General features: G+C 36.7%; 1 long non-coding RNA gene and 1 pseudogene across 1 annotated transcript; one reads left to right on the forward strand and one right to left on the reverse strand.

The window, feature by feature from the left end:
- Positions 1-6,835: 6,835 nt before the first annotated feature.
- On the reverse strand, positions 6,836-18,513 carry LOC149253233 (uncharacterized). Its single transcript, XR_016266155.1, has 3 exons — positions 18,370-18,513; positions 18,208-18,284; positions 6,836-7,404 (listed from the first exon to the last, which is right to left on the reverse strand). It is a non-coding gene; the product is annotated as an uncharacterized LOC149253233 (long non-coding RNA).
- LOC149253234 (NAC domain-containing protein 68-like) lies at positions 12,935-16,027 on the forward strand (annotated as a pseudogene).
- Positions 18,514-72,089: the final 53,576 nt, after the last annotated feature.

The following is a 72,089-nucleotide window of genomic DNA, read 5'->3' on the forward strand; positions in this document are numbered from 1 at the left end:
AGTAAAACAGTCAAGTTTCTTCTCTATATATGGAAAGTTAAAGGCAATTTTCTTTTGACAATGTCACTCAATCCAAGGGGTGACAAGGGCTAAAGCATTGGGATTAATCTTTCTTTGAGTGCTTGTGTGATTATCATGTCATCACTTTAACAACTTATAAATGAACACATCCACCTAGTTCAGTAAATGAATGGCATTGACCCCCAACTCAACCAACATGTATTCGCATCTCAACCACCCAATTTATATTTCACTGCTCTATACAATCAATGGGAGGAACGAGATCTAACCTTAAAACATGTTTTTTGAGGTCAAAATAGTCTTCCATTGAAATGACAAAAGTCACAGAAGGCTCAACCAAAAAAAGTTTTTGTAAGCGCATAAATGTGAGGGAACAACAGGGAAATCTAGTCAAGTCATCTTAAGAGGGATTGCTCTCCCATGATTGTTGATTGAGTGAGAAATTCCCAATGGAAGGAACATATTTTTTACCTATCCAACTAACCAACTAACCACATTAGTTAAGCTCTATTTGAGAAAAGAGAAAAAATTTAAAATACCCACATAATACCATCCTTGTTTTCTTATTTTATCAATTAAAACAACAATAAGTTGAAGCATTCTCCGATTAGAAACAATTTCAATCAAGATAATAATAAGAACTCAAAATATTTTAATGAAAACAATTCACTAAGTGCTAGGGTTGTAAATGAAAAGAGGAGAATCTCAAATGATGTAGTTGCTCATTTGTGGCTTGTTAGCAACAATAGACCTTTTATTCACACTCAAATGTTAATATTCTTGTGTCATAACTTCTAAACAAATCAATGAAATAGACCACTAAAAATAATCAATTTTAAATAACAAAAGTTTAGAATTAAATAAAAACAACAAACAACCAACAACAACAAAAACGCACATGAAATAAAAATTTGGAGAATAACCCAAAAAAAACATCAAATAGCATTACAATTACATGTTTTATATGGGTTATTCATTCCCTACGCACCCACAAATTCCTATATAGATACTAACCACTAAAAAAACTAACACTACGTTTTTTGCATTACAACATTAAAAAAAATGTAATTTTCAAAAACATAATAAATTTCAGAATTCTCTATTACAACCATAAAACCTATACCCCTATACCCTCGATTTTCTCTTATAGACGAACAAGCAAGGCTTATAATCCTTCTTACAGGACCAACTCATACCAAAGTTACCGAAGGCAAGAGCTAACCAGCCTGCCATAGGGCATTAAATGCCCGTATGGAGGCCGGCGCTACCATGGATGTCGAGGGGGGTCATGGGCGCATCCATCCTCCATGCATCGTTAATCCGGCAGCCAGCTTTCCGTTTCCGGGAACGCGGGACCCACCAGCCTCCAGCGTGCATCGGGACCCATTTTCAAACTTCCGCTCGCGCCAAAAGACCCATTTTCATTTCCGAACATTCGCTCCCGTTCGACATGCTCTGATCTGCCTTTGCAACCCGTCTGGAGGAAACACGGCCTCTGTTTCCTCCAGAGGTAATTTTTGACACCTTCATAAGCAATACACTTCAAAAGGTAGTAGATATGGGTTTGGGAACAAAAACATTTCCCATTTTCATAGGACTTTAGCGAATGCAGCTAGCTACTCATTAGGTTCAAACAGTTATGTTGGTAAAACTCAAATCTCAGAAAAGTGCTTGTGCAACATCTACTAAGTAGCTTCTGTGCAAGAAGTTCTTGTTTCAGGGATTTGGATAAAGAACAATGAGGTGGGGAATCTTTGCAGACGACTTGGAGCCAAGAGATTGAGGGTTCTGTTTTAAATTGAGATACATAGACAGAGGTTTCAGTAATAGGGTTGGGTCTTCAGAATATAAACCCATGTCATGATCCATATTTATCAAGGAGTTGTTGGATTTTCTTTGCAACAGATTTTGCATGTTATTATGTTTCTTTCAGCAATGTATTGATTATACCAAGATGAAGCATTTGAAAGTCTATAATATTGTTTTGTGCATGGGTAGGAAATATTGAAGGGGAGATAGGGAATTATGCTCTAAACGTGTTTATACCTGGTGGGGTCTTGAGTGTAAATTGTACACACTACAAAAAATTGCATTTCAAGTGGTGTTCAATATTTATAGTATGAACTGTTGCTCAAATGTTTAGTCAATATTTGTGTTCCCTCATTTGTATAGGGATTTGAAGAATGAAGAAGTGGGACTTGATCAATGAGTTGGAGGTTGAGGACCCAGAAGGAATGATAGAGTTTTCAGCGGAAGATTTGACATGGACAGAAGTAGCAAGAGACCAAGTCGCGATTATTCCATATTGTCGACTTGAGGATTTTATAAGTGGAGAGCAAATGAGGGAAAGTGCACCTACTCAATTTGTTGCTAAAACTCGACGAATTAAAGATGTGAAGGATATCAAAAGGACAAATTCTTCAACATATCTAGAATATGTTGTGTGAGTCTCTCTCTCTCTCTCTCTCTCTCTCTCTCTCTATATATATATATATATATATAATTTTGATTTTAAGTTCACTATGTCAAACATGCATAAATATTTTATTTAATTTTTGGTTAATTCTTGAGCACAGATATTGGTGTGCCTATGGTCCAAATCATGTACAATCCAACAATGTAGTTGAACCTAGATCCACAATTAAGAAATGTCTTCCACGTCATAGCATCAAAGTTGGTTGTTAGTGTCACTTTATTATGCGACGACTTGCTCTTAGACCAAATGATGTCGTTCTAATATATACATCATGCAGACATATTGATGACAAAAATGTGGTTTGTCATGGAAATGAGGCAAATGACATGCCCAAGAAATTCAATTTTGTGCCACATTTAACAGAGCATATACGAACTATTGTTGAATATTTGGTTCGTGATGGTTTTAATGCTACGATGATCTGGGAAAAATTTATCTTTGATTTAAGGTATGGATATGGTGAGTTGTTCACAGGGGCACCTCGAGATTCTCTCATGACAAGAAAGGATGTGTCAAACATGTACAATACTATCAAGAGGCTAGAGTATGTGAAGCATGAAAGTGATCCAATGAGTGTGGATTGTTGGGTTAGTGAGTTCCCATAGAGCTTTTTCTTCTACCAACAACAAGATGTTGTTAAAAACATCCATTTCATTATAGGCATACAAACTAAGTGGATGCTTTCAATGATGGTGAAATACTCACACAACATGTTATCAATGGACTCCACTTTTAGCACTAAGAAATATGGGGTAAACATATTTACCAAAACTTCATTTTTCCTGTTTTATTTCAATGTCGTCATCTTATATGCTTATAATCTTGTTTTCTTATTGTAATGCAGTATCAACTATACACCATAACGGCTTTTGATGATCATCACAATGGGATTCCAGTGGCATGGGTAATATCATCACGGAATGGTACTCCTGATATTTGTAAATGGATGTCACAATTATTTGCAAATGGGAAAAAGGAAAACCTAGATTGGCATGTCCGAGCTGTCATCACAGATGATGCAGCATCGGAAATCGAAGCATTAAGGTGAACCAGTTTCTTCTTTTTAGAAGAGATAAAAAGCAATAATGTTCAAGGATATTCTCTTATAATGTTATATTATTTCAAGACTTGCACAAACTATACACTATTATTGTGTGTATGGCATGTCCGTAGAGCGTAGTTGAAAAATGTTGGAACCAAAGTCAGGGGAAAGGAAAATAAAGTCTGTATCTTCCGTGCTCTAGGATTAATCATGCATTCGTGTGAAAATGATGCATCTGTGCAACATGAAATTCAAAGTTTCTTTGATGAATTCAAAGAAGAAACTTTGTTTTTGGATTATTTTGCAACCAACTGGTTAAACAACAAAAGATTATGTAAGTTTCTTAAAGTTGCATTTTATCAGTTTATTTTGTAATTGACCATTTTATATTGTTTCTTCGCATATAATATATGTTTTTTTTTCCAGATATGTGGGCAAAAGCATATAGGGACTTCCCACATTCCAACCAAGATACTAATAATCCTTAGTTAGTTATAGTTGTCTTTTGATGTCCATGAAAGTGAATAAAATCAGCCTTTCCAAGTTTGTTTGGAAAGCCATCTCACATATTCTCTGATCAGGGAGTCAGCTGGTTCGTATAGGATGGTGACAAGGTGCAACAGGGGGAAGTCATAACTAATAAAGTCATGTTCACACTAAGAATATATTAGGTTTCTTTTTCAGATGTTTAGTCTAACCTTATATCACTTTCCTGCAGAACGATCTGGTTATTGTTATACCTTTTCGGCTATATTATGTATCAAGAGTTATCTATTCTTCAGAACAGAGCTATAATAGCAGTTTCATGGCTATTTGAGTTGTGAGCCTCCTCCAAGTGAGACACTCATTGCTTTGGAAAGCAAAGTTAGTGATGGAGTTTTTCAAATGTCATTGTAATTTGTAGCATATTTCACTATATTTATACAAAATTGTATTCTTTTAGTATATGGTTGGGAAGATAAGGCCTGTAAAGCACCATGGTTTTTCAACGAGTTTTTTTTTGTAAAGTTTGATCTGTGTAACTAGCCATACGGCTAAGCGGTTATCTTGTCTATGGAGGATATTGGCAGCTTAATGGATCCTTGTTCTTCAATCAGTGAGGAGGAGGAAAGACAGTATTATTGTAAAAGTTGCAATTATTATGGACATTACATAGATAACAACCCATATACCAAAGAGGGTCCTAAAGGCATTACACTAGATTTAAATCTAATGAACAAAAGTTGTAATATCATACTAATCTAGTCTCTGGGTGCACCATAATTTAATTCATTTAGTAAATGAACTTATTTAATTTGTTATGATTGTGAAAATAGGTCCAGAAGGCATTACACTGAAACATTCTGGATTTAAAATCTAATGAATAAAATTTCTAATACCACACTAATCTGGTTTCTGGATGCACCATAATTTAGTTCATTTAGTAAATGAAGTGATATAATCTGTTATGATTGTGAAAACATAGTGATGTCATATGTAAACTAGACTTGGCTCCAAAAAACCATGAGCACAAGCCATCTCTAGGCCATTCACACAACCAATTTTACATCTCTATAAAAGCATAGCTATACAATTATTCATAAGGCTTCAAGATATATGAATTAATCAAGCTGCTCACTGCTAGACTCTAATTAACATATAATATAGAAATAACCTTGACACCTTGATATAAGTGAAAGTGATGCTTGTGATAATAGTACATGGGCTCCATAACATAGTATTCCACCTCTTTATGCATTACACGGGATCTAAAGATGAATTATATGGTACAACGAGTAATCCTCCTTTTAGATATATTATTTGACTTGGTTGGGGAGTTATTAATCCCCGTTTTAGATATATTATTTGACTTGGTCAAATGTAAAGTGATATTCATTTTAAACTTGGAAGTTTTAAGAGAGCTTCGAACTCATTGTAACGTTTCTTTGTAAACGACTCTGCTTTACTTACTAGTTTGGATGTGAAAGATGCATGTACATCAGGGTAACGGAATGCTGTAAAGGTTACCTAAATTGCCATTGAGCAGGTAGTGGTGTACAAGTACTTGAACTCTAAACAGTTTAGGGTTGTTGCTAGTTTTTAGTTGTTACAAGTGGTAACATTGTTTAGTTTTGGCATGCTATTGAAGGGTTCTTGCCATATTGTGTGGATATTGAATGGAGCATTGTTCTAAATGTTTAATAACCTACTCTATTCCATCAGGATTCTTGTTGTTGTTGTGTATATGTTAATAAGCATGGTATTTTGTTACATCTTTCTTCGTTAGACTTGGATGAATATGGATGGTGATGATGTACTTCTCTGTTATGGTTTATGGCATGCTTTTTATGGTCGCACATCACCGTTGATTCTGGTGTAAATTCAATAGCGAGTGTTATTGATTAGATGATGAGCTATGGCCATTAGCTGAGTTAGACCTGTGGTAACGAGATGGCCAATATTATGGGGCATTACGCTTTAAATTTCTAGTTGTTATTGTTACATGGGACACTAGACTCTAGAGCATTTCTTGTGCTTGTAAGAAAGGTGTCCTAGTTGGAAGATTAGTGTGGGTGTGACGACAAGGGACATGTCAAGAAAAACAAATGTCAAGAAAATGGGGGATTAAGCATTTGAAGCAGAATTTATCATTATGATTTTGACAAAGTTTGCGGACTCCATACTTTTAATCTTTTAGGCAATTTTGAAATATGAGCGTTTCTTCACTTGTGTTCTTTATTTATTAACTTTATTTATTAAGATTAGGCATCTTCAAAGGCATCATGGGCATGTAGGGATTCATTGATGCGTACATTGCATCATTCTAGGGCAAACCATGTACCTAAGAAAATTAACTTAATACTGGGTTAGAGTTTGTCATTATTATGCATCAATGTTCCTAGGAGGGCTTCATGGTATGAAATTCTTCATCTCACATTAGATCACACATCAACTATTTTCGACTTGTCATCATATGGATATGGTTATAGCTAGGGTTTGCATCAGAAATGACTTATACTTCTTAAATGTTGTGAAAACCAACAAACCAGATGTAAATAACCTTATTTTGTTACTTTCATTTATTCCCATGGCATCCATCCAGGTGGAAATCAACACTATTAAAGAGGTAGCATCTGAAACTTGAAATTAAAATTAAATTCAAACTGAGATACAATAATATTCGTTGAACCACTAGTAGGTTAAGAATAATTAGTTCACCTCAAATATAATGTACATAATTGGACACATGAATTCGGTTATAACATGATTGGAAATCTAAGGTGAATGATATTACAAAACCAAAAAAAAGCACATTAACGAGTTCTTTACTGAAAGAACCACGGTATGAGAATCCCAAGAAAAATGACAACCATGGTGTATACACATAGTCAAGATCTATACTGATGCTGATCAATGTTTGCCAGTGGAATGAACGATGATCCTAAATCATCTCTGGCACCTGCATCTACACTTGAGATTGCTCCAACCATTAGATCAGTAGAGATTTTATGGATCTCTGCAAGGTTCTTTATCGAAAGAGAATTATATCAAGCACTCCAGATTTTTGTCTCTCTGTAGAGGGGCTTCAAATTGTCTGCGCGAACATTGTAGATGCCTTCCATGTGATTACAGATTAAATTTGAGTTTGTCAGCACTGTTATGTTATTCACCCCATTGTGTTTTGCCTCTTTTAGCCCCGCAACAAGTGTAATGTAGTATGCTTCGTTATTGGTTGTCGTTCCCTGCACTTCCCATATTCTATAAATCACATGATTTTTTGCCCCATTGTGAAGGACAAATTTAAAAATGCTCGACCCAGATTTGGGCGGCATGATACTTCAATGCACAATGTCCACTTTTCCACCATTCCGTGAGCTTAGAAGCACTGCATAGTGACAACAACAAAATAGATTCATGTTAGAATACTTTAATATGACAAAATATCCTGATTGAAATTGATTATTTTTATGCTACCTCAAGTTTGAATGCACATCCTTGAAAAATAACAGAAAATCAAATATCAGTGATAAGACTTTGGGCATAAAGAGTTAATAATGCATGCATGTTCATGAAAATGAAGATGTCGCATGACAAAAAGAAATGAATCATTTAAGACAAACCTTATCATGCTATCAAGGATTATAAGGACTTCAAAATATCATCTTTTAGTAAGATTGACTAAAGAAACCCTAGAAAATGGTTTTTCCTGTTACATTTTCAAAAACATTGCTATATCCATTTTCAAAAATATTGCTATATCTAGCGATTCTAATTGCAGTTCACTGTTAGTGTTTTCCAGAGCTTTTGCTCACATCTTGAAAGAGGGATTGCATTGGGTGGAGGGTTCCAAATAGAGAGAACACTCCTATGCTTATCCGGATCACCATCAACAAGAGGCAATATCCAGGAAGTCAAATCATGTGTGCTAAAAGTTTCCAATCTATGAAGTCAAATCATGTGCTAGCAGAATCTGCAATCCAAATCATAAATTGTTTAGCTTGGTTGCTGTCCATTCTGCTTGCTATCCATTAAATGTGAAATTCTTGTTGTCCACAAACTGAAGATATTCCCTTACTGGGTCATAGCTATAATTTGGCAAAATTAGCAGCAAATATTTCCAGCCCTGCAGAGTGTGCATCTTGTACAATACTTGTAGGTGCTTCTAAATACAAGTTTGTATCAACTGAGCAAATGTAGTCCTTTGGAACCATGATTCCAACAACAAATTTCCTCACAAATGCTAAGCTTTTTACGAGGGAACCATATGTTGCATTTGTTGATGGATCTACATCATATTTGCCAAGAAGCCACAATATTAGCTTTGTCTTTGTTTTTCTAAATTTTTGTACAATGTCTTGTAAAAACCAAATCTCAGTGGAAGAAATGTTGATCAAAGTCAATGATTTAGATACATATATCACAAAAGAGGACATGATTAAGTTCTGGTTTAAAAAAAAAACAACGTACTGATACATATCAAGAAAAATGTAAGTATCCAAGATGATGAAAACAAACAAAACAGAGCATGAGAGAAGTCATTGGAAACAACACCCACAAAGCATATTTCTACTTTCTAGAAAAAATAACTAAAAGTCCAACAATTGTGAAATGAAACAATAGATATTGACATTAGAAATATAAACATGTACATTCAACCAAACTGTAGCTGGTTGATATTGAGTTATGTCATCTGGTTGAAGCAATGGATAGATATTGTCAATGCATAAGAGCGGGACTAAAATGAACGAATTGCTGGAAAAAATGGAAGCATGAGATTCTTGTAGTAATTCAAATTTAGCAAAATCAAGAAATTCCACTTGGAAGAAGGACGAATGTTGGAGCATGAATGGTTTCTATAGTCTACTAGAATGCCAAGTATCTACTCAAGTAAGAGGATGGTTTCTTTTGTGATTTTCGTACCTTGTGTAGGACTGTTGAGCGAGGGTTTTGGAGGTATCCTCTGTCTAGTTTCTGCCCTAGTTTATAGCTTCTTTTATGAAAAAAAATTCACCATAAGTCCGTCGCTATGCGGCCTAGTTTTTTGCATTAATCATGAGGAACGAGACCCTTAACAGGTGACATGCTACTGTGATATGTCTCTGCAATAAGGACACATGACTTAAGGATTTAGCACATGTATTTTAGTGAGGAACAGGGGCCAAGATATTGCTCAAATTGTGGCAGAACAAAGCATGTTGGGACTGTCTATTGGATTGTATTGAAGTGAAGGCTAGTGGGAAGAATCAAGGAGAAAGGAGTGTTGAAGGTTGGTGGGTAAAGGTCTGTTTAATAGGCTGATTGGGTAGCGTGTGAATAAGCCCTAAGTTTCATGCAATTTGGGGAGAAAAATTGCGGATGTTTGGGTTGTTTCTTGATGCCTATGATCATCCTCTTTCGTGATGAAAGGGGTTGTGTTGGCAGAATTGATACAACCCTAAGTATAGTGATAAAGTAGTTGCCTTATCACTGTTGTGTTGGCAGATTTATGTGCCTCTTGGAACAACTAAACAAGCAGTAAATTAGTTGTGAATGCAAAAACCTTGGGACTTGTACCTTGAGAAATTTGATACCTCTCAACATACATATTACAAACATACATGCAAAGTTTGAAGGATCCCCTTTACTTGGGATGTAGAATGTCCTGCTTGGAACAAAATGTTAATCAGTCGCGTGTGCAGTAACCATTGGATTTAGTAACTTGAGAGATTTGATACCTCAACATAAAACAAATATGGGATAAATATCAATCTATGCTATATATATATATATATATATATATGAAATAACACACAAGGAGTTGGCATTGTATTTACTTTTGCCAGGGTTTTTTACTGTTACAGACACGTGCATATACTTACATGAAGAGTTGATGTATCCTTCCTAATTGGGTTGGATAATATTTTTCTCAGCACATTTATTTCGTGATATGTTTGCTTCTAACTGAATTGATGCAAAAACAAGTAAGTTTGCACTCTAATTGAGTTGACAATATTGGTTGACTGGTTTATTTATTTGCCAGGTATTATCCATACCATTATGCTCCTTTTGCCTCTGATCTTATGGGTCTCAGTCAGTTAAAGATTACATTTATTCTTCGGACTCCATTCAAGCCATTCAATCAGTTAATGGGAGTTCTTCCATCTGCAAGGTACTATACTAATATGACTTGTTAATTTGTTGCTATATTACTATTCAACTTTTTTGTGTGTCAAAATGTTGTTGACTAAGACATCGATATGGTTGCAGTGCAAATGCACTTCCTGAGCATCACAGGCCATTAATGACTGAACCAAATTCACCTATCATTGACTTTTATCCCATTCATTTTACTTAGGGAATCCATTCCCCTTCAACGTTCCCAAGCTATAGCAAGTCTAGTATGCAAACTAGCAGAAGCTAACAAAACTGATGATTTTTGGTACTTTGCCCAAGACCATGCTTTGGGACCCATTTTCAAACCTCCCCTCGCGCCAAAAGACCCATTTTCATTTCTGAACATTCGCTCTCGTTCGACATGCTCTGCTCTGCCTCTGCAACCCGTCTGGAGGAAACACGGCCGCTGCTACATCGTCTGTGATGACAGCTCGGACATGTCAATCTAGGTTTTCCTTTTTCCCATTTGCAAATAATTGTGACATCCATTTACAAATATCAGGAGTACCATTCCGTAATGATATTACCCATGCCACTGGAATCCCATTGTGATGATCATCAAAAGCCATTATGGTGTACAGTTAATACTGCATTACAATAAGAAAACAAGATTATAAGCATATAAGATGAGGACATTGAAATAAAACTGGAAAAATGAAGTTTTGGTAAATATGTTTACCCCATATTTCTTAGTGCTAAAAGTGGAGTCCATTGATAACATGTTGTGTGAGTATTTCACCATCATTGAAAACATCCACTTAGTTTGTATGCCTATAATAAAAGCGATGTTTTTAACATCTTGTTGTGGGTAGAAGAAAATGTTCTCTGGGCACTCACTAACCCAACAATCCACACTCATTGGATCACTTTCATGCTTCACATACTCTAGCCTCTTGATATTATTGTACATGTTTGACACATCCTTTCTTGTCATGAAAGAATCTCGAGGTGCCCCTTTGAACAACTCACCAGATCCATACCTTAAATCAAAGATAAATTTTTCCCAGATCATCGTAAGCATTAAAACAATCATGAACCAAATCTTCAACAATAGTTCGTATATGCTCTGTTAAATGTGGCGCAAAATTGAATTTCTTGGGCATGTCATTTACCTCATTTCCATGACAAACAACATTTTTGTCATCAATATGTCTACATGTTGTATATATTAGAACGACATCATTTGGTCTAAGAGCAAGTCGTCGCATAATAAAGTGACACTAACAACCAACTTTGATATTGTGACGTGGAATAAGTTTCTTAGTTGTGGATCTAGGTTCAGCTACATTGTTGGATTGTACATGATTTGGACCATAGGCACACCAATATCTGTGATCAAGAATTAACCAAAAATTAAATAAAATATTTATGCATGTTTGACATAGTGAACTTAAAATCAAAATTAGATATATATATATATATAGATAGATAGATAGATAGATAGAGAGAGAGAGAGAGACTCACACAACATATTCTAGATATGTTGAAGAATTTGTCCTCTTGATATCCTTCACATTTTTAATTCGTCGAGTTTTAGCAACAAATTGAGTAGGTGCACTTTCCCTCATTTGCTCTCCACTTATAAAATCCTCAAGTCGACAATATGGAATAATCGCGACTTGGTCTCCTGCTACTTCTGTCCATGTCAAATCTTCTGCTGAAAACTCTATCATTCCTTCTGGGTCCTCAACCTCCAACTCATTGATCAAGTCCCACTTCTTCATTCTTCAAATCCCTATACAAATGAGGGAACACGAATATTGACTAAACATTTGAGCAACAGTTCATACTATAAATATTGAACACCACTTGAAATGCAATTTTTTGTAGTGTGTACAATTTACAATCAAGACCCCACCAGATATAAACACATTTAGAGCATAATTCCCTGTCTCCCCTTTAATATTTCCTACCCATGCACAAAACAGTATTATAGACTTTCAAATGCTTCATCTTGGTATAATCAATACATTGCTGAAAGAAACATAATAACATGCAAAATCTGTTGCAAAGAAAATCCAACAACTCCTTGATAAATATGGATCATGACATGGGTTTATATTCTGAAGACCCAACCCTATTACTGAAACCTCTGTCTATGTATCTCAATTTAAAATAGAACCCTCAATCTTTTGGCTCCAAGTCGTCTGCAAAGATTCCCCACCTCATTGTTCTTTATCCAAATCCCTGAAACAAGAACTTCTTGCACAGAAGCTACTTAGTAGATGTTGCACAAGCACTTTTCTGAGATTTGAGTTTTACCAACATAACTGTTTGAACCCAATGAGTAGCTCGCTGCATTCGCTAAAGTCCTATGAAAATGGGAAATGTTTTTGTTCCCAAACCCATATCTACTACCTTTTGAAGTGTATTGCTTATGAAGGTGTCAAAATAGCCCTAACTCCACATTATTAGTATGAAAAGTTAGTGTTGCTATAAGATGATGTTATAATGTCTGATTTCACAATGGCTTTGACTGATTGCCATTTATCCCGTAGTTCCTGCAGTTCCATACCAGAGGGAAAAACAATTGGCTCCTGCAACATCTCCAGTTGTGGATATAATGAAAGGTATCCCTACCTTGTGTTCAGAAATTATTGTTCGAAAATGCCATTTTAAAATATTCTTCTAGGCAGACATGACAAGGTTGTCTAGACTGAAATATTATTGTAATGATGCATCATTTATTATATGTTGTGTTAGTAGATATTAGCAGAGCATCTCAGGAGTATTGAGAAGAAAACACTAGGATAAACATAGCCATGGGTATGAGTAGAAGAAATGCAGAGGTTGACTTACAGTTGCCTCCTGGATTTAGATTCTTCCCTACAGATGAAGAGTTGTTTGTGCATTACTTGTGCAAGAAGGCAGCCTCTCAGATGATCCCTGTTCCTATAATAGCAGAAGTGGATCTCTACAAATATGATCCATGGCAACTTCCAGGTATATTTTTCATTTCTCCCCTCTAGTCCTCGTACCCATATTTCTAAACAGATTATAGAAGGTGTGATCAGAGATGGATTTCAGGACTTAACAAAGAGCCTGCTTTTTTCTTTTTTCTGTTTACAGAGAAGGCCCTGTTTGGAGAGAAGGAATGGTATTTTGTCACTCCAAGGATAGGAAGTACCAGAATGGATCAAGGCCCAATAAGGCTGCTGGTTCTAGATACTGGAAAGCTACAGGTGCTGATAAGCCCATTACTGCTAAAGGTGGAAAGAAGCGAGTGGGCATCAAGAAGGCTCTTGTCTTCTATGCTCGGAAAGCACCGAAAGGCACAAAGACAAATTGGATCATGCACGAATACTGTCTTGCTGATGTTAGCAGACCTACAAGGAAGAAAGGAAGCTTAAGAGTAAGTTCTTTTGTCCTCTTTGTAAGGTCTTGAGTCGGTAGTTTTGGAAATACAGTTTACTAGCTCAATTTGGCTTCTAGTTGTTCCATGCTTTCCCCCTTCTGTTTCTTCCCCTGTTTGCTCATATGGGCATTAGCAATAAGGATATTGGTGCTAAATGCTTGATTCGTCAATTATAAATATTGGTTCTGTATTGGATTGGAATAGAAATAAAAGACAGAGGACTTAAATGATTGATTACTCAATTGAAGCTATTGTCAGTGGAATGTTTGGATTTGCATTTTTTATGGGATGAATTATTGTATTTTTTTCTATTAGTTCTCTGAGTCCCAAAGGCTGGGAATTGTTTTTCCTTGTCTTGGATTTGGCCATTTGAAAATAGTTAGAGAATGAAATATAAGTTAGGGACTGGATTCTATATTTTCTTGTCTGCTCTGTCATTTATTTTCTTGTCTTGTCGGTCCCTGGTTAAATATTTTTTTATAAGAGTCTGCCTGTACAGCTTATCCGGCTATACTTATTTTCAAACCATATTATGAATCTCTCGTTTTAGCTTCAAAATCATGTACAGCTTGATTCTTTGGAGACAACCTTTGACATAAAACAAGATTGGATGCCACAGATATTCAGTCTATCTTAGGTCCCATGCTATTTTTAGCAAAAGACCCACCTCTTTTTTAATCAGAAGTTCCACTCTTTCTGTCCGAACTACTTTTTGAATGGTTGTAACAATATAATATTTTTAATGTAACAAGGCTAGAATTGAAGGAAAGGAAAGTTTAAGGACACGAGCTTGCCATGTACTTTAGCATCTTTGTTGAATGAAAGGAAATTCAATCAGTTTGTCCCACTTTGTTATACAACTTTAATCAGTTTGTTCCACTTTGTTATGCTCAGATGAAGTCCAAAACAATTACTAGATTTAGAATTTTTTTTAGAGTATTAAATTTCCTCACTTAAGAAAATATATCTAAAGCATTGTTGGCATATATTTCATTTTAAGGGTTTCATACCCTAATCCATTTATTATCTGGCTTGGTAATGACTTTAAAATTAAGTTATTATTATTATTTATATAAATCTCAGTATAAATCATCTGCTCTGTATGCACACAGATCGAAATCTTTGGTGAATTTTGTAGGGTTTTGTTGCCTGTGCCTTAGCTAGATTCTTGTTTTTGTTCTAGGCTGGAGAAATGTGTAATGCTCTGCATTCTATGTATCCAACCTGGGGCGCAAGAATAAAGATTTTTGGAATTTCTGCGATATGTTGTTTTCTGTTAATGGGACAACAGAGCTCTGCATCTAAGTATAATTTCTGTATTTGAAGGCTTTTACTGAACCTTGCCCGTGGGTTTAAGGTTAAGGGCTCGATTTGTGTTCTCCATGCCTTATTTAAAGGCCTTTACTGGACCTTGCCCAAGGAGTGTAGTTGTTCGTTTGTGCTTTCTTCGTCAAATAAATATAAGTTTTGTAGTTTAAACCTTTTAGTGTACGTTTCACATGGCTTAATTTGTCCTCATTTTGCACTGGAATTTAAATATAAACCCTCTGGTATGAGTTCTCCAGTAATATGTTGAAAACAAATTTGGAATTCAAATCTAAACCCTCTGGTATGAGATCTCCAGTAATATTTTGAAAAATAAGATTGTACCGGGGTTCCGCCTTGCCTATGTCTTGTTCTGTCCCTGTTGTTTGTATCTTAATCTATTAACGTGCCAAATTCCCAGCCGATCGCAGAGGCAAAAGGCAGCTCGATCACTTGTAATCTATGTTGAAGAGGAATCAGTAAATGATCGCCCAGAAGCACTTGCCCTTCCTGCAGCTCTGTTTGTTATTGGGGCAGGAAGGAGGGGAAGGACTGGTCAGGCTCTGTTTTTCACTGCTTACAACTACTTATGACCAAGGTTACTGAAACCAAGACTGTAGGTTCGAAGTTTCACCATAAGCTTAATACATAATACTTATGAACAAACTAACTCTGCCCCTTTCTCTGCAATACTACTAATCAATTCAGCAGTGCCTCCAATATCTCAAATAAGTTCAATATTGTTAAAATGGTAAGGCAGATACAACCATTTATATGCTGAGTCTTATTCTGTGAATGTAGTTTATTCATAATCCATCGACCATCGACCAATGACCTCCAACGTAAAGTGATGTTCAACAGTCATTCTTGCTAACATAGATAATAATCACAGTTATATATGCAACTAAAGGAAAAATATTAACGTGTAAGCGCATCTGATTGTTATTAACAGGTATTTTTAATTTACTAACAGGTATTTTTAATTTACCAGGAGACCGAGATTGCCTGCAAGGGGGAAGCAACTGTGAGCTGTTGCAGAGGCCGTGTTTCGTCCAGACGGGTTGCAGAGGCAGAGCAGGTTCAAACGGGAGTGCGAATAGCGAAAATGGTCTTTTGGCGCAAGGGGAGGTTTGAAAATGGGTCCGATGCACGCTGGAGGCTGGCGGGTCCCGCATTCCCAGAAACGAAAAGCTGACTGTCGAATTAACGATGCATGGAAGATGGATGCGCCCATAACCCCCCTCGACATCCATGGTAGCGCTGGCCTCCATACAGGCATTTAATGCCCTATGATAGGTTGGTTAGCTCTTGCTGTTACCGAACCAATAGGACGCAAACATTACCATCTTTGAAAATAGTTTGACTCGAAACGAAAATCCTTACCAAAATGCTTACCATACTGGTTTGGTCCTTGCCTAGGACCGAACCAATAAGTTAGCTCGGTTTCACGTCAAGATTGAGAAAGAGATCGTCCAGTTTTTCATAATTTTTATCCAAGATTTTTTTTTAAATGCAACTTATTCTGTCAATAAAAGGGATACTTCCTTCGATTGATTCATATGCAATGTGATTCATTAGCTGCAAGGGTTGAATACATTGTGCGAAGGATTGCCTACAAGACTATGGATTGTTGCGTGGTGGATATTGTAAGGTATGGAATAAATCTCACTCTTTATAAACCATTTTTTTTTAGCAGTTTGCCTTCCTAGACAAGGCTGTTGCCTCTAGTTGCTCTAATGGATGGAAGGCTAAAATCAATTCATGGTTCCTGTGCGTGGTAGCCTAGTTCACTAAATGAATTGAAAAATTGAATATGACATTGTTCAATGACATTACATTATGGAAACAATTTACAAATCTCTATCACTCAAATAACAAAATTTCAGCACTTATTTCTACAGATCCAGGAAGCTAGCAATTCTCACATATTTGGAACTCTATTTCAACTGCTTGGACGTTGAAAAGACAAAGTCATCTAATTTAGGTGATCTACTAGTTTACTATTAAAAATAGAAGAGACACTTCAATTAGTGTTTGATATATAACCAACATATATAGTTCACCCTAATTTTTTGGAGTTCCAAGAGACAGTTGCGCTGTTTGTTGTTCAATCAGTTTTCTGGAGATCCACTGCGCCAACTTCCTTAGATTTGGACGATGCTTTCTACTTTGGCGAGTAATTAAACTATATAATCTCCGTAACCATGAATCCTGTGAGCTACGTATAACTAAGAAAGCTTCCGGATCTTGCTAGGTGTTTGACCGCTAACCGCTCACTCACATTTATGCAAATTCTACCTTTCTTTTTATAAAGAACCTTCCACAGAAAGCTATGGGCATAAAATGAGAAACTAACTTGGCCTTTACTTGATCAATCGCTGGAACTCAAACTAGATCTGGACCGGAACTAGAAAGAAATGCGGAAGACACTGAATCTTTCGAACGAATGGTGTGTATGGCTACTGCCTTTACCTATGGCTTTGGTTCGTCGGGGTAACTAAACACAAATGCTTTCGGCTTGTTATGCTCTTGCAAGATATGGTGCCTCCCGATAATTAAACTTGCATTCAAGGTTCCACTGAATCGCGTTTCCTTGTCTGGGCTATTGGTGGGTTTGAGCAGGGTTTGAATGGAATGTACGATGCCGCCAAAGCATGCAAAAGTGCCGCATCTCATGGCATTCATGGAAGAAGATCGAAGGTCGTTGACGAAAAGAGGTGGGGTTGCCAGAAAAGGTTGACAGCGATGATTTGGCCCTTACATAGATACATAGATTGGTCCACCACTACCCATAAGCCGGTCGGCCAGTCGCGGCCTCCTTTTCGTTCCAAGGCAAGGCAACTATCCACACAATGGCTGATTTATATACAATAACTTTACATAGTTCGCAGAAATCATGGTTCTTCATAGGTTTCACATGGGCATGTCGGTTCGACAAAAGGTTCAGTCCACTAAAAATATGACGACCATTCATTGTCTTCCTACAAAATATTCACAAGGCAATTACTCACACAATGGGTGACTTATATACACTAATATTACATAGTTTGCAGAAATAATGGTTATTCATACATGGCTGACTCATACATGGCTGACTTATATACAATAATATTACGTAGTTTGCAGAAATAATGGTTCTCCATAGGTTTCACATAATGGCTGACTTATATACACTAATATTACATAGTTTGCAGAAATAATGGTTCTTCATAGGTTTCACAAGACCATGTTGGTTCTACAAAAGGTTCAATTGACCATTATTTTTCAAACTTCCCAACAGTTAAAATTATGACGACCATTCATTCATTGTCTACTGTCTAAATATCAACCTGAAAACGAAAACGTAAGCACGTGCAGAGCGGTATAGACACATACCGTTGTTTTTCTTTTCAATTCTACCCATTCCATTAGTAGCTCTGTAATACTGTTTCCAATATTTTTGCCTCCACTAACTGTACAGCGATAATAAATATTTATTAGACAAAAGGCCAAGAGAACAACTAATTGTTTAACAAGAAAACACCAGAGGTGTCTTACCTGAATGGCAGAAGTCCCTGGTACAACCCGCCATGGCGCCATGGATTCCAGAAATGGAACGGTGAAGAGTTTTTACTCTCTGAAAAGCTGCAGTGATTCAAATGATAAAACAGGAGTGCAATGAAAAGACAGCGATAAAATAGAGTGAAATGAAAAGGCAGTGTTAGAGATAAAGATATAGAGGGTGGGGTGTCACCAATTTTATCAGTCACACACTGAAAACTCGCAGGCGTGCCTTTCACGCCACTGCCTTGTCGCACAGTCGATGTCCTTCAAACAGGCGACGTCATGGGTATGGCTTCAGCTAGTGACCGCCAACTATTATTCCGCCCCAAAAGATTTTTTATAATATATCAAACAGAATTCCTGATCATGAAGCTTCATTGCTCATCATTACCTAACTTTTTTGTTTAAGATATCATTGCCTGCATATTAATTGAAAATTATTTTAAAAATCTCAAAACCTTAAAAAGTCGATTGCAGTCTTTTCTAAATATTCAAATCTGAAATTTTATGTTCTGACATGCAAATGGTTAGATTTTATGGTCTGACATGAATATTATTGTGAAACTGCAACGGCGTCCTCTAAATTTGAAAAAGTTATTGAATTTCCCAATGATCGTATACAACTTGCTGTGGAATTTTATTGTCAAGGGTAGGTATTATAGATAATTAAAAATATAATTTTTTATAAAATTATATTATAAATAATAAAAATAAAATTTTATTGTAAAGTATATTTTCGAATTAATAAAATAAAAATCAAATAATTTAATTCGGTGGATATATAAATTTTTTATTATCTAGTTAATTGGACTCAATTCTATTGTAAAAAAAAGTGTTGGAAAAGGAGTTGTTTTTAATGCTATTTTTTTAGTTTTTCAAGTGTCAAAATCTGGAAGAAACAATTAAAGTGAAATTTTGATTTATGTTATTTAAATTAGTTTTTTTTTATGATATATATGAATTCAACACCTTGAAAAACATCTAGGGCATTTGGATTGTGGAGGGTTACCCATCAAACTGGTGATTTCAATGAACCCCTGCAGGATTTTAGAGAAATTAGACTGGAAAACCCACAGAAAAGCTTTTGACACTTGGATTGTGGAAGATTACCCATCAAACTGGTGATTTAAATAAACCCATGCAGGATTTTAGAGAAATTAGACTTGGAAAATCCACCAGAAAAACTTTCAAAAAATTGCACTAAAAACAACTCCACTTAAAAATGCTAAAAAAAATGTGAGAAAAAATAATATGCATTTTTTATTTTCTCCCCTCAAAAAGGAAACAAAAAAGCTTGAAATATTTATTGCGAAAAGCATTATCTCATAAATTATTTTTAACCATAGTACAATTTTATTCGAACACAATAATCTCAGAACATTAAATCCCATCAAAATTAAAAACATAGCGAACCCTGAGATCATTTGAGATTGCAATGTAATTAACCACATCTCGCTGTTGAAACGCGAAAAAACAAATATAGACAAACAAGAGGCCATACATGAAGATCAATGACAATTGATTTTGCCGGATATCGGAAATCTCCACTGGTGGAAACCTGACAATCGACTGTGTGAAAATCTGCCTTGCTTGTCTTTATGCGTCATTGCAGTAGGTCTTTGCAGATTATAAGTATTTGTTGCGCAGACAATTATTTTAGACTGCAGTTCTGGAGAAAATCAATCCATCGTTCATTTGATTTGTAGGTAGGATTTTATATTTGTGGTCAAACTCAGCGCTTGTGAACCCAACAAAAAGTGAGAGAACACAGATGAGAGGCCATACACGAAGGCAACCAATATAATAGATTATTTAATATGCAGTACTTGTCACAGTACACTACATCCAAAAGGTATGACTTTTAATGCAGATATTGGACAGTCCCATCCACATCACACAACCGTGGATTAGACATTCACTTAACGTATTCCATGACTCTAGTTTTGGCAAATTCCACTCTTCAATGTAATTAATGCATATATTGGACAGTCCTATCCACATCACACAACTGTGGAATAGACATTCACTTAATGCATTCAATGTCCCATCGATCTCTGAAAATTCCTGCTCTAAATTTAAATTAGAGATTTAGCGAATCTTTTCGGCTGCTTTGGCATTTAATTGGAAGCAGGGGTTTTGACTGTTTCCCTCCCAGGGAAGAATTTTTTTTTAAGACGATTTTACTTTTAAATTACGTATTACATGACTTTTAAAATGTCTGAACAAGTTTTATTTAATTTTGGCAAATTGTATTCATAATTGTTGTAAAATTTTCATTTTAAGTTATAAGAGTCCACTTAATTCTTATTGCTAATTTTTTTTAAATGTGTTTATGAATAATTTTATTATTATTATTATTATTTTATTTTTTTAGAGTTTGTTTATAAATAATTTTATTATTATTATTATTATTTTATTTTTTCAAAGTGTTGAAACGTTCAACTTTTTTAAGATAAAAAATAATGAGAAGATAGATGGAAAATATGTATTTAAAGGTTTGTAATTTTTTTATTTCTAAAAAAATTACAAAAAATAATTATGTTATTAAATGAAAACTTATATATATTCATAATTACTTGTATATATAATGAATATATTTGAACCTCCTAAAATAATGAATATATAATCAAATTAAGAAATTGTTTACATGAATTATATATTAAATATATTTGAACCTCCTAAGATAATGAATATATAATCAAATTAAGAAATTGTTTACATGAATTAAATAATGAGGGGAGGTTAATCTCTAGGAAGAAGCTTTATATTAACCTTTATATTAACCAAGAGTCCATATTTACAACATGAGTATTTACAATAGTTGCGTCTATAGATGACAACGCATCATGTAGGGCGTGGGTCGAACCCGGGTGGGGAAGCTAATAACTTGCCGTCCCAACCACCCGGGATATCGCCCAGGTATTTTATATTAAATATATTTGAACCTCTTAAAATAATGAATATATAATCAAATTAAGAAATTGTTTACATGAATTATACAGTATTTATAAACCTAAAAAAGAAAAATACAAAAATAAAATCCAAAACAAGGTAAACTCTCAAAAAACAAATTATCTACATTAAAACTGAACAAAGCTAAACTTAAAATTTAAGGAAAATAAAACACACATTGGAAAAACTCATAATGATAGCCAAAAAAATGGTTATAATGTTTCTTGTTGTAAACTTTGACAAGGGGTATTGAAGCCTATGATGCTTGCTTCCAAAGTATGAGATGACTAGCGTGACAAGAGATATCGTAACGTGTGACGCTTGCACTCGAAATATGAGATGATTAGCTTAAAGCTTCCAATGCGGTATGATTTGAAGGTAAAATATGAGATGATTAGTTTAAAGCTTCCAATGTGGTATGATTTGAAGCTCAAGTTTTCTGTGAATAATCAAACATTCAGGCATAGAAAAGTCTGACATTTCTAGTCTCTTACTATACGAAGTCTTCTCTATAATTAGAAAATCATGCTTTCTACAAATTTATTGTAAAAAGTGAAATGCTCTTCAAACTCAACCTCACGAACTCAAACATTCATGGATAAAAAAGGCTCACATTTCTAGTTCTCTTACTATATGAAGTCTTCTCTATAATTAGAAAATCATGTTTTCTACAAATTCATTGTAAAAAATGAAATGTTCTTCAAACTCAACCTTAGGAAGAAGTCTGAAGTGCTTGATTAAAGAAAATAAAGAAAGACAAGGTATGAAGTGCTTCATTAAAGTAAGTAAAGATTAGCCTAAAACTTTCAATGCCGTATGATTTGAACGTCAAGTTTTCTGTGGATAGTCAAACATTTCAGAGAGAAAAAAGCCTAACATTTATAGTCCTCTTGTGATCGGGCCTCGGCCATGCCAACCCTTAACATGATTGGATCTTTGCCCATGAAGTTTCAAACGTGTGACCTTCACATGATAGAGTGCCTTAACAATATACCCCATCATCATCTATTCTATGCCCTATGGGCTATAAAACTTAAATTTTAAAAAAAATCTCAATTTCAATTACTATCAAAACACTATATCCACCCTAACATATTCAAAACACAACTTATTATAGTATATTAATAGACACATTTATCACTTATTATAGTATATTAATAGACACATTTACCATGAAATTTATAAAAGTAATTTTATTTTTTCAATTAAATTGAATTTAAGTTAAAATTAATTTCCATATTAATTAAAAATAAAATTAATTCTAATATTGTTTGACAATAAAGTTAGTCTCAATATTATGCAATACTAAATCAACCTTAAAACACTCAATAAAATAATTTTTAAACAAATAAATCATAAAAATATGCCATACCCACTCACAAAAATAAACTATAAATGACAATAAATATAAGCTTCAAAATTACATTTAAATAATTAAATGCTTTTTAGACGGTAATAAATATACATATCAAAATTACATTTAAATAATTAAAATGCTTTTTAGATGGTAATAAATATACATATCAAAATTACATTTAAATAATTAAACTACCTTCTTGATGGACATTAGTGAAATTCCAACCCTAAATTACAATAAATGGAAAAAAGCGACCTTTCCACCCAGTCATGAAACACTAACCCAACGGGCTATCAAGAAAAAGCAAGAACGGCAATAAGAATGGGGATAAAGGCAATGCAGTTTGGTGATCCCTAATTGTCACGCCCCTACACTGGCGGTACTCTTCCAACCGCACTATAGCGAGGTGCGGCACTACCAACCGTTTTCTTTTCACCAATACTTACGATTGTAGACTACACCTAACATTCATACTTAGTTTATTTTTCGTTACCAAGTATTATATTTTTCCTTTATACAGTGAAAGCCCATAACATTCACACAAACAACATTATACAATAGAAATGCACAACAGTATAAAGGGAGAGGCAACTCCCTGCAATATGAGTCTACCCGAATCAATATATATATAATTTTCTTTTATAATAACAATTTAAATCTTGGGAAACCCCAAATTTACACTTAGCCAAATTTCCAACTTCGGCAAACTCGGTTGCCCAGCTCGTCGGCACCTCCGCACAGTCGCCGCACGACTCACCAACCCTTCGTTCACCTCGTCGCACGATCATGTTGTTTTCCCAACTTGGGCGCGCCTTGTCGTAACCAAGTCACCACACACGGGCGCCTCCGCACGAGTCACACCTTCGTTCACAACCTCAACACTTCACCGTTTCCACCGTTTTGTCGTGCACAACGCGCCTTACCCAAGTCGCCCGTCCGCACGATTCTTCATTTTGGCGTGCACGACGCGCCCTCGCCCGTCCGCACGTCCACCCATTCACCCAAACTCGTTCACTCGAACAACTTCACCCGAGTCGCCACACGACTTCACCCAGGTCGCCACACGACTTCACCCGGTTCGCCCGAACGACCTCACCCGGGTCGCCACACGACTTCACCCGGTTTGCCCGAACGACTTCACCCGGTTCACCCGAACAACTTCACCCGACTCGCCCGATGACTTCACCCGACTCGCCCGATGACTTCACCCGACTCGCCCGAACGACCTCACCTGGTTCGCCTGAATGACCTCACCCGAGTTTCCTGCCCGATGACCTCGCCCGATTTTTGCCTGAACGACCTCGCCCGAGTCCTGCCTAAACGACCTCGCCCGAGTTCTACCTCACCCAAGTTTTCTGCACGAGTTTCCTACACGAGTTTTTCGCCCAAGTTTTCTGCACGAGTTTCCTACACGAGTTTTTCGCCCAAGTTTTCTGCACGAGTTTTTCACCCGAGTTTCTCACCCGAGTTTTTCACCCGACTTTTCTGCACGAGTTTTTCACCCGAGTTCCGCCCGTCATGCGGGCTCATCCATGCACTGCAGAACTCCTTTGATCGAACTCGTGTTGATCGAATGATGGTCGTTTGCCTCCAAACGCCCTCCAATATATACGGGCGAGTGGCGGGTTATGTCACCCGGCCGACCCACGCCCAACGCCCAAGACGACTCGTTTACAATGTGTTGTCTCGCCCGGGACAAGGGTCAGCCCGCCCAACTCATGGGACTGCCCCCTCAACTCGCCAAACACCTTATAAACTCGTCCAAGATTCATTTCATTTCACATTTCGTACGAGCTCCTCGCACGCACTTCGCACGGTGGAGTCGCCCGGACCGTAGGTCCACACATCCTCCCCCACTTGAAGTCATTGTCATCCTCAACAATATCTCATCCTGGCAACCATCTGTCACCAAGATCACCATACCAAGGCATACACCCCATCGGTATGTCATATATCAGAAATCATCTCAATCCATGACCATCAACCACCCTGTCACAATCTCCACATGCTGCTCCCCATCGTGGAAGGCTGGCCCCTCCATCTCAAGCTACATGCTTCCTGCAACATCTCGTGTCGACCTCATCATGTATCGTCCTCGTGTGAACTGCTAGCATGATACTCCAACATAATGCTAACACATCTCTGCACACTGCTAGCCCTCATGTTTGAACTAGTTGGGTAGCTAATCCAACTGTCACGCCCAAACCATGAGAATGTACATCCTCGTGCCATCATCAGTCGTTTCTCTGAAAATCCTGTCACATCCTTAACTCGATCAAGAATCCATCTCCATACAAGTATCAGCCATGCTCAGGTCCATGAAGTAGTATCCATCTCATCTGCAACATGCTGTCCATGATGTTTTCTATCCAACAACATCATCCATCTGCAAAACATCCATCTCCTCAAAGTGAAGAGATCTCCTCATCAAACTCTGACTCTCGATGTGCCACATCCAGGTCCATGAAACAACCTCCATCATATCTGTAATGTGCCATCCCTCAAGTCTGCCATAGAAACAAGTATACACCTGTCTCATCTATCCATGTGCTGCCCATGATCATAGATCAATCAGCTCCCATGTGTCAAAAGTGGTTAAGTCTCGGCTCAACCCATGCCCAAGTGTTGCCACCAAGGCATCATCATCGTTGTAACTCCAAAAGTCACAACAATCTCATGTCATCATGAGCTCCATGTGTCATCTCCAACCAACATCTCAGCAAGCATACAAGTCTCGGCCCAAAGATCTCTGCAAGATGCCTCAGCTCTCCATGTAGTAGGAATGCTCCATAGTTTGCTCACAACTCCATCCAAGTCCATGGCCTTGTTGTACAAGAGTGCACAACCTCTCCATCAGCTCATAAGTAAAACATCTCCATGTCACATCAGCATCTGCACAACATCTCTGCCTTAGCATTCCCATAGAATGTCCATGAGTGACACTTCTATCCATGCTCCCGCATCATGTCCCTGCATACTCATTCTCCATGTCTCCAACCTGATGTCCATGACTCTAGTTGTCCATGATGCCCAACCAAGTGGCCTCATCCCAACATCTGATCATCCGCATCCAAGTCTGCAATCTTCGGTCTAGTGAACTCGGTCAGCCAACCATATCATCATCATCACGAGTCCCTTCCATCATAGCTCCCCCACTAAAGGTTTCACCAAGACTATCTCTTGTTCTCGGCCATGAGAATTCCACTCAAGCAACTCAAGTGTGTGCCCTTCTCCAATATGTCCATGAGTCATGCCGGGCACTTAACCAATTCTCCATATGGCTAAAGCATGACCCATTATTCCGCAATGATCATCATGTTCCTCCCTTGTCACGGGCCTTTGTACCTTCCACCATAAGGTCACAAACAACCCCAACAAGTCCTGCAACAGTCAACAATCCTTGCTTCTCCATAGAAGTTCTCATTGTAGACATCCATGGTAAGATGCTCCCTAGCATCGACAAATTGGCTTTGCCCTTCCCTGCATACGGTCCATCTACCAAATGCTCGAATGAAACACAAGTATCAATAGTACTTACATCATTATCATGAGGTTCCTCCATGTGAGTATCCTCATCCATCCATGTCTGCAAACTGCACGATCCTGGTCCAACTTGATCAATCTCAAGTTCATCCTCCATCGTTGTCACATCTGCAACATCCTCAATCATCAAGGCTTCCTCTTCCTTGTTAGCACAATCTACAACTTCATCCTGCTCCATTGTCCAACCAAGTTGAAGAAGTTCGTCTTCAACATTCTTTTCCAAGACTTCAAGTTCCTTTCGAATCCGGAGGTTCTCTTCTTTCATCCGCTTCAACCTATATAAGGTAAGCAAGAGCTTCCCTTCGCATTCTTCCAAACCTGCCATGCCTTGTCGTTCAGCTTGGCCCAAGCACAAAGCTTCACCTCTGCTAAACCTGTTTCACCGTTCACCTGAATCACCCTAATATTCCACCCGTCACCTGCAAAACTTGAGCTCTCTGCCAAGTCCTCGGTCTTCGTAGAATTAGCTCCTTGACTCAGTTCACCATGTTTCCTGCAAAACTTGGACCAGCTCTGATACCACCTGTCACGAAGTGCAGGTGTGTATCAACTTCAACACTTCAGCACCAGCACCAGCTCCCCGGCACTAGCTCTTCGTCAGAAACCGGCTTCACTCACTGTGAACCTGCTCTGATCCCACCTGTCATGCCCCTACACTGGCGGTACTCTTCCAACCGCACTATAGCGAGGTGCAGCACTACCAACTGTTTTCTTTTCACCAATACTTACGATTGTAGACTACGCCTAACATTCATACTTAGTTTATTTTTCGGTATCAAGTCTTATATTTGTCCTTTATACAGTGAAAGCCCATAACATTCACACAAACAACATTATACAATAGAAATGCACAACAGTATAAAGGGAGGGGCAACTCCCTGCAATATGTGTCTGCCCGAATCAATATATATAATCTTCTTTTATAAGTACAAGTTAAATCTTGGGAAACCCCAAATTTACACAGCCAAATTTCCAACTTCGGCAAACTCGGTTGCCTAGCTTGTCGGTACCTCTGCACGGTCGCCACACGACTCACCAACCCTTCGTTCACCTCGTCGCATGATTGTGTTGTTTGCCCAACTTGGGCGCGCCTCGTCGTAACCAAGTCTCCACACACGGGCGCCTCTGCACGAGTCACACATTCGTTCACAACCTCAACACTTCACTGTTTCCATCATTTCATCATGCACGGCGCGCCCTACCCAAGTCGCTCGTCCGCACGATTCTTCGTTTCGACGTGCACGACACGCCCTCACCCGGCCGCCCGTCCACCCGTTCACCCAAACTCGTTCACCTGAACAACTTCACCCGAGTCGCCACACGACTTCACCCGGGTCGCCACACGACTTCACCCAGTTCGCCCAAACGACCTCACCCAGGTCGCCACACGACTTCACCCGGTTCGCCCGAACGACTTCACCCGGGTCGCCCGATGACTTCACCCGGGTCGCCCGAACGACCTCGCCCGAGTTTCCTGCCCGACGACTTCGCCCGAGTTTTGCGTGAACGACCTCGCCCGAGTCTTGCCTGAACGACATCGCCCGAGTTCTGCCTCGCTCGCGTTTTTTGCACGAGTTTCCTGCACAAGTTTTTCGCCCGAGTTTTTTGCACGAGTTTTTCGCCCAAGTTTTTCACCCGACTTTTCTGCATGAGTTTTTCACCTGTGTTTCGCCCGTCGTGCGCGCTCATCCATGCACTGCAAAACTCTTTTGATTGAACTCGTGTTGATCAAATGATGGTCTTTTGCCTCCAAACGCCCTCCAATATATACGGGCGGGTGGCGAGTTATGTCACCCGGCCGACCCACGCCTAACACCCAAGCCAACTCGTTTACAATGTGTTGTCTCGCCCAGGAGGAGGGTTGGCCCACCCAACTCATGGGACCTCCCCCTCAACTCGCCCAACACCTTATAAACTCATCCAAGATTCATTTCGTTTCACATTTCGCATGCACTTCGCACGGTGGAGTCACCCAGACCGTAGGTCCATACACTAATGGTCATAGAGGCGCTGATGTGGCCAGGTAGGGGCTGAGACCTATCCTAATTCTTTGTAAATGCCACCGTGGTTTTGATGTATGTTATTCTTTCCCCCAAACAGGATGTCAGTTGGTTTTGATAATATTGTTTAACAAACACAGGCTGACATGGCTATGATGCCCATTGCCGACAATTAACAAAAACAAACTTTGATCACAATTATGACTTAGTTACTATTTAAAACTAAATTAAAATAATTTAATCACTGTATAATTTAAACTAAATTTAATGCAACTAATCTATAAATTTGAATTAAATTTAATGCAAATAATCTATAAATTTGAATTTGTATGATTTTTTTAACAAATATATTCTATAAACATTTTTACATAAAACGCTTCATAATCATAATTGCGCACAAGCGAATATCTGGAAAAATTCAAAATAAGCACAAAGGTGACTATTTAAAATGCAATTCAACACCAAACATCCTCTAAGTTTCTTTTCTTTTCTTTCTGCACTTGCTCAGCATAAAATATAACTTGGTGATTGCATTATGCATACCTTGGAAAATCATTGTAGGTACCTCCCTTCTAGTTTGTGATGTTGCGCCCAAACTTTGACTTCCAAGTTCCAACTCACAATGTTTTTCCATGTAAGGCTGAAAGTAAACAGAAGTAGCGAGGTGGCGAGGGAAAGAGACGTTATGAAGCATGTGAAGTAAGTAACAGTGGAATTGAAACCCTTACAAATTAGAGGAGTGGGCGACTAGTAAGGGATGGAAAAAAAATTATAACATAATGCATGTTAGAAAGGTGTGAAGAAAGGGGTCAGAGATATGTGTGCAGAGTGAGGCATTTATGAGTGCGAGTGGTCTACTCGGTTCGAGGTTCTGTAGCCTTCCAACTTTCCAAGTTCTAGGTTCTGTAGCATGTTGTTTATGCAAATTTTCTCGTGCTCCCCATGAGAATTCACATCAAATCTAATAACTTGTTGTTTCAGCCAGCGAGAGGAGAACATAATTGCAATTGGCAACTTGGTAGCTCGTAGGTCACCAACCCAATTAATTAATAATGCATGGAAAATTGTGAGGACATTTACAACTTAAGTTGAGATTCATTGCTTCATATGGTAATTTTTTCCTGAGATTTATTAGGAACTCTACTATTCTCCCAAGCCGTATATATATATATATACGGCTTGGGAGAATAGTATATATATATATATCTACTATTCTCCCAAGCCGTATATATATATATATATATATATATATATATAAACTTGTCGTTTTTTAATATTCCCGTAAATAAGTTAGGGATGACCTATAGAAATAAATATTATTTTAAGTGTAAAAAAAAGCTAGAAACTTGTATACGGGCATCAAATTTAACCCCTGATGGGAACATACCTGAGCGAAGAGCTCGACGGTTGGCTTTAGCAATCTGATAGAATCTCGAGACAAGAGCCAAATTTTACGAGTCGCCTTTTCCAATTTACACGTTAATAAAAAAAATGGAATTTTAGAGGACAAAGGAATCTCTTCCGATCTGCTCCAGATTGTATGGTGGTTTAGCTTTTACACAAATATTTGAATCAAGATCTTTAATTTGGGGAGAAATGAAATCCAATTTTCGAGACTTTATCTTCACTATTGTCCTAGGAGGATCTCAGGTTGGGTAGTAGCACACATTCATATCTGCTAGGCGGGTTTCGGTGCAGATTGTGAGCCTTCGAGAAAATGCTAGATTGGGAGGTTCCTTCGCATGACGTTTTCTTTCTGTTAGTTGTGTCTTGAGTGGAAAGCGTTCGGAATGAAAGAGGTTTAGTTGCTTGTAGTAAGAAAGTGGTTTCGTATTAGTAATCGTCAATGGCAGACACATGATCATTTATGTATTGCTATAGGCGAAATATGTTGGTTTTGACTCCATTAATGATTTGTCGAAGATTGGTAAAAATTAGTCAAGTTGCGTCACATTTGACATTTTAATTAGCCTTTTTTTTGGCCCACGAATATTTTAAGGAAGAAAATGTCGTATTTATAAAAGGAGAGGCACTTTATAGAAACAAAAAACATTGAAGTTATAGAAACGAATAGAAATAATTGGAAATTGATAAAGTTATTTTCCTTTTTTAATTTGCTCATATAATCCTTTTAAGAGTGCCCCTTTTTACCCCAAATAAATATTTTAAAAAGGATAAAGCCTAATTACAATGGCCGAAAGCCATATTATAAATAAAAATAAATAAATAAATAAAAAAATAGTGCCTTAAAAAATAAGGTAGAAATAATTCCGGTCCTTAGAGTTTTAGGGTTCAAATCTCTCAAGGTGTCACCCATACGCCCATAGTGTAGAAGGATACAAGCAATATGAAAGTAAGTTTCATCATTAACTCCAGTCTCTAGAGTTTTGGTGTTTGGAAATGATTTACAAGTAGTCCCACCTGTGCTTTGAGTTAAAAGGAAAGGGAAATTGGCAATGTTTTTCCTTTTTTTTTTCCCTCAGTTAAATTTTTGGAAAGTAATTATTATTTTGGGCAAAAGTTTTGAAATTTCTTGAGATAAAAAAGAGAAGAATTTTTGAAATTTCTTTTCTGGGTTAAAAGGAGAATTGGGTGAAATTTATCGATTGGGTAAAACAAAGGCTCTAGTCAAATATCAATGTCATTTTTCTAAGAATTTATAAGCTAGATAGTACATATTTCTTTTTTGCTTTCATCATTTTATTTAATTGCTTTGTAAAAATTTCTTAGCCATGCTCTTAAAATTGAATATAATTAAATTAGTTTAACAAAATAAAAAATTACATAACTTAAAAGAAATAAAATGCATTTAAAATATGGTTATTAAATTATAATTGATTATTAATGAATTGAATCCATTTTTTATCTATCTGTTTTACTAAAAAATTGGTATGAGTTATTGGCTTCGAAAATTTGAGATTGCATAGAGGTAAGGCAACATTCATAATATTTCACCTTTGCAATGTGAATCCTCAACTCAACTTATTTGTTAATGAAGCCTTGTAGCTTACTTTTCTTTTGTAATTAAGCATTTAGAGAGTTCATAAATGTTGTTGTTTGCCATAAAGACATTGCAATGATGCAAAAGAAATTATAATTAGAAACGAGGTTTCCCAATTCTACATACAAATAGGAGGATGCATGAGTATACTTGGCTTCCTAATCTATAGGCACTAGATCACAATCTTAAGATAATAACAATAACCTAACACAGAAATACTTGACTTTATATTCTTCTGATGTCATTTTATTGAAATTTATGCACAACTATCATAGTGTTTCTCTTTGGTTGTATTCTTTTTGTGTAATAGGTTATAAAAAACAAACGAAAAACAATGAAATGTCGAAGCAGTGAAGATGGTTTTATACCTTTACTCTACAATGAATTATTATAAGAACCAACTTAGATCCATCTAATGATGGATCTATCACACATCAAGAGGGATCAAATCCCTCGAGGTGCATACCTTCTTTTTAGAGTGTATAATTTGAGGAAAGGTTTGCACTTCAAGGGATTTGATCCCTCTCGGTGCATGATAAATCGAGTGTTAGATGGATCTAACCAAGTTTAATTGATACACAACCATAATAGTCTATTACACTTGACTATGGAAAAGAGACTGAATATAAAGCATGCAAATATAGTCTAACTTTCAAGAACTATTTAATCACCTAAAAAGCCAGAAAATAAATATATTTAAAAAAATGTGAATATATTTGGAGTGTAGAATTTGAGTAAAAGTTTGCACATCGAGGGATTTGATCTCTCTCGGCGCATTTAGATGGATCTAAGTTGGTTCTGGTTGAGGGAAACAATGTCACATTTATAGATTATCATTATTATGTATATGTTTGAGATTAACTTCAAATTTCACATTATGTTTTCTTTGCTTGGCATGACCATATCATTCTCTTCTTTAATTTAGTCCGTGTTGCTTGCCTTGAATGGTTTTTACATATTTGTTTGGATGCTTTGAGTGGTTTGTGTGTTTATGTGTTTGGATTTGGATGATAATGTTTTTTAATGTTACAATTGTTATGTTATATTTTTATATGTGTATGTAATTGTCTATTAGTAATTAGTTGGTGATGAATAAGGGAGACAATATTGGCAATAGTTTGCAAGAGGATTGATACTGCACATCTATTTCATTTAATTTTAGGTAGCAAAACTTCTCACAACTAATTAATTCTCGATAGTGTCCCTCGAGGTATTACTAAATATATCTTGAAGAGTAGCTTTAATAATTTATTGCATCAATATTACTCTTGAAATAAATTTTTTCTTTGCTAACGTTTGTAATAATTTATTTCCTTCAATACTATTTTGATGATTTTTTATCTATAGTCTATTCAACAAAATCAAGAAATAATGTTCTTTGTATTTTAGTTTTTTAATGAGTTGCTAGAATTATAAAATATTTACATTATTTGTTTCTCCAAGCAATTATCACATCTCCTTCAAGGATATTTTGATTTGTTTTTAATGTTTATAAATATATCTTTTCCTCTTATAAATATTATGAATACATTATTATATGCAATTATCTATTAGTAATTTTGAATATATGTAATTGTCTATTAGTAATTAGTTGGTGATGTAGAAGGGAGACGATCTTATCAAGGATTAATTTTCACTTTGCAAGAGGATTGATTTTGCACATCTATTTCATTTTAATAATAGGTATTACAACTTTTGACAACTAATTAATTCTTAATAGTGTCCTTTTTGGTATTACCATATATATTGAAAATATTTTTTCTTAATAATCTACAATGTCAAGATTAACAACATCTAATGCATCTAATGAAAACAATCAAATAAGATTATAAAACAACATCTACATTGAAATCAATGCATCTAATGCAAGCAGCTAAATGAGATTAGAAATCAACATCTACACTAAAATCAGTGCATCCAGTGAAAGCAATCAAATAGGATTAGAGATCAAAATCTATGAAATAAGTGCATCTAGTGCAAGCAATAAAAAATGATTATAAATCAACATCTACACTGAAATCAATGCATCTAGAGCAAGTAATCAAATAGGATTAGAAATCAACATCTACACTGAAATAAATGCATCTAGTGCAAGATGATATGTATATATAATTTTTTGGCGAATCTCTCACCAGGCATGGCGAATATTTTACTCAATTATAAAATCTTGTGTTTATTGAATACACAAATGAAATCATTGCATTTATTTAAAATATCTTTTGAAATCAAAATTACCGAAATTACATATCGATAACCTAGTGGGTGTAGGATAAAATTCACCCGTGCCATTCATAGAAAGCATGAGAGAAAACCTAATATTATATATAAAACCAAGAAAAATTCAAATTCATCACTTCTAGGGACCTCGTAACCAGCTTGCCAATACACAAGTATGTTCCTGTTTGCAATTATAAAAATTACCCAAATTACAATATGTTTACTCCAACATATGTTGGAAAGTTATAGAAGGATGACTAGTGCAATCAATCCATTCCTTTTAGCCCTGGATTTGTTTAAGTTTAAAACAAAAGTATACAAATATACTTGTCCAATGTCTATGCTTTAACCATTCACCTTAAGATGTTTTTACAATATAATTTTCTAAGTCTATTTAATATCTTCATTATCATAAAAACCAACTTATATCCATCTTAACTCCACATCTACCACTCTTAGGGGGATGAAATCTATTTATCCCTCTGAGCACTTGGTAGACCCAGAATTAAGATGGATCTAAGATGATAGAATTTCCCCTTTAAATAGTCTATGCTCACATGAAAACCATGGTATTACCATGGGTTATCATAAACCTGGAGCTTAAAAATTACTATTAGTAATTTATAAAAATTAATAAAATTAATAGTTGATTTTTATTTTAACCAAGCTAAAATGTTTAACATACATTAAATTACAACATCCATTTTCATTCTTGATCGGATCAAATATTTTTCACTCTATGCTAGTTTGCATATCACGATATTTGATACCTCTCGGGGTTAGTAGATCCAGAGTAAAAATGGATCTATGCGAGTCTAATTCCCCCATTTAAATAGGCTACATTCCAGGTGAATACCATGGGTCAATACCATGTGCCATTTTATTTTCATTAATACTAATATTAGGGTTAATAATGTTTTTTTGCATGGTATTAATAACAATCTAGTCCATGGTATTTGTCCCATAGGTTTCACCTAAATATAACGCATTTTTTGAGTGTTCTTAAATATAAGGTGACTTATGGAGTAAATATAAAAAAATGTTTTATTTGTTTACCATACCTCTCGTTTATTTATATTTTTATTAATTTACCATACCTCTTTTACAAATATGGTATTTGGCCCATAGGATTCACTTAAATAAAACCTCTTTCTTGAGCCTTCATAAATAGAACGAGGGTTATGGACTAAATATAAAAAGAGGTTTTATTTATTTACCATGTGTCTACTTTATTTATATTTTTATTTATTTACCATACCTTTTGAGTAAGTATAAAAAGATGTTTTTATTTATTTACCATACCTCCACTTTACTTATATTTTTATTTGTTTACACCCTTGCATGTATATAAGGTGACTTATGGAGTAAATATAAAAAATGTTTTATTTATTTACCATACCTCTCATTTATTTATATTTTTATTAATTTACCATACCTCTTTTATAAATATGGTATTTGGGCCTTTGGCCCATAGGATTCACTTAAATAAAACCTATTCTTGAAAATGGGCGAATGGATTCACTTAAATAAAACCTATTCTTGAAAATGGGCGAATGGAAGGTTGTAACTCCTAATTTCAAGGGCTAAATTTACCTTTTTTACCCTCTCCCTTAAAATAAGGTGGGCTATTTGAGGTGATTTGTAAAAATGTACTATGATACAAAATATTCGCCCACTAAAAATTTAAAACCCCTTAATTTCGCCAAAGGGCGAACATTCGCCCCTAAAATTTTCTATGATATCTATATATTCCTTCATCTCTCCTTATTTGTCTCTTTATCTCACCCCCCCAAACATACAGACCTTCTCTCTCCATATATATATATATATATATATATATATATATCCCTCTCTACCTCTCTCCCTCTCTCTATCTCTCTCTTCTTCCCTCTCTTCACTTCCCATCTATATCTCTATCTTCCTCTGCCTCTCCTTCGTCTCTCTATATTACCCCCAAAGCATACACACTCTTTCTCCATATCTATCTATATCTCCCTCCCTATTACTCTCCCTCTCCCTTCCTCCGCACCCCCCTCCTTATATTTCTCTTCCCTACTACTCTCCTCTCTCCCTCTCTCTCTTCGCCTGATCACTCTCTCTCTCTCTCTCTCTCCACTTTTCTCTCTTTATGTCTTTCTTCTTACCTGCCTGTCTCTCCCCCTCAGACTCCCTCTCTCTCCATCCCTCTCTTCGCCTGTCATGCTCTCTCTCTCTTTCTTCCTCTCTATCCCTTTCTCATCCACCTCACTCTACCCCCCCCTCTCTCTCTTCACCCTCCAACTTTGCCACTGTCTCCCTCCATCTATCCTCTCTCCACCCTTCCTTCCATATCTCCTTATTTGTCTCTCTATATCACCCCAAAACATACACACTCGCTCTATATCTCTCCCTTGTCACTCCCTCTCTCTCTCCCCACTTTACTCTCTCTCTATGTCTTTCTTCTTCACTCCCTCTCTCCCCCTCCAACTCCATCTCTCTATCCCTCCCTCTCTCGTCCTCTCTCTGGTCCTTCCCCTCTCTCCCTCTCTCGCCCCTCATCTCTCTCTCTCTCTCTCTCTCTCTCTCTCTGCCCTTTAACCTTGTCATTATCTCTCTCACCCCCCTCTCTCCCTCTCTATATGCCCTCCAACCTTGTCACTATCTCTCTCCTCTCCATCTTTGTATATCCCCCTCTCTCTCTCACCCTTCAATCCCTCTCTCACTCGTCTCTTTCTCTCTCTCTCTCTTCATTCCTCCTCTTCCCTCTCTTTCATTGTATCTCATCCTCTCCCTTATCACTCCCCCTATCTCTCCACCTCTATCACTCTATGTCTTTGTTCTTCCCTCCATATATATCTACAATTAATATATATTATAATATAACAAATTTAATATTATATTAAGTTTAATATTGCATTAATCCAAAGTTTTTAAATTTAATATTAATATTATAATATCAATATTAAATTTATTTATGCTTTTTACATGGCTTGGTAACAAAATTTATAATAAAACTACATCAAATTAATATTTTCAAATAGTAACTTTGATGTGGAAATATTTATGTCTTTAAAGATTTTAATATATCCTTAGGATATGGCTTTTCCTTTTAAAAAATCATTTTACAAATGTTTAGTTAAAAGAAATATTAAAAGATTTTGGAGCAAGATTTTCCATTCTTTGTGTTGCATTAACCTTTTTCCTTTGATTTAATAAATGACATTGGCTTTAGTAAAAAGTAAAAATGTTTAAAATTTTATTTAATTTGGAATTTTAATGTGGCAAAAACAATTGTTAAAGGTAAATTTATGATCCATTCAAATTTAAATTCAGGTATATGATAAAGAATTTATTAAAAGAATGAGATAATTTACTATCCATTCAAATACATAGTTATATTTTAATAACCAATCTTTGTCCATTAATAAGATTAAAAAGTTATATATAATTTAAGATTGGCCCACATTAGCGAAAAATATTTTTATTTTTTATTTTTTGAGGACATGAAATACTTACACATCGGGGTCATACTGGGCTGTAGAATGTGCCTCTCGGCCCAATTAAGAATTAAAGAAGATCATTGAAAAATAAAAGCTTGACATTGTCCCACAAATGTTGTTAAGGATCTTCATCTATTTATTCAATCAAAACTAGGAGAACAATAAGGAAATAAGGCTATTAAGGGAGGTCCATATTTTTAGAAAATTATGGTTTTAGATTCTTCCTCTGCAACAAATTGTTACAAGATTTAAGAACAAAAAATGCTCATTAGAAAGGAATATATTTTTCATTGTTGGACAAGTGTTGTTAGGCATTTTGATATCTATCTCTATCAAAATTGACAAAGGAATGTCAAAATCAAGGACATTAAACTAGGGCTATCATTTTAGAAATTTTTAATAGAGGAACATGAAGACATTGAAGCATATAACATGTGAATAAACTAAATGTAGCAAGATAGATTTAGAGTGAACAATAATGAATGGGAAATATGTTATTCAAACTCCTTACATATAAGTTAAACTAACTATTTTTAGTTATTTTCTTAATTTATTTATTTTTTTGGGCGGTGGGGGGTGTTGATGGTGTTGGATCCACCAACATTCAGGGATCACCCCTGTATGAAGTAACAACTAGACCTCACACCGTTTGGTGTGGGAGTTCCATTCGTTATGATGGCTCGGTTGCCATTATCTTAAGGATTTGCCTCAACTCTTGCTTGTCAACACAAAAGAGTGGTCTGCTTTGTTTTCAAGAAGTGAAGTTCGCGTGCCTGGTGAGTGTAAGTGTTACTTGTGTCAATGGTTCTTTCACTGTAGAGGGAGAGAGGGTGAGTGTGAGCTCCAAGTTGGTTGGGAGAAGTCCCAACTCTATTAGGAACACACAACACAACTTGACATGCATAGCTTCTGGCGGAACAGTCCACACGGATGCGATAGTCACAACACACAAGAAAATATAACATGTATAACACTCAGCGAATTAGTCCGCACGAGTGCAACGGTTGTTATAGAAAGTTTTACATGAAAGGTCTGTCTGATGTCCGAGAGAGTAGTCTACATGTGCGAGACAATGTTAACAACATATACAACACATTTCTGTTAACATATGTGTATTACAACAAGTGAATTAGTTCAAATGTAGAGCACAGGTTAAAGCAACATGCATCACAAGTGTTAAAGATTAGTCTTACAACAATTACAATACATGTGTGTAAACATGCTAGCCTATTAGTAGGCTTCTGAATTAAGCGAAAGTTCCAAGACACATTGTTACACCATACATCACTAACCTTGTGTGAGGGGCGTTGGAGCCACTACTTACTCCTCAAAGGAAATATTACAGACTCTCTTGGATATGTGGGAGGAGCTGAGGTGAAAAATTCCTTTGCATGTACAAATGAGGGGGTATTTATAGCCAAGGTTAAAACTGACCCTTATGGCTGTTGGGTGTGGAGCTTGATTATCTTCTTTATTTAGAGGTATTGCTACATTGGACCCCAGTTCTTAATGTGGTGGCAACGCCGCCCGTAAAATATACGTTGTAGGGTGGGCCTAGGGGGCAGCGCCCCTGAAGCTAAAAATAGATGTAAAATTGCCTTGTAAAATGTTGTAAATTCATAGTCAATCTGAGTCGTTCATTAGGCAGATATCTGACGGTAGAAGTTATGTTTAATTTAGGGTTTTCTACCCTAGAAGGCAACCCCTCACTACATATGAGGGAATTGTACTGCGTCTATGTAGACCGTATTCTGAGTGAGAAAAAGAGAAGAAATTGTGTGAGAGCAAAGAGGGAATTACAACGGATCTACTGTAGGTTGTATCTCCTCAGTTTGCTGGATAATATAAAAGGAAGGACTGGTTGTTTCTCTGTGGACGTAGCCTAAATTGGGTGAACCACGTATATATGTGTCTCTCTTGTTTTATGTGTTTTCTATGTTTATATTTCTGCAATATTTTATGTGTTCCATTGCTCTGTAATATATAATTTTCTAACAACTGGTATCAGAGCCAAAGGTCTATTTGGCTGATAAACTCGCAGGAGAGAAGGGTTCCTGGTTCGAGTGGGGGAAATGACAGAAGATGGTATGTTTAGGGTCAAAAAATTTAACGACCAAAACTACCAGCTATGGAAGATGTAGATGGAAGATTATCTGTATCAAAGACATGTACCAACCATTGAGCAAAAAGGCAAAGAAGCCGACGAGTACGACAGACACAGAATGGGATATTCTCGACAGAAAGGCACTTGGAACAATACGTTTGTGCCTAGCGGCATCGGTAGCATTTAATATTTCAAAGGAAACGACAACAGAGGGTTTAATGTCGACATTGGCCAAAATATATGAAAAGCCCTCGGCCTAAAATAAGGTATTTCTTATGAAGCATTTATTTAATATGAAAATGTCAGAAGGTGGATCTGTTGCTGATCATTTAAATGAATTTAATACAGTTACCAGTTAGTTAAGTTCTGTAGGGGTAACTTTTGATGATGAAGTTAGGGCTCTGTTATTTCTGTGCTCATTGCGAGAAAGTTGGAATGGTTTAGTTATGGCCATTAGTAACTCTGTGTCTAGATCTAGTACTTTTAACTTTAATGATGTTGTCGGTGCAATCCTTAGCGAGGAAATGCGATGGAAAAGCTCTGGTGAGACATTAGGTAATGCTTTAACTATAGAGACTAGGGGAAGAAAAATGGAAAGAGAAAAGAGCCGAGGATATCGCAGTAAGTCAAGGAAAGGCAGATCCAAGTCTAGATCGGGGATAGTGTGCTGGAAATGCGGGAAGAAAGGACACCTGAAGAAAGACTACAAGTCTCATAAGGGAAAAGAAGGAGACGCGCAACAAGAAAACAGATGATGTATTGCAAGATGCTTTGATTCTTTATTTAGAAAATATTATTGATGCCTGGGTGGTAGATTCAAGGGCCTCATTCCATACCACACCTCATAGGAAACATTTTCATGATTATGTTCAAGGAGATTTTGGACAGATTCGATTGAGTGATGATAAACCTTGTAAAATCATTGGAATGGGTACAATTTTGATAAAACAACAGAATGGAAATCAATGGCTATTGAAGGACGTAAGGCATGTTTCAGATCTTAAGAAAAATCTTATTTCAACAGCGCAGTTGGGAGGTGAAGGTTGTATGACTACTTTTACGGATAAAACCTGGAAGGTCACTAAAGGATCCCTGGTAATAGAAAAAGGAGAAAAGGTTGGTACATTGTATTTATGCAATGGTATTTCTAATTCCGTTAACGATTTAACCTCTACAGGAGAAGATACGACATTGTGGCATCATAGGCTCGGGCACATGAGTGAGAAGGGGATGTGGATTCTTCAATCAAGAAATTTGTTGCCAGGTTTGGAGCATGTTGATTTAAAATTATGTGAGAATTGTGTTTATGGAAAATAGAAGAGACTCATATTCCTCAGAGTTGGGAAAGAAAATAAGAGCGAAAAATTAGAGCTTGTGCATACAAATGTATGGGGACCTGCTCAGGTATCATCTCTTGGTGGCTCTCGTTATTATGTTATTTTTATTGATGATGCAACCAGAAAAACCTGGATTTATTGTATTCAAAATAAATCTGATGTATTTGATACTTTCAAGAAATGGAAAGATTTGGTTGAAAATGAGACAGGAAAAAGGTTGAAGTGTCTCAAATCAGAAAATGGAGGTGAATATCGCAGCAAAGAGTTTGATAGGTACTGTTTAGAGAATGTAATTTGCATAGAAAAGTAAGTTCCAGGAGCACCACGAGAAAATGGTGTGTCAGAAAGGATGAACAGGACAATCATGGAGCGTGCAAGGTGCATGAGATTGCATGCAGGATTGCCTTTACAATTTTGGGAAAATGTTGTAGATACTGTTGTTTATCTAATAAACATAGGGCCTTCAAGTTCCTTGGATGGTGGTATTACAAAGGAGACATGGACAAGTAAAAAGGTAAACTACTCATTTTTAAAAACTTTTGGTTGTGAAGCCTTTGTCCACATTAATAAAGAAAATAGAACAAAGCTTGAGGCAAAATCAAAGAAATGTACTTTTATTGGATATGGTGTTTGTAGTGACCAACCTAGGGTGCTAGATTAGGCTAAATTTATTATCAACCAGGGTAAGTAAACTTCGAGGCATGCATCTAAAATCTATAGACATAAAGGATTCCTAACTAAGTGTTCATTGTGGTAGGTTACAATACTTCTTTACGGAAGGTTAAGATATGTTCCCTATCACCTTGACACTCAGTTCACTCAACTCATCTAACTGTCCTAAAGACACTGTGTATTGTTAGACCGAGATTTTAATCCCCTTACAAGGATGCTATGTACAAAAGCTCTGTCTAGTTAACACTCAGCATTCATGAAAGATCAAAGGCATACTACAAATTTAAATACATGTAAACAGATTTTATGAGGATGCTTTAAAAATTATAACGATGGATCAGATCTCTTACAAGATTTGGTTCAATGATCTTAACTATAAATCCTTTAAGATATCACCATAAACATCATTCGTAAACATTGCTAATTAAATCAACAAAATTATAAGCATAAATCTAATCACTATGCATGCTATTCAATATTCAAAAGCTGCTAATGAAATGAAAATGATAGTATACCCGTCCACGCAAGGCCCGTCCGCGTTTCAATGGTATACTGGAATACGCTCAAGCAACTAAGGTATTAACGCATGAACAATGTTATAATGAAACCGTGACTGTAATCGAGTTCTGGTATTAAGTTCTGAAGATCATACAAAAGCTCTGTTTTCAAAACGATATACAGAGATCAACAACCATGTAACTGTAACTATATCCATGTTTTAAAAATAACTAATACACGACTTTGATTTGGATTGAATGTACATTCACTATGCAGCTATTTCCGCTTTTACTATAGAATGATTTTTGGGTCATTTCCATTCTAAACCGATTTCCAAAAAGAAACAAAACGAAACCAGTTTGGGAAACCTATGGCTATTGTTGCCTTTGTCACCAAAAGGCTGGGGCTTTGACCAACGTTGACCGCATAACCAGGAGTGTTTGATTTGCTGTAGGATCGATGTTTCTCCATGCTTGTACATTCTAGTTTCCGTTCCTATCCCTTGCTTTAGCTTACCTGTCATGCCACTTGTTAGATGCTGAACCATTTACAGGATGTTGTGACTTCCTGTAACCTTCTTATTAAAAATTCCTAATTTCTAACATAAAAACTCATAAATTAACTTTAATGCAAACTAACAACTATAATACTGTTAATTAATCAATTTCAAGGAATATAAGGGATCTATGGAGGAAAAAGGTAGACAAATGATGTGTTTCAAGAAGAAAAAGATGGTCATGGAATGGTACCAACATCTCCCCCAAGCTTAATGAATTAGCATGCCCTCATGCTAATCTTGATGTGCTGCCTCTAAACTCTGTCCTTGCCTGCACCTCTGTTGCTTTCAACAATGCATCCATGTTCTTCTTAGCTTGGGCATCTTTCTGAATGTGGAGCTCATGCTTTAAACTCTTGTATTTCTCCTTGAGGGATTTCTTTTGGTTATACCATTTGGTTGCCCACTTTCAAATGTCAGTTTGTTCAGCCTCGAGTTCCTTGATTTGCTCCCTCAACTTCTCATTTTTCTGTTGAGTCTCTTTACTCTGTGCTCTTAGCATTTCATTCTCTTTCTTGATGACTTTTTCCAGCATGTTGGCCTCCATCAGTTCTTCTTTTAACTTTTCAATTTGCTTTTCCAGCCTCCTTTGTTTCTTAATGGTGGGTGGTGACTCTTTTTCTTGTCTATTGTTGCTCTCAACCTCCATCTAAGCTTCTGGTCCAGGTTGTGAGTGAGTACTACTCTCAATGTCCATCGGTGCAGGTGCATTTGATTCTGGTTGGTCTTCTTGTAGCTGGGTCTTTTGTGCTCTCCTGGATCTTCTTGTATAGGTAGTAAAATTTTTATCTTGCTCTACTTTCTGGGCATCCTCTTTTCTCATTTTCGTCATCCTCACACTACTAATGGGTGGAGGTACATTCCTTGATTTGTGCACAGGAATCTCTTCATCAATGTCATGCATAAATCCTGAGTGCTCTTGCTGTTCTTGCTCATCCTCTTCATCTTTGATTTGGTTGGCAGCCAAGAATTCCTTCCACGTTCTTCCCCTTCTCTGTAATTCACACTCAATAAGAATTTTAATTAGCCCGAAAGGATATAAGCTCTTCTCCTCATTACCTTTTTGCTTTTGGATGGTTTTCGACATTTTGGTTAAGCTCTGCAAGAGGAAATATGGTAAGCTAATAGTGCACTGCCCTTTCAAATGTAACAGTAGTTTGATGTGGTATAAATAAACGATGTTGTAGCGGCCCTCACAAGTAACAAATTTTTGGATGACATACACCATTTCGTCTCATGGATGCATCAGCCAGCTCCTAGGGACACCTTTCTTCTAGTTAACGGATGAAACCCTTGATCTGGACATGAATTGGGTCCATGATTTTTCTTTGAATTGTTTTGTCTTGAAGTATTTCTCCCCTTTTGGGCTGATCCCTAAGGATTGTGCTATGGTGTCTTCTGAGACCCTGAATGAAAAATTACCTATCAAGGCTTTCTCCCCATTGAATGTAAAGGCAAATTGTTTAGTGACTTCCTCATTGCTTCCATTAAACTTCTCCAAGAAGGGTAGCCATTGTTTTTCTTTTAGAATTGCAATGTAGTCATCGTGGTACTGAGAACTGTCAAATGTGCTTAGCTCTACCCTATTAGTCATTTTGACAAAGAAATTTTTCTCTAACCCTCTTCGTTTATGCTTACGAATTCAACAAAGGTATTTTGGCTTGTTACCTTTATCTTTTGCTCCACACTGCTAACCTGGTGGTGCCCTCTGTTCTTCGAAACTAACTCCTTCAGTGACTTAAGCGATGCCCAGATGACTGTCTTGTAATTATGGTGAAGGTCAAAACTTGTAAACCCAAATGACTATGTTTTCCTTTCGTAGCAATTGCTACTCTCAGTATTTGTTGTTGAAATCACAGAAGTCGAATTGCTAATATAGAACAACTGAGAATGAAATGATTTTTTTTTAATAACCGACCTGACTCAATTCATAGCATATTCATATTTTATGTCAGAGGAGTAGCTGTACTGGGTCGTATGAATACCATCATGAGAGCGCTGGAGGCATGTATGGAGTACTGGAGTATGATATCAAATAGTTGTTTGCATCATTCGACTTCATCGGGTGGTTATGTTATAATTTGGCCGATTCAAACATAATGAACAAAGCCGTTTAACATTTGGCTTTCAAACAGTTCACCACATGTCCTTCGTTCGTTGGTACCTGGCCGAATAGGGAGATGTTGGACCGACAGTAGGGTTTGATTGGCCGATAAAGAGTTAACAACAAAGGCTGGAAGGGTGATATAAGAGGGGATTGAGAAATCGTATGGAGAGTATGGGGATATTAAAAAAATCGTATAAATATGGGATAGGCTAGAGTGTTGGGAGATGATAGGGATTAAGAATATGATAAGGGGCGATAGGTATGTAGGTGTTTTTTGGAATTGATCGTAGCAGTCATAGTCATCACATTTAACATTAAAAATAATCTAAGAATTTAAATGTTAAAAATAAAGAATACATTACACTTTTATTGGTTGATCAAGTGTTGAATTGGCATGCTAGGTAGGACTAGTCTTTCTTGACTAATCTTTGCTGTTCATGACAGGTCCCTCTGAGATGAATTTGAATGCAACAGGTCCCTCTGAGATCTGGAAAATGTTTATGCAGCTTCTTTGAAATTTGGAAAAGAATTATATGTGTGCAGGTTCCTTGATCTTTGGTGTTTGATGAAGCCTCAGTGACAAGCAACCTTTGAATATCTGTTGAAACTTTGTTGAAGCTTTGTTGAAGTAACTTGAGATAACAGTCTCTTAACAGGTCCCTTTTATGTATGTTGAACAAGTCCCACTACTGTTGGTGCTGGTAACATGGTCTTCTGAATAGAATAGGTCCCACTGCATAGTATTTTTAAACAGGTTCCTCTGATTAGAAAAAAGACAAAAACAACTTCTTTATTGAAATCTGGAGTGCTGAAACAAACTCTCTGGAAATTTACAGTGAGGAGATGAGATAAGAAATCTTTGAGAATTTACAATGAGGAGATGAGATAAGAAAACAAAATGCTGATGCTTCTCCCCCACTAAAGCGTTGACTTGTCCTCAAGTCATTATTCAAGTGATGAATCAAACAGGAAACAAAAAGAAAAGGAATTCTTACCAGCCAACGAATTGGTTTTCAAGTAAGAATTTTGGGTTAGAGTGTGCCAGAGTCTCGTTTTCACATCTAACCCATTTTTATTATTTTTATTTTTATTTTATTTTATTTTTATTTATTTTATTTTTTTAATTTCTTTTGAATTTCTAAATTGAAATGAAATGAACTAAGGCAGAGATACTACAGCTGAAGGCTGCAGTATCTCAACCTCTCTCTGTTGAGATACAGTTTGAAGAAAATTTTGCTTGGTGATGGGCTTATTGTAAAGTTTCAAGAGATGACCATTGACAGTAAAGGAGTGGCCTTCTCCATCAATAGTAATGAGCTTGACTGCTCCATTGTCATGAACTTGAATGATTTCGTATGGGCCCATCCAATGTGTGGTAAACTTGGCTTTATGATCTCTGAATTTAGAATCAAAGAGTAAAGCCCAGTCTCCTTCCTTGAACTGCTTCTTCTTGATATGTGCATCATGCCACTGCTTCCTTTGTTTTTGCATGAGGATTGTTGTTTCCTCTGCTTGCTGCCTCATTTCATCCAGCTAGTTCAACTGCTGAATTCTTTCTTGTTGTGCTTCATTCAGATCAATTCCCAAATCTGCAGCCATCTTAAAAGTATGTATTTGAAACTCAATAGGAAGCATTACCTCTTTGCCATACACCAACTGATATGGTGTAAATCTTGTAGTATTCTTCCACGTGATTCTATAAGCCCAGAGTGCATCTTTGAGCTTCTCTTCCGAATTCTTTCTGTTCATTGCCACAGTTTTAGTGATAATTCCTTCCAGAGTTTTATTTGTGGATTCCACCTGGCCATTGTCCTGTGGATGGTAAGGTGTACTTCTTCTGTGCTTGATTTGATATTTTTCTGTGATGTCCTTAACTAACTTTGAAGTAAACTGAGTACCTTGATCAGTCACTATCTCCCTTCGTACTCCATACCTTACAAAAATCTCTTCAAAAAGGAAATTTACCACTGTTTGTTCAGTTGCTCGAACTAGTGCTTTTGCTTCAACCCATTTTGTTACGTAATCAGTACATACTAAGATGTACTTCTTACCATTGGAGGTTGGATTAATGGGTCCTATGAAATCTAGAGCCCATTTTTCAAATGGCTCTAGGTGCACTTGGGGCTAAAGTGGCATGTCATATGTCGCTGTTGGCCTACCCATTCTTTGGCAGCTATCACAACTCTTCACGTACTTTTTGGAATCCTTAAAAATAGAGTGCCAGTAGTATCCAAGACTAAGAATCTTGAATGTTGTTCGCTTAGCTGCAGAATTCCCACCACACGGTTCATCATGGCAAGATTTTAAAATATCAATTATCTCATCATTTCTTACACATCGTCTAATAATCATATCATAACCAGTGTAAAATAAATCGCCACTAATCCATGAGTATCGAGCACTTTGTTTGACTAGCCTCTTCTTTTCCTTTGGAGTAAAGTATGGAGGTGTTCTTCCTATAGACAAATAATTGGCCAAGTTAGCATACCAAGGATTCACTATTGAAATTGCAAATAGATTTTCATATGGAAAAGAATCTTCAACCGGAACAACCTCACCTTGATTTTGCAGTCTAGAAAGAAAATCTACCACCTGATTCTCCTTACCTGGTCTATCTAACACTGTGATGTTAAATTTCTGTAACAATAATAACCATCTGGTAACTTTGCCACTAGTTACTGGTTTATTCATTAAATTCCTAATGGCAGAATGGTTAGTATGTAAAAAAACTTCATAACCAGTTATATAATGTCAGAATTTATTCACAGCATATATGATGGCAAGCATTTCTTTTTCTGTGACTGTGTAGTTTAATTCTGCAGGTGTTAGATTTTTGCTAATGAAATAGATGGCATAATGACAAGACTCCTCTTTCTGGCCTAATGAGGCACCTACTGCAGTATCAGATGCATCTGTAAAGATGTGAAATGGTAGGTTCCAGTTAGGTCCTTTTAGGACTGGTGTGGTTGACAACTTCTTCTTGAGTGTTTCAAATGCTTGCTGGCAATTCTCATTCCAGTTGAAAAGTACATCTTTGGCTAGAAGCTTGAACAAAGGTGAAGCTATTTTACTAAAATGTTCAATAAACCTTCTGTAATAGCTTGCATACCCAAGGAAACTTCTTACCTCTTTTTGAGTTTTCGGAATTGGCAAATTGACAATGATCTGGATTTTTGTTGGATCAACTTTAATGCCTTGAAAAGAAATATAGTGGCCTAATACTATCCCCTCATTTAACATCATAAAACACTTTTCATTGCTCAGGGACAGATTAGCTTCAATACATCTCTTCAAAACTTTTTCAAGGTTTTCTAATGCATGCTCAAATGAATCGCCATACACTGAAAAATCATCCATGTAAACTTCAACACAATCATGAACTAAATCAGCAAAAATAGCTAATACAGCTCTCTGAAATGTAGCTGGAGCATTGCAAAGTCCAAATGGCAAAACATTATAAGCATAAGTGCCCCAGGGACAAGTAAAATTGGTTTTGTCCTGGTCCTCTAAGGCTATCCTCATCTGGTTGTAGCCACTGAAACCATCAAGAAAAGAGAATGATGATTTCCCAGCTAATGTGTCTAGCACTTGGTCAATAAATGGTAGTGGGAAATAATCTTTGAGCATTGCTTTGTTCAATTGTCTGTAATCGACACAAATCTGCCACTTACCATTTTTCTTGGGCACTACTACCAATGGGGATACCCACTGACTGTCAGAGATAGGATAGATAAAATTAACTTTCAACAGTTTTTGTAATTCCTCTCTAACAATATCCTGGAGCATGGGGTTCATTCGTCTCTGCGGTTGCCTCACTGGTTTGATAGTACTATCGGTATAAATATGGTGAGTGCATGTTTCAGGGTGAATCCCGTGCATATCAGTGTAGTCCCAAGCAAATGCTTTCTGGTATTTTCTCAATAATTGAATCAATTTCTCTTGCTGAGATGAGTCTAGGTGAGTGCCAATATTCAGAGTTTTTCCTGGACTAATCTCTATGGTCTTACTCTGTGTGTTTGTGATGGATTGAATGGGAAAAATATTGTGGAATGTTGTTTGCAAAGATTGAATGGTGCATGTTTCCTGAAAATTTTGGGCTAAAAGTTCATCTGCAGCATGATATTGATCATTTCTCAAATTTTCGGAAATATCAGGTTGAGAAAGGAACAATTCTACCAAATCATCATTATTATGTTCTTGAAAATCATAGATTTGGTTGATGCTAAAAACAGATTGTACTTCTTCTTTGTCATTGTATTTATCATCAAGCCATAAATTGTGTGCTACTGCTGGTGATTGTGCTGATGGATAAAGAGTGAGTTGTTTTCTTTCAGTTCCTCGTGAAATGATCATATTACCCGATCGACATCCTATGAATGCATCAACAGTTGCTAACCATGGTCTACCAAGGATGATAGGGTGCCCTCCTAAATTGGATTTGGGTTGAAGAACTAAAAAGTCCACTGGATACTCCCAAGAGTCCAGCGAAACAATTATGTCCTCCAAAATCCCTTCAGGAATCACTTTAGACCTATCAGCGAGTTCTAAAACAATTGTTGTGTGCTGCAAATTTGTGAGCTGGAGTGTTTTCATGGTTTCAAGAGTCATGACATTTATTGCGGCCCCAAGATCTATTAAAGTGTTTGGAATATGTATGTTGTTAATGATTGTAGTGACCCTGGGAATACCAGGATCAACATACTTTTCCATTGAGATGGTGTTTGTCATAAGGCCAGCTAAATGTCCAATAACATGAATGGTTTGTGGATCAACCCTTTTCCTAGTAGGCTTCTTAAGGCACAGTTCTTTGATTGCTTTAGTATATATGGGAATGTCTTTTATGGCTTGTAGTAGTGGAATTTTTATATAGACATTCTTGAGCTCGTCTAAAACATCAAACTGTGGTATAGACATTGGAAGTTTTGTTTGTACCAATCAGTCTGGAAAAGGTGGTGGATGCAATGGTTGCATTTGTTTATTTTTGGTGTCATCGTTTTGTTTTCTTTGATTTGAAGTTTCATTTTCATTTTCTTCGTTTTCTTCTTGTTTATCAGCTGTTGGAGATTCTTTGTGGAGTACCTTACCAGACCTCAAATTGATATTTTGCAAGGGTAATGTGGGATATGAGGTTCCCTCATCTACATTGTAGGCTGGTCTCTCTGCTCTGTTATTTGGATTTGGTATAGGTTGAGCAGGGATTTGAGTAGGTCTGGGAGGTTGTGAGTTAGATGGGAGTTGTAGTTGTGGTGGATTTATTGGTGGAGGAGCAGGCAATGCTTGCTGAGTGGTTTGAGGTTGGTCTAGCTTGCCTAGACAAATGAAGACATGGGTTTTTTTCCATAATAGAATGAATTATATAACCCAGAAATCGTTTGCTTAAATTCCTAACGGTCTAAGAGGAAATTGTGGTTCTTCGGGACCCTATTTTGGTAACTGCATGAAGAAAAAACGGTTTTTACAATTAATATGCAGAGGAATTCAAAGTTACATAAAAGCCCGATTTTTCATTGATTCTAGAGGATTTTGTAGTTTTTAAGGATATTGAAAAAAAAATCCATTTTAGTGTTAATTTATTTTTAGAAATTTTCTATATCAGTTTTTAATTAATTTCTTTATTTAAAAAAAAAATTGATTTTTTTTTTTTTTTTTTTTTTTATTAATTTTTTTTTTTGAATTTCATTCTTTTGTTTTTTTATTTAAAAAAAATAATTTTTTTTTCACAAAATTCATGCAGGTTTGAAAATAAAAATATGGAACACTTGGAAAATTTTGAGGATCGATTTATCAAACATTTGGAGGATTCTATAAATGATGATTATCTTGTTTCAATAGCTTCAAGTTGGCATAATGTATTTCTGTTGAAAGCTTTTATATCACATACTAATATGCAGACCACAACAGATCTTTCTAATGCCAATCTTTTTGCCTAGTATATTTCATCTGACCCAAACAGAGAGTATTACTTTTCATGGTTATTTTAAGAATGGATTGATTTTAATATCATGATTAAGTCAATTTCAACACTTTGATTGTCCTTAATATGTTTTATTTGGTATGAAATTTTTGCGTAAGAATCATGAAGGAAATGGCCATTTCTTCTTGAACACACTTATGTTTTCTTTCTGCCAAGTTTTTTTACAGGTTACAGGATAATCAAGTGATCATAAGGAGATTAGATTGTGACGACAATTGGTCTTCCAAAGACTACAATTCATGAAAACTTCTAAAGACAAATCCAATTCTACAACCACTACCTTGCACCTCCCTTTTTGAAGCAGATTTTGTATTCCACCAATTGTAAATCCATAAATCATGACATTTCCATATCCATTTTTCATAGCAAGAGTTCATCTTCATACACCATGCATTTCCTTACATCCATTTTTGGACGCTTGAAGGAGCTAATTCTTCACTGCACATATCATGACATTTTCCACTACACAACGATCCTTTTGCGTCATGATTACTTCCTTTTGAATAAAACTCATTCCCTTTCCATGATTACATTGCCTTGTTTTCCTCGCAATGAGTTCTTTCCATTTATAGTCCTACCAAATCTTTTTGTGCAAACTCGCGTTGACTGATGTGGGATTCCTTAAGGCCCACCTTTCAACAAGTCTTGCCCCATCGACATCAGCACCTTATCAGGGAAATAGACTAGAGTTCCTTTTGAGTACCTAAAGGCTTGCATGCCTTAATGGAAAGTTCTCTCGCTGACGATCATGTGAATACATCAATGTCCCTTGATCTTCAGATCTTGCAAGTGGCTCGACCTCAACACATCCATTCGCACTTCGCAAGATGTACTCGGGTACCTTGGCACTCATTAACATCAATGGTGAGTTGCCTCGCATTGGTTAACGGCATACATCAATGGCCAGTAATCCAATGATTTCTATTCATGCTCGACATCGACACATTTTTTCGCATGATTAGAATTGTACTAAGAAGTTTAGTAGCGGGTGAAGACTATACACTTTTTCACAACTCCCTCAGCAGTTACAGCAGCATTCATTCTGATCTATGAGAGTACCACAGTTTCACTTTCAGTGTTTCTCTTTTCCATGATTCAGCATCAGCAGTTCAGATTCCTTCATCTCCCAGGATCTAGTTACAACAACATCAGTCACATTTTCCTGATCCAGCAGCAGCAGCAACTACATTCCTATTGCATAGTTCATCATTCTTGTATAAGTAGAGGTATGTTGTTTTCAAATCTTTAATCATGCAATTCCTTATATGCTAACTTGAATATTTTGGAAAATTCCCTCACCATGCTACATTTCCTTTCATGAGCCATGTCAAGTTGCATGAGGACATGCAACCAATTCAGTTGAGGGGGGGAAGAACTATATTCACTTCCATGATTCCATTTCTTCACCACACTACATATTCACTTCCATGATTCCATTTCTTCACCACTATCACTCCATTTTTTTTCTCATTTACCATTCACCAACATTTATTTTCCAATGATACTTTGTTGCACTTTGCTTCATACGTAATATTGGCATGCTTCATTAATATTACAAAAGGGCTTTCTTATGCACATTGATAGCTTATGATTTCCAGTGAGTGTTTATTATTGAAGAAAAGAGAATAAAAAACGAAATGAATGTTGTTAACACAAGAACCAACATTCTTTGTATTCATGGTTGTCACACAAGAACCAACCATAAGAAAATGTAAGTTGTTACTCATGTCTTTCGTATCTCCTGGAAACATTCATTATTAAAAGACATCATCATGTAAAGCCAAAGTTCAAGATTCCAAATGTTCTTAAAGAGACCCATGCATGGTTGCATGAGGACATGCAACAAGTTCAGTTGGGGAGGATGTTGGGACTCAGAAATGTCATATTTTCATCCACCTTTTTCTTCACTATTCCTTACATTTCATCATCCCATTAACCTTTTATCATATCATTTTCATACATATATTTGGGTTTCACCTTCTTATTTTCCATTTTATTCATTTTTGTATTACAAGTGAATTTATGATTAAATATTAGAAAATATACATATTTTTATATATATCTCAAGAATATGTGAGTTTTGTGATGTGTAGGAAATATGTGAAGAATTAATATCTCCTCCACCATATTAAGGAGATAATTATGCAAGCCAATTCCTAAGGAGAAAATCATGGAGGATTTGGTTGGCATATCTTATCCAATTCCTAAGGAGAAGATCATGGAGGATTTGGTTGGCATATCTTATCCTATTCCTAAGGAGCAAATCATGGAGGATTTGGTTGGCATATCTTATCCTATTCATAAGGAGAAAATCATGGAGGATTTGGTTGGCATATCTTATCCAATTCCTAAGGAGAAGATCATGGAGGATTTGGTTGGCATATCTTATCCAAGATATGTGAGAGATTTATTGAGAGATTTGTGGGATCATATTTTGTAACAATGGGACAGTAGTGAAAAATGCTTGAGAGATTTGTGGGATCATATTTTGTAATAATGGGAAAGTAGATTAGTGGATGATCATTATGAGTTTGTTACTCATCCCATTGTATAAATAGGAGTACAATCTCCTCCATTTGTAATCTAGAAGTTTTTGTAATCTTATTGGTTTGTAATGGAGATTTTGAAATAAAGGATCATACTTCAATTTTGCTTCTACATCCGAGTCTCCATTGAAGTGGTGTGCTTGTGGAGTTATGGAGGGCCCCCATGGTCTCACTTGCATGCTTATTTGTTTATAATTTATTTTATGTTTTTGTTTGATTTCAGCTTTCAAGTTTTGTTAAATGTTCTAATATTGGAAGAATCTTATTTGAAGGTGTTCTTGTAAGAGAACCGTAAGATCTCATACAATTATTAGATCTAGGTTTATTTCATTTCAGCGTTTAATTTCTTATTAGATGTTCTAATGTTGGAAGAGATCTTGTAGAATATGTTCTTGTAAGAGAATCATAGATCTCAAACAATTGTTAGATCTAAGTTTGATTAGTTATTGAAAGAGATCTTAATGAAGATGTTCTTGTAAGGGGACTTTAAGATCTTGGACAAATTAGGAATCTTTCTAGATCTATATATTTTAGATAAGTACTTCTAAGTTTACCTTCCCGGGTTGACATTAAATTAAACTCTAATTTGCATTTGCATTTTAGACCCCTTACAAGAACATATTCATTAAGATCTCTTTGAATAACTAATCAAACTTAGATCTAACAATTGTTTGAGATCTATGATTCTCTACAAGAACATATTCTACAAGATCTCTTCCAACATTAGAACATCTAATAAGAAATTAAAAGCTGAAATGAAATAAACCTAGATCTAATAATTGTATGAGATCTTACGGTTCTCTTACAAGAACACCTTCAAATAAGACTCTTCCAATATTAGAACATTTAACAAAACTTGAAAGCTAAAATCAAACAAAAACATAAAATAAATTATAAACAAATAAGCATGCAAGTGAGGCCATGGGGGCCCTCCATAACTCCACCAGCACACCACTTCAATGGAGACTCAAATGTAGAAGCAAAATTGAAGTATGATCCTTTATTTCAAAATATTCATTACAAACCAACTCTAAGATTACAACTCTAAGCTTCTAAGATTACATACTCCAAAATTCTAAGATTACAAAAACTTCCAGATTACAAATGGAGGAGATTGTACTCCTATTTATACAATGGGATGAGTGACAAACTCATAATTATCATCCACTAATCTACTTTTCCATTATTACAAAATATGATCCCACAAATCTCTCAAGCATTTTTAACTACTTTCCCATTATTACAAAATATGATCCCTCTGAATCCTCCATAAATCTCTCACATATCTTGGATAAGATATGCCAACCAAATCCTCCATGATCTTCTTCTTAGGAATTGGATAAGATATGCCAACCAAATCCTCCATGATTTTCTCCTTAGGAATTGGATAAGATATGCCAGCCAGATCCTCCATGATTTTCTCCTTGGGAATAGGATAAGATATGCCAACCAAATCCTCCATGATTTTCTCCTTGGGAATAGGATAAGATATGCCAACCAAATCCTCCATGATTTTCTCCTTAGGAATAGGATAAGATATGCCAACCAAATTCTCCATGATTTTCTCCTTAGGAATTGGCTTTCATAATTATCTCCTTAATATGGTGGAGGAGATATTAATTCTTCACATATTTCCTACACATCACAAAACTCACATATTCTTGAGATATATATAAAAATATGTATATTTTCTAATATTGAATCATAAATTAACTTGTAATACAAAAATGAATAAAATGGAAAATAAGAAGGTGAAACCCAAATGTATTTATGAAAATGATATGATAAAAGGTTAATGGGATGATGAAATGTAAGGAATAGTGAAGAAAAAGGTGGATGAAAATATGACATTTTTGAGTCCCAACATCCTCCCCAACTGAACTTGTTGCATGTCCTCATGCAACCATGCATGGGTCTCTTTAAGAACATTTGGCATCTTGAACAACTTTGGCTTTACATGATGATGTCTTTAATAATGAATGTTTCCAGGATATGTGAAAGACATGAGTAACAACTTACATTTTCTTATGGTTGGTTCTTGTGTGACAACCATGAATACAAAGAATGTTGGTTCTTGTGTTAATAACATTCATTTCGTTTTCTGTTCTCTTTTCTTCAATAATAATGTAAACACTCACTGGAAATCATAAGCTATCAATGTGCATAATTAAGCCCTTTTGTAATACTAATGAAGCATGCAAATATTATGTATGAAGCAAAGTGCAACAAAGTATCATTGGAAAATAAATGTTGGTGAATGGTAAATGGGAAAAAATGGAGTGATAGTGGTGAAGAAATGGAATCATGGAAGTGAATATAGTTCTCCCCCCTCAACTGAATTGGTTGCATGTCCTCATGCAACTTGACATGGCTCATGAAAGGAAATGTAGCATGGTGAGGGAATTTTCCAAAATATTCAAGTTAGCATATAAGGACATGCATGATTGAAGATTAGAAAACAACATACCTCTACTTACCCAAGAATGATGAACTATGCAATAGGAATGTAGCTGCTGCTGCTGCTGGATCAGAAAAATGTGAGTGATGTTGTTATAGCTGGATTCTGGGAGATGAAGGAATCTGAACTGCTGATACTGAATCATGGAAAAGATAAATGCTAAAAGTGGAACTATGGTACTCTCATAGATCAGAATTCATGCTGCTGTAACTGCTGAGGGAGTCGTGAAAAAGTGTATAGTCTTCACCCGCTACAAACCCGATGGTACAATTCTAAACATGCGGATGAATGTGTCGATGTCGAGCATGAATAGAAATCATTGGATTACCGGCCATTGATGTATGCCGTTAAGCAATGCGAGCCAACTCACCATTGATGTCTGTGGTCTAAAATGCGGATGCAAATTAGAGTTTAATTTAATGTCAACCCGGGAAGGTAAACTTAGAAGTGCTTATCTAAAATATATAGATCTAGAAAGATTCCTAATAACTAATCAAGCCTAGATCTAACAATTGTTTGAGATCTATGATTCTCTTACAAGAATACTTTCTACAAGATCTCTTCCAACATTAAACATCTAATAAGAAATCAAAAGCTGAAATGAAATAAACCCAAATCTAATAATTGACTGAGATCTTACGGTTCTCTTACAAGAACACCTTGAAATAAGATCTTTCCAATATTAGAACATTTAAAAAAACTTGAAAGCTGAAATCAAACAAAAACATAAAGTAAATTATAAACAAATAAGCATGCAAGTGAGGCCATGGGGGCCCTCCGTAACTCCACCAGCACACCACTTCAATGGAGACTCAGATGTAGAAGCAAAATTGAAGTATGATCCTTTATTTCAAAATCTTCATTACAAACCAACTCTAAGATTACAACTCTAAGCTTCTAAGATTACATACTCCAAAATTCTAAGATTACAAAAACTTCTAGATTACAAATGGAGGAGATTGTACTCCTATTTATACAATGGGATGAGTAATAAACTCATAATGATCATCCACTACTTTCCCAGAATATGATCCCACAAATCTCTCAGGCATTTTTAACTACTTTCCCATTATTATAAAATATGATCCCACAAATCTCTCAATCTCTCACATATCTTGGATAAGATATGCCAACCAAATCCTCCATGATTTTCTATCACCTTGACACTCAGGTCACTCAACTCATCTAACTGTCCTAAAGACACTGTGTATTATTAGACCGAGATTTTAATCCCCTTCCAAGGATGCTATGTACAAAAGCTCTGTCTAGTTAACACTCAACATTCATGAAAGATCAAAGGCATACTACAAATTTAAATACATGTAAACAGAGTTTATGAGGATGCTTTAAAAGTTATAACGATGGATCAGATCTCTTACAAGATTTGGTTCAATGATCTTAACGATAAATCCTTTAAGCTATCACCATAAACATCATTCGTAAAGATTGCTAATTAAATCAACAAAATTATAAGCATAACTCTAATCACTATGCATGCTATTCAATATTCAAAAGCTGCTAATGAAATGAAAATGACAGTATACCCGTCCACGCAGGGCCCGTCCGCGTTTCAATGGTATACTGGAATACGCTCAAGCAACTAAGGTATTAACGCATGAACAATGTTATAATGAAACCGTGACTGTAATCGAGTTCTGGTATTAAGTTCTGAAGATCATACAAAAGCTCTGTTTTCAAAACGATATACAGAGATCAACAACCATGTAACTGTAACTATATCCGTGTTTTAAAAACAACTAATACACGACTTTCATTTGGATTGAATGTACATTCACTATGCAACTGTTTCCGCTTTTACTATGGAATGATTTTTGGGTCATTTCCATTCTAAACCGATTTCCAAAAAGAAACAAAACGAAACTGGTTTGGGAAACCTATGGCTGTTGTTGCCTTTGTCACCAAAAGGCTGGGGCTTTGACCAACGTTGACCGCATAACCAGGAGTGTTTGATTTGCTGTAGGATCGATGTTTCTCCATGCTTGTACATTCTAGTTTTTGTTCCTATCCCTTGCTTTAGCTTACCTATCATGCCACGTGTCACATGATGAACCATTTACAGGATGTTGTGACTTCTTGTAACCTTCTTATTAAAAATTCCTAATTTCTAACATAAAACTCATAAATTAACTTTAATGCACACTAACGACTATAATACTGTTAACTAATCAATTTCAAGGAATATAATGCATCTATGGTGGAAAAAGGTAGACAAATGATGTGTTTCAAGAAGAAAAAGATGGTCATGGAATGGTACCAACATCTCCCCCAAGCTTAATGAATTAGCATGCCCTCATGCTAATCCTGATGTGCTGCCTCTAAAATCTGTCCTTGCCTGCACCTCTGCTGCTTTCAACAATGCATCCATGTTCTTCTTAGCTTGGGCATCTTTCTACTATGGAGCTCATGCTTTAAACTCTTGTATTTCTCCTTGAGGGATTTCTTTTGGTTATACCATTTGGTTGCCCACTTGCAAATGTCAGTTTGTTCAGCTTCGAGTTCCTTGATTTTCTCCCTCAACTTCTCATTTTTCTGTTGAGTCTCTTTACTCTGTGCTCTTAGCATTTCATTCTCTTTCTTGATGACTTTTTCTAGCATGTTGGCCTCCATCGGTTCTTCTTTTAACTTTTCAATTTGCTTTTCCAGCCTCCTTTGTTTCTTAATGGCGGGTGGTGACTCTTTTTCTTGTCTATTGTTGCTCTCAACCTCCATCTCAGCTTCTGGTCCAGGTTGTGAGTGAGCACTACTCTCAATGTCCATCGGTGCAGGTGCATTCGATTCTAGTTGGTCTTCTTGTAGCTGGGTCTTTTGTGCTCTCCTGGATCTTCTTGTATAGGTAGTAAAAATTTTATCTTGCTCTGCTTTCTGGGCATCCTCTTTTCTCATTTTCCTCGTCCTCACACTACTAATGGGTGGAGGTACATTGCTTGATTTGTGCACAGGAATCTCTTCATCAATGTCATGCATAAATCCTGAGTGCTCTTGTTGTTCTTGCTCATCCTCTTCATCTTTGATTTGGTTGGCAGCCAAGAATTCCTTCCACGTTCTTCCCCTTCTCTGTAATTCATACTCAATAAGAATTTTAATTAGCCCGAAATGATATAAGCTCTTGTCCTCATTACCTTTTTGCTTTTGGATGGTTTTCGACATTTTGGTTAAGCTCTGCAAGAGGAAATATGGTAAGCTAATAGTGCACTGCCCTTTCAAATGTAACAGTAGTTTGATGTGGTATAAATAAACGATGTTGTAGCGGCCCTCACAAGTAACAAATTTTTGGATGACATACACCATTTCGTCCCATGGATGCATCAGCCAGCTCCTAGGGACACCTTTCTTCCAGTTAACGGATGAAACCCTCGATCTGGACATGAATTGGGTCCATGATTTTTCTTTGAACTGTTTTGTCTTGAAGTATTTCTCCCCTTCTGGGCTGATCCCTAAGGACTGTGCTATGGTGTCTTCTGAGACCCTGAATGAAAAATTACCTATCAAGGCTTTCTCCCCATTGAATGTAAAGGCAAATTGTTTAGTGACTTCCTCATTGCTTCCATTAAACTTCTCCAAGAAGGGTAGCCATTGTTTTTCTTTTAGAATTGCAATGTAGTCATCGTGGTACTGAGAACTGTCAAATGTGCTTGGCTCTACCCTATTAGTCATTTTGACAGAGAAATTTTGCTCTAACCCTCTTCGTTTATGCTTACGAATTCAAAAAAGGTATTTTGGTTTGTTACCTTTGTCTTTTGCTCCATAGTGCTGACCTGGTGGCGCCCTCTGTTCTTCAAAACTAACTCCTTCAGTGACTTAAGCGATGCCCAGATGACTGTCTTGTAATTATGGTGGAGGTCGAAACTTGTAAACCCAAATGACTGTGCTTTCCTTTCGTAGCACTTGCTACTCTCAATCATTGCTGTTGAAATCACAGAAGTCGAATTGTTAATACAGAACAACTGAGAATGAAATGAATTGTTTTTTTAATAACCGACCCGACTCAATGCATAGCATATTCATATTTTATGTCAGAGGAGTAGCTGTACTGGGTCGTATGAATACCATCATGAGAGCGCTGGAACCATGTATGGAGTACTGGAGTATGATATTAGATAGTTGTTTGCATCATTCGACTTCGTTGGGTGGTTATGTTATAATTTGGCCGATTCAAATATAATGAACAAAGCCGTTTAACATTTGGCTTTCAAACAGTTCACCACATGTCCCTCGTTCATTGGTACCCAGCCGAATAGGGAGATGTTGGACCGACAGTAGGGTTTGATTGGCCGATAAAGAGTTAACAACAAAGGCTGGAAGGGTGATATAAGAGGGGATTGAGAAATCGTATGGAGAGTATGGGGATTTTAAAAAAATCGTATAAATATGGGATAAGCTAGAGTGTTGGGAGATGATAGGGATTAAGAATATGATAAGGGGCGATAGGTATGTAGGTGTTTTTTGAAATTGATCGTAGCAGTCATAGTCATCACATTTAAAATTAAAAATAATCTAAGAATTTAAATGTTAAAAATAAAGAATACATTACACTTTTATTGGTTGATCAAGCGTTGAATTGGCATGCTAGGTAGGACTATTATTTCTTGACTAATCTTTGCTGTTCATGACAGGTCCCTCTGAGATCTGGAAAATGTTTATGCAACTTATTTGAAATCTGGAAAAGAATTATATGCGTGCAGGTTCCTTGATCTTTGGTGTTTGATGAAGCCTCAGTGACAAGCAACCTTTGAATCTTTGTTGAAACTTTGTTGAAGCTTTGCTGAAGTAACTTGAGATAACAGTCTCTTAACAGGTCCCTTTTATGTATGTTGAACAGGTCCCACTATTGTTGGTGCTGGTAACATGGTCTTCTGAACAGAACAGGTCCCACTGCATAGTGTTTTTAAACAGGTTCCTCTGATTAGAACAAAGACAAAAACAACTTCTTTATAGAGATCTGGAGTGCTGAAACAAACTCTTTGGAAATTTACAGTGAGGAGATGAGATAAAAAATCTTTGAGAATTTACAATGAGAAGATGAGATAAGAAAAAAAAATGTTGATGCTTCTCCCCCACTAAAGCGTTGACTTGTCCTCAAGTCATTATTCAAGTGATGAATCAAACAGGAAACAAAAATAAAAGGAATTATTACCAGCCAACGAATTGGTTTTCAAGTAAGAATTCTGGGTTAGAGTGTGCCAGAGTCTGGTTTTCACATCTAACCCATTTTTATTATTATTTTCTTATTATTATTATTATTATTATTATTTTTATTTATTTAATTTTTTTTAATTTCTTTTGAATTTCTAAATTGAAATGAAATGAACTAAGGCAGAGATACTACAGCTGAAGGCTGCAGTATCTCAACCTCTCTGTTGAGATACAGTTTGAAGAAAATTTTGCTTGGTGATGGGCTTATTGCAAAGTTTCAAGAGATGACCATTGACAGTAAAGGAGTGGCCTTCTCCATCAATAGTAATGAGCTTGGCTGCTCCATTGTCATGAACTTGAATGATTTCGTGTGGGCCCATCCAATGTGTGGTAAACTTGGCTTTATGATCTCTGAAATTAGAATCAAAGAGTAAAGCCCAGTCTCCTTCCTTGAACTGCTTCTTCTTGATATGTGCATCATGCCACTGCTTCCTTTGTTTTTGCATGAGGATTGTTGTTTCCTCTGCTTGCTGCCTCATTTCATCCAGCTGGTTCAACTGCTGAATTCTTTCTTGTTGTGCTCCATTCAGATCAATTCCCAAATATGAAGCCATCTTAAAAGTATCTATTAGAAACTCAATAGGAAGCATTACCTCTTTTCCATACACCAACTGATATGGTGTAAATCCTGTAGTATTCTTCCACGTGATTCTATAAGCCCAGAGTGCATCTTTGAGCTTCTCTTCCCAATTCTTTCTGTTCATTGCCACAGTTTTAGTGATAATTCCTTCCAAAGTTTTATTTGTGGATTCCACCTGGACATTGGCCTGTGGATGGTAAGGTGTACTTCTTTTGTGCTTGATTTGATATTTTTCTGTGATGTCCTTAACTAACTTTGAAAAACTGAGTACCTTGATCAGTCACTATCTCCCTTCGTACTCCATACCTTACAAAAATCTCTTCAAAAAGGAAATTTACCACTATTTGTTCAGTTGCTTGAACTAGTGCTTTTGCTTCAGCCCATTTTGTTACGTAATCAGTACATACTAAGATGTACTTCTTACCATTGGAGGTTGGATTAATGGGTCCTATGAAATCTAGAGCCCATTTTTCAAATGGCTCTAGGTGCACTTGGGGCTGAAGTGGCATCTCATCTGTAGCTGTTGGCCTACCCATTCTTTGGAAGCTATCACAACTCTTCACGTACTTTTTGGAATCCTTAAAAATAGAGGGCCAGTAGTATCCAAGACTAAGAATCTTGAATGCTTTTCGCTTAGCTGCAAGATGCCCACCACACGGTTCATCATGGCAAGATTTTAAAATATCAATTATCTCATCATTTCTTACACATCGTCTAATAATCATATCATAACCAGTGTAAAATAAATCGCCATTAATCCATGAGTATCGAGCACTTTGCTTGACTAGCCTCTTCTTTTCCTTTGGAGTAAAGTATGGAGGTGTTCTTCGTGTAGACAAATAATTGGCCAAGTCAGCATACCAAGGATTCACTATTGAAATTGCAAATAGATTTTCAACTGGAAAAGAATCTTCAACCAGAACAACCTCGCCTTGATTTTGCAGTCTAGAAAGAAAATCTGCCACTTGATTCTCCTTACCTGGTCTATCTAACACTGTGATGTTAAATTCCTGTAACAATAATAACCATCTGGTGACTCTGCCACTAGTTAAGTACTGGTTTATTCATTAAACTCCTAATGGCAGAATGGTCAGTATGTACAAAAACTTCATAACCAGTTATATAATGTCGGAATTTATTCACAGCATATATGATGGCAAGCATTTCTTTTTCTGCGACTGTGTAGTTTAATTCTGTAGGTGTTAGATTTTTGCTAATGAAATAGATGGCATAATGACAAGACTCCTATTTCTGGCCTAATGAGCACCTACTGCAGTATCAGATGCATCTGTAAAGATGTGAAATGGTAGGTTCCAGTTAGGTCCTTTTAGGACTGGTGTGGTTGACAACTTCTTCTTGAGTGTTTCAAATGCTTGCTGGCAATTCTCATTCTAGTTGAAAAGTACATCTTTGACTAGAAGCTTGAACAAAGGTGAAGCTATTTTACTAAAATTTTCAATAAACCTTCTGTAATAGCTTGCATACCCAAGGAAACTTCTTACCTCTTTTTGAGTTTTCGGAATTGGCAAATTGACAATGATCTGGATTTTTGATGGATCAACTTTAATGCCTTGAAAAGAAATATAGTGGCCTAATACTATCCCCTCATTTAACATCATAAAACACTTTTCATTGCTCAGGGACAAATTAGCTTCAATACATCTCTTCAAAACTTTTTCAAGGTTTTCTAATGCATGCTCAAATGAATCGCCATACACTCAAAAATCATCCATGTAAACTTCAACGCAATCATGAACTAAATCAGCAAAAATAGCTAATACAGCTCTCTGAAATGTAGCTGGAGCATTGCAAAGTCCAAATGGCAAAACATTATAAGCATAAGTGCCCCAGGGACAAGTAAAAGTGGTTTTGTCCTGGTCCTCTAAGGCTATCCTGATTTGGTTGTAGCCACTGAAACCATCAAGAAAAGAGAATGATGATTTCCCAGCTAATGTGTCTAGCACTTGGTCAATAAATGGTAGTGGGAAATAATCTTTGAGCGTTGCTTTGTTCAATTGTCTGTAATCGACACAAATCCACCACTTACCATTTTTCTTGGGCACTACTACCAATGGGGATACCCACTGACTGTCAGAGATAGGATAGATAAAATTAACTTTCAACAGTTTTTGTAATTCCTCTCTAACAATATCCTGGAGCATGGGGTTCATTCATCTCTGCGGTTGCCTCACTGGTTTGATAGTGCTATCGGTATAAATATGGTGAGTGCATGTTTCAGGGTGAATCCCGTGCATATTGGTGTAGTCCCAAGCAAATGCTTTCTGGTATTTTCTCAATAATTGAATCAATTTCTCTTGCTGAGATGAGTCTAGGTGAGTGCCAATATTCAGAGTTTTCCTTGGACTAATCTCTATGGTCTTACTCTGTGTGTTTGTGATGGATTGAATGGGAAAAATATTGTGGAATGTTGTTTGCAAAGATTGAATGGTGCATGTTTCCTGAAAATGTTTGGCTAAAAGTTCATCTGCAGCATGATATTGGTCATTTCACAAATTTTTGGCAATATCAGATTGATAAAGGAACAATTCTACCAAATCATTATTATTATGTTCTTTAAAATCATAGATTTGGTTGATGCTAAAAACATATTGTACTTCTTCTTTGTCATTGTATTTATCATCAAGCCATAAATTGTGTGCTACTGTTGGTGATTGTGCTGATGGGTAAAGAGTTAGTTGTTTTCTTTCAGTTCCTCGTGAAATGATCATATTACCCGATCGACATCCTATGAATGCATCAGCAGTTGCTAACCATGGTCTACCAAGGATGATAGGGTGCCCTCCTAAATTGGATTTGGGTTGAAGAACCAAAAAGTCCACTAGATACTCCCAAGAGTCCAGTGAAACAATTATGTCCTCCAAAATCCCTTCAGGAATCACTTTAGACCTATCAGCGAGTTCTAAAACAATTGTTGTTTTCTGCAAATTTGTGAGCTGGAGTGTTTTCATGGTTTCAAGAGTCATGACATTTATTGCGGCCCCAAGATCTATTAAATTTTTTGGAATATGTATGTTGTTAATGATTGTAGTGACCCTGGGAATACCAGGATCAACATACTTTTCCATTGAGATGGTGTTTGTCATAAGGCCAGCTAAATGTCCAATAACATAAATGGTTTGTGGATCAACCCTTTTCCTAGTAGGCTTCTTAAGGCACAGTTCTTTGATTGCTTTAGTATATATGGGAATGTCTTTTATGGATTGTAGTAGTGGAATTTTTATATAGACATTCTTGAGCTCGTCTAAAACATCAAACTGTAGTATAGACATTGGAAGTTTTGTTTGGACCAATCGGTCTAGAAAAGGCGGTGGATGCAATGGTTGCATTTGTTTATTTTTGGTGTCATCCTTTTGTTTTCTTTGATTTGAAGTTTCATTTTCATTTTCTTCGTTTTCTTCTTATTTATCAGCTATTGGATATTCTTTGTGGAGTACCTTACCAGACCTCAAATTGATATTTTGCAAGGGTAATGTGGGATATGAGGTTCCCTCGTCTACATTGTAGGATGGTCTCTCTGCTCTGTTATCTGGATTTGGTACAGGTTGAGCAGGGATTTGAGTAGGTCTGGGAGGTTGTGAGTTGTAGTTGTGGTGGATTTATTGGTGGAGGAGCAGGCAATGCTTGTTGAGTGGGTTGAGGTTGGTGTGGGTAAACAACTTGCTGCTGAGGATATTGCTGATATGATTGAGGATATGGCGAGTATGGCTAATGATATTGTTGATATGGCTGCGAATATGGTTGGTATGGTTGAGGATATGAATGATATTGTTGAGAGTATTGTTGAGATGGTTACATTGTTGTTGGGGGTAATTTTGGTGCTGCCATGGCATAGGTACATTCCATGAATTCTGAGCATACATCTGATCATGTACAGGAAATTGAAAATTCTGATTTGGGAACATACCTTGGGGTGCTGGTTTTGGCTGCCATGGTCTCTTTGCGCCCATGTAATACACATTTTCCATATCTGCATTAGCTGCTACATTACAATTCTGCAAAACCTTGACTTTAGTGCAATGAAATATATCATGATTTTCAATACAAAAGGCACAAACTTGAATGTTTTCTAATGGACAGTCTTTTAAGGCATGTTTCTTCCGGCATTTTGGGCAAAAGATAGCCATCATCTGATCTTCCTCTTCTTGTCTCTTCTTAGCTTTTAAAGTGTCTATTTGGGTTCCTAAGGCACTTAACAGATCTGTTTTGAATTCCTCTAACAGGTTCCCTATTTCAGCCCTTGTGACACTTGCTGAAGCAGATTTTGTGGCTTTGGATGATATGGTTCTTTTTCCAATTTTGGCTTTGCTCCTAGAATATTTTTCACATAACTCAGCAGTTTCTTCAAAAGGTAAAGTAGAAATATCACCTTTGCCCATCAAGTTAAGATCATCTAAGTATTCCTCTCGATTGCCTTTCAAGAATATTGTTCGAATCAAATCGAGAGGCATGGTTCGGTGTTTTGATTTTTGTAAATTGTAAACAAACCGTTCTAAGTATTCCTCTAAATTTTCATCCTCTTGTTGGTTCATCCTAAAGATATCATCTTTGGAATCTTTCGATCTACAATAAGGTTGGTATTTCTTTAGGAATATTCTTCTCATGCCATCCCAATCGGTTATCACATGTTCACCAAGCCCCATGAACCATCTTAATGCTGATGCTTTTAATGTTGCTGGGAAGAGTCTAAGCCTATGGGCATCATCTGTGTAACCATATGTTCGACATACAATGTCAAACTCAAACAAGAATGAATCTGGGTCTTATGAAGCCATGCCATAAAAGTTTGGTAGCACAGATGGAGGTATGTTTTTCATTTTTATTTCATCATCTTCTTGTGGTTCTTGAATAGGAAATTTACAGGTTGACTCTTCCTCGTCTCTTAGACATTGATCTGGTACTGATCCATCTCCTTCCTCAGCCATTTTGATAGGTTCCTCTGTTTCTTGTTCAGTGTCACTTGTTTCAAAGAGAAGATTAAAGAAAGATTGTTGAGTCACTGTGCTACTTTCTCCTTGTATAGAGGATCCAGGGAAGTGTTTCTTCTGTGATTTGTGTGTTAATAGAATTTGCCTCTCGATGAGTGTGAGTCTTTGCCCTGGTGACTTCCTCAGCTGATGTTGTGTGTTCAATGATTCCTAAAGGGTCTGCTCCTGATCGTAGGTTAGTTTTTGGATGGGGGTTTTTTATGAATCTACCTTTATTATCTCTAGATCTAGGCATAAGTAAACATGACTTCTAAATCTATGTTGTTTTTTTTTTTTTTCGAAATCCTCTAACCACACCTCCCCAGCAACGGCGCCAAAATGTAGTGACCAACCTAGAGTGCTAGATTAGGCTAAATTTATTATCGACCAGGGTAAGTAAACTTTGAGGCATGCGTCTAAAATATATAGACATAAAGGATTCCTAACTAAGTGTTCATTGTGGTAGGTTACAGTACTTCTTTACGGAAGGTTAAGATATGTTCCCTATCACCTTGACACTCAGGTCACTCAACTCATCTAACTGTCCTAAAGACACTGTGTATTGTTAGACCGAGATTTTAATCCCCTTACAAGGATGCTATGTACAAAAGCTTTGTCTAGTTAACACTCAGCATTCATGAAAGATCAAAGGCATACTACAAATTTAAATACATGTAAACAGAGTTTATGAGGATGCTTTAAAAATTATAACGATGGATCAGATCTCTTACAAGATTTGGTTCAATGATCTTAACGATAAATCCTTTAAGCTATCACCATAAACTTCATTCGTAAAGATTGCTAATTAAATCAACAAAATTATAAGCATAACTCTAATCACTATGCATGCTATTCAATATTCAAACGCTGCTAATGAAATGAAAATGAAAGTATACCCGTCCAAGCAGGGCCCGTCCGCGTTTCAATGGTATACTGGAATACGCTCAAGCAACTAAGTTATTAACGCATGAACAATGTTATAATGAAACTGTGACTGTAATCGAGTTCTGGTATTAAGTTCTGAAGATCATACAAAAACTCTGTTTTCAAAACGATATACAGAGATCAACAACCATGTAACTGTAACTATATCCGTGTTTTAAAAACAACTAATACACGGCTTTCATTTGGATTGAATGTACATTCACTATGCAGCTGTTTCCGCTTTTACTATGGAATGATTTCTGGGTCATTTCCATTCTAAACCAATTTCCAAAAAGAAACAAAACGAAACCGGTTTGGGAAACTTATGGCTATTGCGGCCTTTGTCACCAAAAGTTTGGTGCTTTGACCAGCGTTGACCGCATAACCAGGAGTGTTTGATTTGCTGTAGGATCGATGTTTCTCCATGCTTGTACATTCTAGTTTTCATTCCTATCCCTTGCTTTAGCTTACCTGTCATGCCACGTGTTAGATGATGAACCATTTACAAGATGTTGTGACTTCCTGTAACCTTCTTATTAAAAATTCCTAATTTCTAACATAAAAACTCATAAATTAACTTTAATGCAAATTAACAACTATAATACTGTTAACTAATCAATTTCAAGGAATATAAGGGATCTATGGAGGAAAAAGGTAGACAAATGATGTGTTTCAAGAAGAAAAAGATGGTCATGGAATGGTACCAACATTGTTAATGATTTTGGTTATCGCTTTTATGATTATGAAAAACACAAAATCATTAGGAGCAGAGATGTCATATTCAATGAAAATGTTTTGTATAAGGATCAGCTGCAGGAAAAGAAACATGAAAAAGAAAACAGAGAATATACAGTGCTTGATGAGATCACATAAAAGTGATGGTGCCTGAAAATCATAATGATCAATGGCCACAACAATAACCACAACAACAACAAGCACCTCAAACACCTGAAAGTGGTGTTAAAATATCTACCCAGATAAGTAGATCCCCTGAACGATACTCTCCTTCATTATATTATGTATTGTTGACTGATTCTGGTGAACCGGAACGTTATGAATAAGCAGTGCAGGTAGAAACCAGGAAGAAGTGGGAGCAAGCCATGAAAGAAGAGATGGACTCCTTAGCACATATCCAGACTTGGGACTTAGTCGGGTTGCCTGTAGGTAAAACATCATTGCAGAATAAATGGGTTTACAAGTTGAAGGAAGAAGATGGAGGTAGAAAAAAGTATAAAGCTAGACTTATGGTGAAAGGGTTTGCACAGAAAAAGGGTATAAAATTTGATGAGATATTTTTTCTTGTTGTTAAAATGACTTCAAACAGAACTATTTTAAGTCCAGTAGCAGCTGAAGATTTGCATCTTGAGCAATTAGATGTAAAGACAACCTTTCTCCATGGGGATTTGGAAGAAGAGATATATATGCAGCATACACAAGGATATGAGGTAAAAAGGAAGGATAAACTAGTGTGCAAGTTGAAGAAGAGATTGTATGGCTTAAAACAGGCTCCAAGGCAGTGGTATCTAAAATTTGACAGGTTTATGACTGAACAAAGTTATACTAGATGTCACTCTGATCATTGTGTTTATCTCAAAAGGAAAAATGATGGCAGCTATATTATATTGTTATTGTATGTAGATGACATGCTTGGTGTAGGTTCTAACATACAGGAAATAAATGTGCTCAAAAGAAAATTGTCGAACTCATTTTCAATGAAGGATTTGGGTGCTGCAAAACAAATTCTTGATATGAGAATAACTAGAGACAGGAAGGATCACAAATTAACATTGTCTCAAAGTGAGTACATAGAAAATTTGTTGAAAAAGTTTAATATGTGAAATGCAAAACCAGTTAGTATACCTTTGGCTAGCCATTTCAAATTAAGTAAGGAGGAGAGTCCCAAGGCTCAAGAAGAAATGACTCATATGTCTAAAGTTCGATATGCATCAGAAGTTGGAAGCTTAATGCATGCAATGGTTTGCACAAGGCCTGATATTACACATGCAGTGGGAGTTGTACACAGGTACATGAACAATCCAGTAAAGGAACATTGGATGGGAGTGAAGTGGATTCTCAGGTATTTGAGAGGTACCTCAAATCAAGCATTATGCTTCAGTGGTTCAAACATTGCTCTACAAGGATATGTTGATGCAGATACGATGGGTTATAGAGATAACAGGAGGAGCACAACAGGGTATGTGTTTACTATAGGTGGAATAACTGACAGTTGGGTCTCAAAACTGCAAAGTATTGTTGCACTCTCAACAATGAAAGCAGATTATGTTGCTGCTACAGAGGCTAGTAAAGAAATGATTTGGTTACAAAGGTTTCTGGATGAATTGGGTAAGAAGCAGGAGTTAGGCAGTTTATACAGTGACAGCAAGAGTGCCATACATCTTACAAAGAACTCTGCATTTCATTCCAAGACTAAACATATACAACTCAAGTACCATTTCATACGGTCAGCATTGGAAGATGGACAGTTGAAGCTAGAAAAGATACACACTAGCTAGAATCCTGCAGATATGTTAACAAAAGTTGTAACTAGGTAGAAACTGAGAATCTACTCAGTTTTAATTGGTCTTCAAGTATGATGAAGAAGATGAGAAATAACTAGGTCCAAAGTGGAGTCATTGTCCAACAAATGAAGCAGTGGTCGAGTTGATATAATCAGTCTCCAAGTGGGAGATTGTTGGGTGTGGAGCCTGATTATATTATTTATTTAGAAGTATCGCCACATTGGACCCCAGTTCGTAATGTGGCGGTAACACCGCCCGTCAAATATACGTTGTAGGGGGGTTCTGGGGGGGCGACTGCGACCTTTGGGAGCCCCCCCAAAGCTATAAATAGATGTAAAATTGCCTTGTAAAATGTTGTAATTTCGTAGTCAAATTAGGCCATTAATTAGGCAGAGATCTAACGGTAGAAGTTATGTTTAATTTAGGGTTTTTTTCCCTAGAAGGCAACCCCTCGCTATATATGAGGGAATTCTATTGCGTCTATGTAGATCCGTATTCTGAGTGAGAAAGAGAGAGGAGATTGTGTGAGTGTGAAGAGGCAATTACAATGGATCTATTGTAGGTTGTATCTCTTCAGTTTGCTAGATAATATAAAAGGAAGGAATGACTGTTTCTTCGTGGACGCAACCCAAATTGGGTGAACGACGTATATATGTGTCTCTCTTGTTTTATGCATTTTCTATGTTTATATTTCTGCAATATTTTATGTGTTCCATTGCTCTGTAATATATAATTTTCTAACAGTGGCTGTTCGACTACCCTCATGATTGTTTGACTTGCATGACTTTTTGACTTTACATGACTCTTTGCACAACAAGTGGGTCTCTTGGACTTCCACGTTACATTACATTGATTTGACAACATGGCCCACAGAGGATATGTGGACAACATGACTCATGACACAACTCGACAAAACAATGTTGGTACATTCTTGCTACTATTGGAGTGCATGTCAAGTTGCAGTGCTGCTAGGTGATCAATGTCTTCATGGTGTGTCATGGCTTCACCTCCGCATGGCAAAGTGCGCGGAGTCTTCGATGGTTGTTGGTTCGCTTGATGTTGCTTTAGCACATTTCTCATTGTTTGTATGTTGGAAGTCTTGACAGACTCATTTGTTCACGAAAGGTGCATGTTCATTTGTTCGTCCATTCGTGAGCACATCTTGCATGTTTTCTCATCCGTCCGTCCGCGAACACATCTTTGCATGATCATCCGTTTGCGAGCACATCTCTTCGCATGCATCATTCGTTCATCTGTTGGTGAACATGTCCTTCTACATGTGCTCCCTTCGATCATCCGATTTGTTGTCGCACCATGTTTGTTGGTGTACATGTACCTGTAATCACGCATGACGAGACTACATCAAATCCAAAATCCTCCTAGTTTACCATGACACATGATCATTTCGGATGCATGTGATCGGGAGAGGCAACAAGGTTGCGAGGCAGGATGATATCTCTGGGCACCGCTGATGAAAATTGCGCAAGAGTCACTGGGTGATGAAGATGGACAATCCAAGTTGACAGTGACTGTCCGCGAGGTCTAGCTCGACTAGAAGGAAAAACTGTGAAATTTTGGGAGGGACAGTCCGAGCTGTAAGAAGGCAAGGCAGACAAAATCTGCACATTTTCCAGAACGAGCGAGCAGCAAGGGCTTGACAACAAAATTTGTGTAATTTTTTGGAGGAACAGGTCTGACTGCATGGAGGATCAACAGGCAGAATTTGCGTAGTTTTTTGGAGGAATTGGCTGGGAGCCTGGCGGCCAAAACTGTGTAATTCCTTAAGGGAACTGGCAGTTGGATGCTAGGTAATTGGCAGCTGAAATTGCACAATTCCCAAGGGGAACTGGCAGTCAGCTGTCAGGAGCTTGGCAACAGAAACTACACAATTCCTGGAGGGAACTGTCAATCTGATTCTGGGAGCTGTTGGCAAGAGCAATTGCACTGAGGCCGGGAGGTCGGCCTGCTGATCATCTTTGCGCAATTTCTAAGCTAAGCAGACTGTTGGGAAGTAGAAGGCCTGCTCATGAGAATTGTGCTATTTTCTAGATGAGCAGTCTCTCAGTTGTCGGGAGGACTGACTAAGAAAAAAGCACAATTTTCTGAGGGAGACAGGGATAGGCACTAGTGTCTGCCTGTGTAATTTCCTCAGTCAGCAGAGCGGGCAAGGGCAACAACCTTTGCACAATTTTGAGGGGAGTCATTCCCAGGGTAACTGCCGGGTCTAACTCTCCTGGTGGCCAGCATGAAGGTTGATTGAATTTCTCACTGGTAGCACAGGTTGAAAAGAATTTCTTAGTGCTTCTGCATTGTTCTGGGTGACAGTCGATCGAGTCAATGGTGGGTGATGGTCCGATTGGCAGAGGGGAGTCCAGTTGTCGAAACTTCTTTAAAATGACTAAGTGTGTGAATGAGTGAAAGATGCACATATGATCTTTCAAACACACACCAACATGACTTGACGACGAGATGACCCAAACCATCGAGACACACATGCTCAACATGATTGACCGATGTTGTGAGTGATAAGTGTGACACTTTTGATTGATGGTTGATCAACCGTGACGACACTTGTGCAACAATGAGTGTGACTCAGTGTGTGAGTGAGACAAATTCTTTTATAGTGAACACAACATGCACACACAAAGCGAAGACCTTGAGCATGACCAGAACATGGTCGCAAGCATGACT

Source organism: Pinus tabuliformis, chromosome 7, assembly GCF_031772625.1.
Source record: "Pinus tabuliformis cultivar Carrire ecotype Pingquan chromosome 7, CPIR1, whole genome shotgun sequence".
NCBI classification, from domain to species: domain Eukaryota; kingdom Viridiplantae; phylum Streptophyta; class Pinopsida; order Pinales; family Pinaceae; genus Pinus; species Pinus tabuliformis.